Source organism: Neltuma alba, unplaced genomic scaffold (assembly GCF_004799145.2).
Source record: "Neltuma alba isolate B1F8T4 unplaced genomic scaffold, ASM479914v2 tig00010631_pilon, whole genome shotgun sequence".
Taxonomy (NCBI): domain Eukaryota; kingdom Viridiplantae; phylum Streptophyta; class Magnoliopsida; order Fabales; family Fabaceae; genus Neltuma; species Neltuma alba.
In genome coordinates, this window is record NW_021635485.1 from 416,541 (window position 1) to 486,691 (window position 70,151).

At 35.8% G+C, this 70,151-nt stretch overlaps 4 protein-coding genes and 1 pseudogene across 12 annotated transcripts; 3 read left to right on the forward strand and 2 right to left on the reverse strand.

The window, feature by feature from the left end:
- Positions 1-8,688: 8,688 nt before the first annotated feature.
- Positions 8,689-16,073, forward strand: LOC114757775 (pentatricopeptide repeat-containing protein At3g61360). 8 transcript variants are annotated; one of them, XM_028946855.1, is made up of 4 exons: positions 8,689-8,945; positions 9,270-9,345; positions 13,307-13,451; positions 14,159-16,073. In XM_028946855.1, the coding sequence occupies exon 4, from the start codon at positions 14,282-14,284 to the stop codon at positions 15,812-15,814; it is 1,533 nt and encodes a 510-aa protein (XP_028802688.1). In that variant the 5' UTR covers positions 8,689-8,945; positions 9,270-9,345; positions 13,307-13,451; positions 14,159-14,281; the 3' UTR covers positions 15,815-16,073. The 8 variants fall into 8 exon arrangements, with proteins under 8 accessions (XP_028802688.1, XP_028802690.1, XP_028802689.1 ...); XM_028946857.1 differs by lacking the exon at positions 9,270-9,345 and having other exon boundaries at positions 8,689-8,803; positions 8,882-9,007; XM_028946856.1 differs by lacking the exon at positions 9,270-9,345 and having other exon boundaries at positions 8,689-8,803; positions 8,882-8,945.
- Positions 16,074-17,821: 1,748 nt separating this feature from the next.
- On the forward strand, positions 17,822-20,692 carry LOC114757777 (uncharacterized). 2 transcript variants are annotated; one of them, XM_028946860.1, is made up of 3 exons: positions 17,822-17,942; positions 20,031-20,205; positions 20,344-20,692. In XM_028946860.1, the coding sequence occupies exons 2-3, from the start codon at positions 20,035-20,037 to the stop codon at positions 20,413-20,415; spliced, it is 243 nt and encodes an 80-aa protein (XP_028802693.1). In that variant the 5' UTR covers positions 17,822-17,942; positions 20,031-20,034; the 3' UTR covers positions 20,416-20,692. The 2 variants fall into 2 exon arrangements, with proteins under 2 accessions (XP_028802693.1, XP_028802692.1); XM_028946859.1 differs by lacking the exon at positions 17,822-17,942 and adding an exon at positions 18,090-18,175.
- An 86-nt stretch (positions 20,693-20,778) lies between these two features.
- LOC114757780 (cysteine-rich receptor-like protein kinase 10) lies at positions 20,779-25,507 on the reverse strand (annotated as a pseudogene).
- A 430-nt stretch (positions 25,508-25,937) lies between these two features.
- Positions 25,938-27,511, forward strand: LOC114757781 (uncharacterized). The gene is made up of 2 exons (XM_028946863.1): positions 25,938-26,299; positions 26,392-27,511. Exons 1-2 carry the CDS (start codon positions 25,938-25,940, stop codon positions 27,509-27,511), a joined length of 1,482 nt encoding a protein of 493 aa, XP_028802696.1.
- A 31,953-nt stretch (positions 27,512-59,464) lies between these two features.
- Positions 59,465-62,664, reverse strand: LOC114757783 (pentatricopeptide repeat-containing protein At1g31430-like). Its single transcript, XM_028946864.1, has 2 exons — positions 62,548-62,664; positions 59,465-61,628 (listed from the first exon to the last, which is right to left on the reverse strand). Exon 2 carries the CDS (start codon positions 61,454-61,456, stop codon positions 59,465-59,467), a length of 1,992 nt encoding a protein of 663 aa, XP_028802697.1. The 5' UTR covers positions 61,457-61,628; positions 62,548-62,664.
- Between the last annotated feature and the right edge of the window lie 7,487 nt (positions 62,665-70,151).

Sequence of the window (70,151 nt, forward strand, 5' to 3'; positions counted from 1 at the left end):
CAACAATTGTTATATTTCTAAAGGCACACTAAACTAAAGTTTGAGTTGTTGTTGTTGTTGTAGTTTGTTACTCATAAAAGAAATATGAAGCTAGCTATTGTTGCAAAACTGTTTCAACAGATAAAGGCACAATTGAAAAGAAAGTGATAAGACGACAATTGTTATATTTCTATCTAAGATGTAATTTAAACTACTTCAAAATATGTTCAAATTTGTGTATAGAGAATTCGTACAATTTCAGTTTCAAGGAATATATATTGTAAATATTTTTCATTTTAATTAATTCTAATCTTTTGCCTATCCACACCAATTTACATGTATATGATATACTATTAACGAATGATATTAGGAAATTTGCAACAAGGATATATTAATTAATAACTTCATATTCTTGAAATATGACTGTTATATTGACAACTAGAATTAGAAAATTTGCAAGATATATACATATATTAACAACAAGAACAATTCGATTTGCAAGTGAATTAGTTGAAGTGAAAAAGCTGAACATGATAACTCACAAGTCTTAAAGTGACTATTTGCAACTAGAATTAAACAATTTGAAAGACAGGCACGTATATTAACAACAAGGACATATCCATTTGTAAGTGAACTAGTTGAACTGAAGAAGATAAGCATGATAATTCACAAGACTAGGGGGACTATTCAAAAGTAGAATTAGACAATTTGCAATACAAATACGCCCATTAACAATAAAAATATGTCTATTTGTAAGTGAATTTATTTAATTTATGAGCACAATAATTTACAGGTCTGGGATTGATGGTTCACAAGTGGAATTAGGAAATTTACAACATGAATATGTCCATTAACAACAAAAATACGTCTATTTGCGAGTGGATTGCTGTGATTCGGCTTACCATGCTGATAGCACATGTTTAACCCATCATGCATGGCCTATTGCCATGATTCCTACCACAAATTTTGCATTCCTTGTCCTTCCTAGAAATGTCAATACTTTCTCATTTGTTCCCCCTTATAGGCCTCTTATTCAAGTTAGGCCTTCTCCTCTTTCTACTATTGTTGTAGGAAGTTCCCTCTGGTGTAATTCTTATAGGAAGTCTCTCGATCCTAAGGGTTGTCTTAATCTGGCGATAGTGATTCTGGCTACTCTTGGTGATTAGGCAAGCTTCTACTACCTTATTGAAACCTCAATATGCCCAGGGCTACTTTTTCTTTTAGTTTTGGTTTCAGGCATCTAATCATTTTCTCCATGAACTACTATTTATCATTCATATATTGAAGGTAGGTAGAGCATTGGGACAATTTAGTGTACCTTGCTAGGTATTTATCAAAGGATTCATTCTCTGCCTGCCTCACGTTAAGGAATTCTGCTTCTTTCTCGTCTCTTATCAATCACAGAAAACACTTCAAGTAAAACTGCTCCTTAAATATCTCCCAGGTACTAGGGATTTTGTTAGCCTAGGGAACTATTTTAGTATTCCTCCACCACCTATCAGCTTCTGCTTCTAACTTGTAAATAGCCATTTGAGCTTTTCTTTCTAACAAACACTCTAAGACCTTAAAAATTTTCTCCAGCCGAGTTATCTAGTCCTCAGCCACTTGCACATCAAGGGTTTCCTCAAAAGTCGATGGATTATGCTTGCAAAAGGGCATAATCCACTACTGCAGATTGTCTTGTTCTACTATAGGCTATCCCCGCTCACCTGCTAGTTCTTGAGATTGGATTGGTTGGGTTACCCCGACTGCTCCTAGTCTAGGTTGATCTATTTGTGCTATAGTGCTACTACTATTATGCTATTATAGCATCTCTCTCCTATTCCTATCAAACTTGTGTAGCTTACATCTCTTGTATTGTTCACTTTTGTTCGTCTAGCCTATTGAGTATCACTTGAATAAGGTCAACAGGGGGTCTTTCCTATGCTTTCCCTGCTTAAGCAATTCTTCTTGCTCTAACCATTGTTGATTATCTTCTTAACTACAATAGGAACAGAGCTTTTATATATATACACTCCTTATATTGCATTCATACTTATGTATTTATAGCAACATAGTCAAAAGGATTATTCACAATTGAAACCAGTCACAACTAGTCACCACATAGTTATACAGCTACTAGTCTAACTATTTATGATTGAAAAGGAAACATAAAAGTAGATATAACAAAAGCTCCAGAACATCCACCAGGTGGTCAAAAGTACACAGGTCAATACTATCACAAATTTCTTTTATCTCGTCCTGCCAAATCCAGGTCTCTAGAAGTACTGCAAATAAAGCTGCTCCCCAGGAGGTCTCATCCAAAGTCTGATCCTCTCTTGACCACCTCATGTAATAGCCTAACTTGGTAGAGAAATTTAAGATAGATCATGGTATACTGATTCTCTACTTTGTTAATGTGTCGCCCCCAGAACTTGAATTTCTTTATTAGGTCTTCAAGTGTCTAGAATTCCTTCTGTATCAATAATGGTCTCTTCTTTAAAGGTAAGGCCTTTACTCCACTAGGACCTACCTCGTTAGGGTCTGGTCTAAGCACTAGAAAAGTACTAGGTCCTGTCTTATTGTTGTTTGGTCTAGATACTAGGACACTCTAAGCATCATTAGCTATATTCATATCTTGTACCACATTAGATGCTACCATTGATCTATCATGCTCTGGTAATCTAAACATGTACTCTAAACCCGAGTAATAGTTTGTAGAAGAGACATGATCCTCTTCATCCTCGAATCACCAGTTTGGATATGGTTCATTAGCCATCCTCTGGTTGACTATCTCCTGTGAGTGGCCTCTTTCACAACAAGCCATAATACTATCTTTCCTTGCAAACTTACCTCCTTGATAATAAATTCACTAATTCACAACACATTTTCCGCAAAATAAGAACGTAAAATCACATGCCAGAACCTTTACTCTAATACTAAAAATGTAACACCTTAGCTTTTAACCCTTTTTCACATTAAATAAAAGCAATTGGAACTACTCATTAAGTCTTTAAGTTGGAACAAATTAAATTTCAAAATAATTATTTTCGAGTTACTATTCATTATCACCTTAAGATTGGCTCAATTTTAAAAAATCATAACTAAATTTAGAAAAATTGAAATTAAGTGGCTCTAAATTCTATTTGAAGCTTGTTGAATGATCTTCAAGGGTAAAATACTCTATGGTTGTGAATTCATTACACTTATGCCCAGTTTTCACGCAAATATACATTGTTCATATGGTCAATTTTTTTTATTTTTTTTTTCAGAATTTATGAATTCATTACACTTGTGCCCAGTTTTCACACAAATATGCATTATTCATATGGTCAATTTTTCATTTTTCCAGAATTTATGTCTAATTTTGGATGGCCATAACTTTTTGTACAAAACTCTAATTTTAATGAATTACTACTCTTTTAAAGCTGCAAATAAGATCTATTCAACTGCCAAGTTTCATGATCAAACTCTTTCATTTGCTCAGAATTACATGGCCTCCAAAATAGTCTCAATTTAGATCACTTCCATCCCTTTTAAGTATCTTTCTTGTTTAATTATACCATATCAACTCATGGGAAGCCTTTATGATATAGCACACCATATGATTATATTTCAATTAAGTTACACATAATAAAGTAATCATTGAGTCACCAAGATATAGTCATTGCACATTCTCATGATATTGACCATAAGTTCATACATAGCACATATCAAATACTCTTCATGCTAATGCCACTTCCTTGCCTTTTTGTTTTGCATTTGTAGCCCCTAAATGGTGTTGATTTAAGCATAGTGGGAGAAAGATTTCATAAAAATTTCAGTAGCAAAGAACCACAACTAAAATATTAAAAAAGCAAAGCATATCAAGCTATATGTCTCGAACCACGTGCCGCTGCCTTGTGTTTGTAGTCTCGAACCATCTCCACTCTGCAGACACTCCCTAGCAAAATATCCAACTCTCCACATCAGTAGCACATATTCTAACCCATCAAACATAGTCAATCTCCATGATCCTTTCCATACCATTCACAAACCTTGGCCATCATGATTATGTTAAAGCCTCCTAGATTACCCCATCTTCTAGGCCTTCTGCCCAAGCTAGGCCTCTTCCTCTTCCTTCCACTGCTAGAACTTCCTTCCTGTGCAGTTCTTGAGCCTCTTCTTGCTGAAATACATCTCAACCACATCATAGCATATAGCACACATAGCATAATCAACGAATTCAACAATAAAATTGTAAGTTCTTACTACCTCTTAATAAGCTTTACTCCTTAGTTCTCTTTGCTTGTTCTTGAGCCTCTTTTTGCTCAAATTTAGTGCCTATTATTTACATAACAAGGGTATTCTAAATCAACTTAACAATTCCATTAAACTCCTAACTTAAAATCCTAGATTTTAGTGTTTTTGCATAATCTTTCTTAACATAACTCTCATATGTTTTTCCTACATGATTTTTCATGTAAAATCCATATTTGAGCTTAGTTTATTAAAATCCAATTCTTTCCCATTAATCCCTACTTGGCCAAAACATAGGGGTTAGAATTCAAAATTTTTATTTTTAATTGTAATACTTCCAAACATATTTTCTCCACATAGTCCTACAAAATTTTATCTTTTAAATTCATTAGAAGCATCAAATTAACATGAATCAAACCCTAGCCTCACTAACCAAATTTGACTGAATAGGGTGCAACAATGTCACAAGTTATAATTCTTTCAAAAACCAAGTTAAAACACCAATTTCCAACCATTTACTATCCTCTAATCCATATACCATTCTTAGATAATTCATATCACATCATATGACATTTTGGGTAGCATGGTTTCCCTAGGGTTTTAGCCATTTCTAATTATCCAAATCAATTCCAAATTATGCACTAATCAAGATAATTAAATCCTTAATGAGTGCTTTGGCTTACTTTGGATGATTGCTTGATGATCCTTTGTCCTTGTCCTTCCTTATTCCTCTTTCTTTTTGTCAATTTCAAGAGCAAACTTCTCCCCCAATTTTTCCCTTTTTGGCCAAATTAATGAATTATGGGGTATTTATGGACAAATTTTTTACTTGATTTTCCTATTTTGCCCTTGGTGAAATATTATAATTCCCTTGTACACTTGTTCCTTGATATTGTCTTATCCTCTATGATCATGCCAAATGTCACGCCACTTATTAATCTTGTGATTATAAAATAATATTTTATTATAATTTATCCACTTTCAATTATGCCCCTAGACAAATCGTATAATTCCATCCATGTCCTCCTCTTCCAATTTGGTGCCAAAATAAGTAGAAAAATTGGGAAAAATTTTATCCCACCAAGCCTTGGATTATTCCAGTGTATAATCTCTCAATTTGATTAAATTTTTCCTAGATCCTGTCTAATCTAATATTTCTAAAAATTTATTTACCTAAGCCAATAACTTTCTTTTAATAAGGAGAGGTTCACCAATTTTTCTTAGGTCAAAATTTGACCTGTAACTCCTCCTATTTAATTTTTTTTGAAATCGGTCTTTTATTGACTCGACTTTAAATATTTTAAAGCTAACTTCTATACTTTCAGAGGTCAAGAATAATTTTACAATGAGGGTTTTGCTTGAAATAATTCATTTTGCCTAATTTTTTCTTAATTACCTAAAAATACCAATAATTACAAAAAATTTTAAAATAAATTATTTTTACTTTGTTTTTACCTTTTAGGCTTTAAATATTATTCTAGAGCCTTTATTCTATTTTTTATAAAATTTTAGAAATTTTCAGGAATTTCAAGCACAATTTTCATTTTTATCCTTCTTTGACCGGAACTTTTCAAAATGACAGGCCGGTATCTACCGGAATTTCACTTTAAAAGTTATTGCATCTCTATTTCTACTACACTGGCCGGCCCATGGTTAGTCTTAAGTTTCTCATTTTTCAAGTAATAATTATCACGATATGGTATTTTCAGCCAAACCAAGCTGAATAACACCATTGGGATTATCAATTCCGCTTGTTTTCAGCCAAACCAAGCTGAACAACATTATTGGGATTATCCATTCTGCTTGTTTTCAACCAAACCAAGCTGAATAACACCATCGGGATTATCAATTCGGTGGTACCGAGAGTTTTCGGCCTTGACTGTAGGATTAGCCCGAAAGGAAAATACGGCATAGAGGACGTATCTGTAGGTGATAGAAGAGTTTGAGAAAACAAAGACCGTAAAAGGAAAAAAAAAATCAAGAAGGTGAGCGAGGATGAAGTAAAAAACTGAGAAAGATAAATCAAGAAGACAAATGGCCTGATTGGGGAGCAGCTACCATTGAAGGTTTCAGACAGAGGCTGAAGTACAAACAGTAAGAGACGGTGCCAAAAAGCAAAGAGACGGAGAGGAGAAATCAAAGGAAGAGGCAGCCATATTGAGAAGGATATAGATGCAGTGACCTATGGAGCATAAAAGATTGGGTGAAAATGAACAAAAGGAGACAACAAAGTATTCCTTTTTAAAAAGAAGTAGAAGGGAGCAATAAGCAAGGGGACAAATGTAAAAGTAACAGCCACGGTCCTCCCATGGGAGCATCGAAGACGGAAACTGCTGAGCACAAATGTGATTGAATCGAGGCAATTTTAGGAAACTGTCAGTTCATCGCCCACCACTTATGGCACTCACGACTGGGAAACCCTATAACTCCCCACGACGCTGCGAGATAATGGAAATCGTGAAGAAACCATGGAGAACTTATGGCAGGACCGAACATAATACAAAAGTGACAAAAACGGGTGGACACGCCGCAAGTAGCGATACAAGAAACGTAGATCCCCTAGTGTGTGGCTAGATGTCATGCAGTGAACCTACTAGCGTCCATCCTATTATATAACTAATAGACTAATAGATAATAGATTAACAGAGAGATTTAATTTTTTTAAAAGAATTATTAAATGTCATGCTCCAAATAGTCTAATTTTATGATCGAAATTTGATGTTATTTAAAAATTAAAGTTTTTTTATTTAATGTAACTATGTTTTTTTTTAGTTTACGTAATGGTAATACTTTAAATTAAATGATCAAATTTTATAGTGTGTGTATATATATAATGTTTTATGTTTTTAATTTACCTTTTAAATGATTATAATGATTTTCAACTTTACATGTTACAATGTGTGTTATACTGCTATTTGTGAATTCTACATTTGAGAACAATTTTTGTAGCCAAAATAAAAAATCATTTTAAAAGCTCTACCTACTAATCCAGATATATCCGTAGTAGCAGTGGGCTTTTGAAAAGTAAATAGCGAGACCACTTAGCATTCATTTTAAAAGCTCTACCTACTAATCCACTTTTTCCCCGTAGAGTTTGGTAAGAGAGAAATAAAAGAAAAGAGGGAAAAAAAAAAATAGTGAACACAGAAGTGGAGTTCTAAAATTTTGCTAAAGAGAAAATGTAAGAGCAAAGAGTAAGAGAGATTAATTAAAAAATTTTAACCCTATTTTCTCAATTTTTTAAAACGAGCACGTTAAATGTAAGTTAGGATAAAAGTCAGTTAGTATAATATAATTATGTTTAGATTGACTTTTATAAAAGTCATTTGATAAATTTAAACTTGTTTGAATTGATAATAAAAAAGTAAGTTTATATATAACGTGACTAAAAAAGATTTGAGTTTTATAATATACTACCTCTAGTTCTTAATATAAAACTTAATTAACTAATTTGAAAAGATTAATGAAGTTAAATAAATTATTTTAAACTATTTATATTTATCATTTTTGTACAAATTCATTTGTTTGACTTATAGTTTAATATGTAACTAATAATATACATAAGTGTTTTAGAAGTTTTAGAGATATCCTGTAACATATAATATAATTAAGTAATTTTTTTAGCTTTCTTAATCTATTCAAATTAATCTTTTAAGATCTTATCTTAAGGAGTCAAGGTAATATATGATATGTATAGTTAATATATAATATGTATACAAGTTGATAAATTTTAGAAAAGTAATAAATTAAATTAATTAAACTTTATTAGTTAATTCTTTTCATCTTAAAAAAAAACTAAAATTAGTGGGTCAAGATAGGACCAATTTAAATACTCTTATCTTCTTTTTTCATCTTTATTCCCTCTTTCTCTAGGTTACAAATACCAAAAGCTCAAATTCTTCGCGTTCCATGCCAATAAATTTTTTGCCAAAGCTTACCCAAACAATTTTCAGGACATATTTAGAATAGTTCATAAGTAGTTTTTCAATCGTAATTTACAGAATATAAAGTAAATATGTAAGAAAAGTTTTATCTTGATTTACATAAAATATACTTATAGGTGATTTTAATTGTGATGGCGAACAATAACTCTATCTCCAAATAAGCTTCAAACTATGACACGTCTACCTTCACGATTTGTTTATCAGTCAATTAATAATTAATACTACCTCCGGTCCTAATTATAAGACCCAGTTGACTTATTTGAGGGGATTAAGGAAGTAAGTTAAGTTAGTTATTTGTAATAAATAAGTGTTGTCATTCCTAAAATATCCTTACTAATTAAGTGTATTGGTTAGAACTATTATTATTAGAAGGACTATCTTGGAAAAAATGCATAAATATGAAAGAAAAAATAGATTGGGATCTTATAATTAAGATCAAATAAAAAATGGTCTTATATTAAAGACATGAGGTAGTAGTTAATTAATAATCATGGAGAAACCCTATCTCCGAATTCCCACAACGTTCGCTTGGCTGTGTCTAACCTTATAAATCTATCACACCCCTGCTGCCGCCGCTCCAAGTCCTCGATCGATCTTCTCCTTTGTCTTCACTCTCAGAATCTCCTGGCATCTCATTCATGGTGTAGAAAGAACTCGACACTGTAGCGTGAACTCAAACTATCTGCTTTCTCTTTTCGAGTTTGGTGTTCGAGCGTGTAGAACGAGTTCGAGTGTTTCAGGATACGGTGTTTGTGCTCGAGACTCTGTGTGAACTGTGAAGAATATTGTGAATCTTTGTCTCCGGTATCTTCTGAGTCTTGCCTTTGGAATTTTCCTTCTACCCTGAGTGTGATTATGTTCACCAAGTGAGTGAGAATCGGATTTCAATGCAATGCGCTTAAAGTCAGAATTTTTTATCTTTTCATTTCTAAAGAAATAATTTTAGTTGCAAGATACCGTGTTGACTGCTTGAGCTGTACTGCATACATCATTATATAGACTTCAGTCTTGATTTCTGCCGTGAAAAATTTTCAAGTGAGGCGTCTTTGTTCTCTTAATTTTTGAACATTTACTTCAGCACCAGCCATGCATCCACTATGATTCTCTATTTCTCTAACCATGGCATAGGGAATACGAAAGGATGCGACACCAAGAGGTACCTCTGGACTAGCAGATTCTGAACTATAGATTCTTGCTATTTCTCGTAGGTTCCACAATTTCCTACTTGCAAAATATGGTTAATCTGCATCTATCCATCATGGTTTTCTTGTTGTTTATTCACTATGATGTTCTGAAATTTCCTATATCTTAAAATATTTCGGGGGTGCTCGATGATGATTGATTTGCTTTAACCACACCGGATAGAGGCTGTGAAGGGCACAAGGCCCGTTTCATTGAAGTGATAAATAAACTTCTTGTGCTTGGCATTGCTTGATGATTTCGTTTTCTAAAAGAAGAGGATTAGTTTCCTTTTATTTAGAGAATGAGAGAAGGCTTTGTCAAGTTCTTGGAGTGTATTGGCTTTGGTGTTAAAGGCTCTCCCTTTCAAGTTCTCTCATGTGGAAAACCTTGGCCTTTCAACTGAGAGCAACTATATGCAAAACTATTTAAATTCTAATTTTTTTATGTACACTTTATAATTTAGTATAAGGTGATTAATGCCTGTTGTTAACTAGGTTAGGTTTGAGTGCTAGAGATTAAGACTAAAAAGAAGTTACTTTTGAGCAATATATCTTAAAAATTTGCGTAGTTTTATTTTTCTCTTTTATTGAAAAAGATTTCCTCCCATCTTTATATTTGTCTTGTAAATTGACATTGGGTTTTGTTTTTCACGATGCTTGAGAGGTGGATTAGAAAAGCATTTTCCCCTAACCAATCATGGCATGGAAATCATGAGCTATAATTATTGGACCCCTTTATATTTGTTATTGGCTGGAGACTTGCCTTAGTTTTTAGCGTGCGTCACTTTTTGGACTCAATCTCTTGTATTTCTTTTTCGGAAAAATGCATACAAACCATTACTACTATAGTCTATATATAACTTTTTCCCTGTTACAATGTCACTTATGGCCTGTCTGGTTCATGGAATATGTGGGAATGCAATGGAATGTCATAGTTGGGAATGTAATGTAATGTAATGACAATTATAATAAAATTGTTTGGTTCAACATTACGAATGATAAAATTTAATTTATTATTTTGTAGTTAATTAAACACAAATAAAACTAAAAGGACAAAGATACCCCTAAACTCAGATAAAATTTTAATTAGGTATCTGTTTGCTCCTTCTTCCTCATCCATCGCCGACCCTCAATGCAGCTTCTTTGAATGTAATGTAATGTAATGACAATTATAATAAAATTGTTTGGTTCAACATTACGAATGATAAAATTTAATTTATTATTTTGTATTTAATTAAACACAAAAAAACTAAAAGGACAAAGATACCCCTAAACTCAGATAAAATTTTAATTAGGTGTCTGTTTGCTCCTTCTTCCTCATCCATCGCCGACCCTCAATGCAGCTTCTTTGAATGTAATGTAATGTAATGACAATTATAATAAAATTGTTTGGTTCAACATTACGAATGATAAAATTTAATTTATTATTTTGTATTTAATTAAACACAAATAAAACTAAAAGGACAAAGATACCCCTAAACTCAGATAAAATTTTAATTAGGTATCTGTTTGCTCCTTCTTCCTCATCCATCGCCGACCCTCAATGCAGCTTCTTTGTTTTCCATTGATCAGTTTATGGGCCCACAAAACAGCACTCACAGGTGGGCAAGGTTCTTCTTTTCAGATCATGAGAATAGGAGTGTCTATTGGTTTTCTTCTGACAAGCTTTTGTATTTTGGATTGCATCTCTTCCAGCAAAATTGAATCAAAACCAGATAGAAGTAAAAACTATTTATCAAAAAAATAAGAAGTAAAAACCAAAACGAGGCTTAGAAGGCTGATTCATTTTGTGTTCTGAAATTCTTGAAACACCTCTCCAATGTGTCATCTATTCAAACCCCAAGTACCATTTCAGATCAACCTCTCTCTCTCTAAGTGGAAAGTCCAGGAGTGAAAGCTGGAGGAAGATTTTGAAGATGAGTGAGAGATCAGGGTGGAGAAATATGATGGAAAATGCAAGGATAAATAATGTCTTTTCTTAAATTCCCGCCTGTTGTAATCCTTATTCTTGACCTTTAATAGTGTAATCCCTATTACATCATTTGAAGTAATCTTGATACATCTTGTAATCCGCTTTACAACCTAAATGTCCGAACCAAATGTGTGAAAGTTGGCATTGCATCAGGATTACAAGGAATTTAGATGCAATGCGTTGAACCAAACGTGCCATTAGTCTTTGACTTTTTATTCTATGATAAATTCTAGAATTCAAACAACAGAGTAATCCAAAAATGGGGTCTCGGATTTTTTTACCATTGAGCTCTCATTACTTGTGAAACTTTTAGAAATTGTGTTTGAGCTTTTGGTTTTCTAAAGTCATTGTGTTTGTGTCAAGTGGGGATATCTTGGTTGGCAGCATTTTTTTTCCCATCAGATAAGGATCTTGGTGCTTAAATGTCAGTTTGAAAAATTGAAGTCCTTACATGTCATTATGTGTCGTTGAAGATACTCGAGTGTCATTTGCCCTTGTATTATTGACACCTATCTTATTTGTACCAGTGAATGATATTTCGTTTTATTGACAGAAAATTTTAAATTGACTTAATTTTAAAACTTTAAAAAAACAATTTAAGAGAAATATTGTAATAATTCAGAACTATGTTCTAAACTCTTATAAATCTTAATTGTTTGTGGACTGCTCGATGATGATTGATTTGCTTTAACCACACCGAATAGAGGCTGTATAGGGTGTAAAGCCTCTTTCATTGAACTCAGAAACAAACTCGTGCTTGACATCGCTTGATGATTTCATTATCTAAAAGAAAAAGGATTAATTTCTTTTTCGCTTAGAGAATGAGAGAAGGCTTTGTCAACTGTCAAGCACTTGAAGTGGGCTGTGTTCAGTGATAAAGGCTCTCCCTTTCAAGTTCTCTCACGTGGAAAACCTTGGCCTTTCAACTGAGAGCAACTTACCCCTTTTAATGCAAAAATATTTTTTAAAAACAATGCAACAAAAATACCTTAATAATTCAGCATGATGTTCTAAACTCTTGTCAATCTTGATTGTTTGTAGACTGCTCGATGATGATTGATTTTGCTTTAACCACACCGAATAGAGGCTGTATAGGGCATAAAGCCTCTTTCTTTGAACGCAAACAAACTTCTGCTTGACATTGCTTGATGATGTCATTTTCTAAAAGAAAAGGATTAATTTCCTTTTTATTTAGAGAATGAGAGAAGGCTTTGTCAAGCACCTGAAGTGGGCTGTGTTCGGTGATAGAGGCTCTCCCTTTCAAGTTCTCTCACGCGGAAAACCCTGCCCTTTCAACTGAGAGCATCTTACCAGTTTTTATGCTAAGATAATTTGGTAGTTGTGATATATGATTTAGAATTAATTTATTGTCTGATGATATTTAATCCATGGTGTTATCTAGGTAGATCAAGGGTTGATTGGAATCATTTGGTTGACTGCTAGAGCATAAGACTGAAAAGGAGAAGCTGCTTTTTTCTTTTTTCCCCCTGCGATTGGTCTTATTTTTCTGAGCGAAAGATATTGTGTTGCTGTATAAAAGATAGAAATATTTTTGTCATATTTTTATAGTCATCATTTAGCAAGAAGCATATATTTAATTTTTTTATTCTAAGTGTACCTAATTTTTTATTTATAAAATTATTTTTTAGTTTATTCTACACATTAAACCATGCTTATAAGATGGAATTTGACATCTCTTAGTGTTGAAAAAATTCTCATCCCAACCAATGATTCATTGGATGCTTAACAAGAAGGCAAGAAATATAAACCTCACTTAAAGCATTCTCTTTGATAACACAAGCTATGAAGGTTGTAGCATTGAAAAAGGTGAAAAAGAAAAAGTGCACGCAGCCCATTTGTTTTCCATGTTTCCATTTCATTGTAAAAGTTTCCGAGTGTGGGGATCTGCCGTGGTTTCCACTACTGTTGCTCAAGATCTAGTTTGAAAGTGGGTTTTTGGTGAACTTGGGATTGAGTTGTGCTGTTGATTGTAACTGAAAAATTCTGTACAGGTTCGCGGAAGAGAAGTGAGTCTGGAGAATTGTTTCTTGCTCAATTGAGCATCATGGGAAGCATGTCTGAAGGAGAATCCTCCACAACCATTCTTTATTTCTCAAACCAAAGCATTGGGATTGCGGAAGGATGCAACACCAAGAGGTACCTCTGGACTGGCAGATTCTGACCAATAGTTTATTGCTATTTCTTGTAGGTTACACAATTTTTTTCACTTCCAAAACTATGGTTCCCTTCTGCTTTCTCTTTGATAATTCATTACAAAGTTCTGAACGTATGGGTCTCAAGTGTTTGTGGCTGCTTTTATGATGATTGATTTGTTTTATCCAAAATGAATAGAGGCTGTATAGGGCATCGACTTTCTTTCCACTGAAGTCAGAAACAAACTCGTGCTTGGCATTGCTTGATGGTTTCATTGTTTATGCTTCATGCGTTACAATGGTTACTGGTTAGCATTGATGATTCGGTCATGGGTATGTATATATGTATGGAAATTGAATAAGTATCGCATGAGAAATAACTTTTAAGTGATGGTTTATTATTGTATCATTTTATTTCAGGATTGTGATCCTCTTGTGGGTAATCTTTAAGATTTTTCATGTCTGTTCTATGCGTGTAATGATTTCAGAATCTTTTTTCCAGCTTTCTGTAATCAGTACAAATTACCTTCTATTGTCCCAATCTTTTTTATTTTTCTCTTCCCATGTAAATTTTATGGTTGCTTCATATGCATGTCCATGTGAATCCAAGTTGCAGTTTATAACACCACATGTTTAAATGTTTTTGCTTATGCTGGATCTCTATTTTCTTGTTTCAATCTGATCTGAATATTTGTAATTATGCTGGAACAGGGACCCTCTGTTTTTATTTTAAATGGCTAAGGTTCTAGGATGTAGAGAGGTGCCATTTTCTGAAACGAGAAATGGGCAAGTGCCTGCTTTTTTAAATATTTTACGAAGTTTGGGCAAAGAGAAATGCTTGCCTTGATAAGACTAAACCAGAGCAATCAAATACCCCGAAAGACAACCCCATATCTAAATTTTATCATCAAATTGTCCAATCTTTCTTTAGAAAATGTAGCTGATATAGACAAAATCACCAGAATTATTAACAGTCATCCCTTTCCTGAAGAGTCTCTTCAGCCTGCACTTCACCAGCACATCCCTCCTGCTACCCTCTCTCCTTGTTTTGTGGAGAATGTGCTGGGGCGGCTATTTGCATCTCATTCCAATGGTCTTAAAGCCCTTGAGTTTTTCAAATTTTACCTTCATCAATCCCAGTCTTGTCCAAGTTCTGAGGCGTTGAACAAGGCACTTCATATCCTGACAAGGATGCGTTATTTTGACAAGGCATGGGAGTTGCTGGAAGAAACCAGAAATACACATCCTTCCCTGATCACACTGAAATCAATGAGCATCATGCTGTCAAAAATTGCCAAATACAAATCCTATGATGATACCCTTGAAGCATTTAGAAGGATGGAGAGTGATATATTTGTTGGGCGTAAATTTGGCAGTGATGAGTTTAATGTACTTCTTAAAGCATTTTGCACACAAAGACAAATGAAGGAGGCAAGGTCGGTGTTCCATAAGATGTATCCTCGATTTCCCTCCAATACCAAGACCATGAATATCTTGCTTTTGGGCTTCAAGGAATCAGGTGATGTAACTGCTGTTGAACTATTCTACCATGATATGGTTAGACGAGGTTTTCATCCTGATACCATAACTTATAATATCAGAATTGATGCATACTCTAAGAAAGGTTGTTTTGGGGATGGTTTGAGACTTGTGGAGGAGATGGAACGCAGAAATTGCGTTCCCACAATAGAAACAATAACCACATTGATTCATGGAGCTGGGCTGGTTCGAAATTTAAGCAAGGCATGGCAATTATTTAACGAGATTCATCTGAGAAACTTAGTTGCTGATACAGGTGCTTATAATGCTTTGATAAGTTCATTGGTTAAATCAAAAGATATTAAATCTGCGCTTTCATTGATGGATGAGATGATTGAGAGACACATTGAACATGATAGTGTGACTTATCATACAATTTTCTTTGGACTAATGAGGTCTAATGACATTGGAGGTTTAATTGAATTTTATCACAAGATGACAGAGAGAAACTTTGTTCCAAAAACAAGGACGGTTGTTATGCTGATGAAATATTTCTGTCAAAATTCTCGTCTTGATTTAAGTTTAACTTTATGGCAATATCTTTTAGATCAAGGATATTGTCCTCATGCTCATGCTTTAGATCTTTTGGTCACTGGGTTATGCTCAAGGGGTATGTTACAAGAAGCTTTTGAGTGCTGCAAACAAATGTTAGGCAGGGGAAGGCACATGAGTGAATCAAGTTTTCTAATGCTTGAAAGGTTTTTAATCCAGGCGGGTGATGTGGACAAACTGAGGAAGCTTGACCAGATGATAAAAAAATTGGAAACTATCTTGCCTCCATCTAGAGGGCATGCAAAAGGTATTTCTTCCTCCAGAGAGAGAATTTAGCTTATTGTATTTTTCATAATACCAGTATGTGGAGGTAAAATAAATATTTTTTTTAAATATCTTTTACAAAATTATCCTATTGGGAGGATCTTTTCAGATGAATTTGCGGCCTGTATGAAGTAAAATTTTGTTCAAGGCAGATCGGCCTCCAAATTGACAGAGCTATTTTAGCACATTTCAATATGGGGCATTTAATACTCTGTTTATCATAATGCTACATTGAGAATTTTAGATTTAAGGATTGACATGGATTATCGCTTAGCAGGTTACTCGCGGGTGAAATTTACGACGAAGTATAAAGGAGGTTTTTAAACCAGAAATACATTTTGTTAGAAGAAAAAGAATATTAATACCAATCCATCGAGCAAGACCTAACGCTAAGTAGCAATCACCAAAAGTGTTGGCAAAGTGTAGAAATGAAAAGGCAAAATATCAGATATAAGAGTTAGATAATTAATTTGTAATTTGGTTAATCACAAGTAACGAATGTGTTATCAACACGGTCGATGTGAAGTGGAGGCTTCAAATGGGGAGCCATGATGGTGGAGTGATTGATCCCAAAAACATTTAGGAGGTGTTTGGTTATTTTTATATAGATTGAGATAAAAAATTTTTCACATTTATTTTTTATATTGTAAAATTATTTTTAAAATTGTATTTCTCTAAAGAAATTCTTTAATACATTGACCACAATAGCCAATTACTCCTTAGCAATAATGAATTTTTTTATTAAAGGTCAAATGGTCGTTACGAAGCCGAGCAAATGTGTTAGCTGATTGAGCAGCAAATTCAAAAAAAGAATTGACATATTTAAATTCTTGAATAGCTGACGTTTGGATGAAGAACCGAATTTTTCCCCCTATGTTGAGAAGGCAAATGATTATATGAGCCACTGTTTTTTTTTTTTTTTAATTAAAAGACCAAAATGCCATTAAAATAACAAAAATCATTACAATGTAGATTCTAAAGGAGGACAAGAACTTAAAAAAGAAATAAACGAAGGAGATAAATAATAAAGCCCATATTAAAACTAACAAAGCAGCTTAACAGTTGCACAAAGTTTTGTTTGACAATATTACTTGATCCTTCCAATGATTGCTTGCAAGAAGAAATCTGCTTTTTTTATTTTATGTCTATAAATCAAAGGTTGTTGATTCATTATCAAACAAAGGAGACCGAATAATCCATTGAAAACTTGCTCTCACACATTTGAAGGCAAAGGAGGAATCACTTCAGGTTAACTTTTTCCATATAAAATGTTGAATAGGTTGAGTGTGGAAACATACCCAAATATGGCAAGAAGCATTTCTCTTATGCTTAATTATGAGTAGTCATCAATTAAAAAGAAGGCTCAAAATTAAGTGAATAACAATCAAATCATGGATCCTCAACTCAAACATCCAACAAAATTAAAGGTCAATGATGAAGATTAACGGGGTTTGGAGTGGATTCTTTTTGTTTTTTCCTCTTTTGTGAGCGTCGTGCTTGAGGAGGTCACTGATGATCTCATATGATTTTTTACAAATACTGAGATTTTTTTTTAAAAAATATCTAAAATTTGTTTATAAACTCATATACAGCCAATTTTAAACGGTGCAATTCTTAACAACTTATTTTCAATCATGTAAAACGGACACTTCACCCTGTTGGAGGGAAAAAAGCTAAGGTCATTAAGTATATTCGGGCATAAAATTTTGAGTGATTTTTCAGCACTTTTCTTTTGTTATTTAAAATATTTTCTCTCTTATATATATATATATATACACACTACCTCTAGTTTTTAATATAAAAACTTACTTGACTTTTCTCGATTTATTTTGTCTCTCATATTTATTTATTTTTTTAAGATAGTTTTTATAATAATAATAATTTTAACTAATACACTTAATTAATATTTATTATAAATAAGTATTCTTTAATCTATTTGAATTAATAAAACTAGTTTTATGGCGGAGGTAATATAAAATATTTGCATATATGAGGACTACGGCGTATTTGTCGGCGTCTGCTCCTTTCCGGCTGCCCTAGCTCCTCCCTCCCCGGCTCTTCGCGGTTCTTCCTCCCGCTTCATCACAATCGCAGCTGCTTCTCTTCGCTCTTCAGTAATCCATTCTTTCGTTCTTCGCAGGTAACCTCATCTTTTCGCCTCCAATTCACTGCTCTTGCTTCTGAATGGGTGATTTCGTGTTGCTTGGATTCATGAGCGCTTCTTTCTCGCCGTCTTCTAGCATGAATTTTTTTTTTCATTTTTGGTATTTTTTGACAATCTTCCGATGAAAGATTGTAATCTGCTGGAAAAAAGTTTGATGATGTGTTTGATTCTCCTAGCACTTATCACTCTATGAATGAAGTTTCAGTATTGTAAGTCCTTAGACTTGTCCGAAAACACTTTAGCTTTCCTCGCCCCTCCATAAATTAGCGGGTTGTTTTGTTTATTTGGCTTGGAATTTCGTTTTGAAATAATCTGAAATGGCTATACTCTGTTTTCCTGCCAAACCAAGTCCATGAAGCTGATTTAGGACCCAATTTACAGCTTGCACGCAGCTAGCCAATCCAATTCCAAACATTTGAACTCTGATTTTACAAGTTTAAGGAAACAAAGGTGTGATTCAAGGTTATGATATGTTTGTCCAATCAGCATGTAGTGAATAATTGGAGCAATGTTTCTTCTGTTTCACTTGTATGATGTTTCTGTGTTATTTTACTAAAGCTTTTGATTGAAGGTTACAATTATAATTATGTGGAAGAAGCATAATTTAGGGAAGGTAAGATATTGGGTCAGCAAGAACCATTTTGCCATAGAAACCTCTAGGTAAATCACAGTCGAAACCACCAAATCAATTGCATAAAGAACCCTAAACCCTGTAATCAGATTCAGATGTGGAATTCTGAACCCTATGAACTGGAAACTCATGAACCCAGAATGTCAATGAAGTTTTGGATGCTGCGAAGGGAATTGTCTGTGCTAAATTAAAGCAATTTAGGAAGAAACCATAGAGAGAGCTAAAAACGACCCACAAGAATTATATTTCTTCAAAAGTTGTTTTGCCTGCAACCTTCTTAAACCGTTTGAATAGGCTAAATCTTATAAGGAAACTTAAGTGTCCTTGCAGGCTATATTAAAATGAAATGAAATATGTAATTTTATCTCAGAAAAATAAAACCCACTAATTAAATAACGCACAAGTTCTTATAAACATATAACTTCAATAATGAAATCACTTGTATTGAACATAACATACTTATTTACATGATGGGTGAAATAACATGCTCTACAACTACTTCATTTGGACCTAAGCCTTGTCTTCACCTGCTATTAATATATTGACTGGTTTGAGGCCTTTATTCGAGTTGCCTTCCATGGCCCATGGAGGTCTCCTTAGCTCTTGATACAATAAGTTTTTGTGTGCCTCATTTCGTAACATGGATTTAGATGTTGTGATTCTTAACTGGCCTGATTGGAAAGACTCTATTTGCGCTTGTCACTTTCTCTCTGGCATTATTACCCTATAAGATGAGAGATACGGGGAGGAACACTTCTAGATCTGGTAAATGTAGTCATGAAGCGATAGACAATCTTATTCATTGAGACTTTATGAGGCTGTATATCCCGCATTCAAACTTCAACAATGCCTTGAGTTGTTCTTTTCAGTAGCTAATGATAGTGCTTGTATTCTAGACTTCGATAAATGAAATTTTACTCCCTGTAAGAATTTCAGTTCGCTCGTTCCTCTCCAGGTTCTAAGCTCCGTCTTTCCCCAACATTCTGTCCCCTTCCCCCCCAAACAAAAAAAAACCAACCCAAAAAAAAAAAAAAAAACCACACCTCTGTTTCTACCTTTCTTCCTATTTTCCATTCTGTTTGCAACTGTGCAAGTGTGTGTTGCATCAGCTATTTAAGATTTTGCTCGTACGTGTTATATTTCTATTTAGTGACATGTACACTGAACATAGAAGGGAATAGAAAGAAAGGCAGGCATGGATGAATATTTCCTATGCGAGCATCAGGGATTTATAAAATTGCTCTGCATTGTTCTTCATGTGGATTAATGTTCCTTAGTGATCACATGAAAAGTGAGGATTAAATTCATATTCACGAGTTGATATTGACATTTGTAAATTGTAATTTTCCCCCTTAAGATTTTCACACTTACATGCTTTTTAAATCTAAATGCTGTTAACATTTTCTTGGTGGATTGCTTTGGTTGAATTGTAGGATAATGGGGCGGAAGGCTGGTGGACTTTATATTAACCCTAAGAGATATGGTTCACTCCATAAACCTTGCATGAAGGAAATGATGACTTTTCTCAGCTGTATGGCTGTTAACCAGGGTAATAGTGATGTGTGTACTCGGCAGAAAGAATTATTAAAAACCTGTTTGGATTCGCAGGTAATATAGATTTTTATTCTAATAAAAGCATGCTTGTTCATTCTTCTTTTTGTCCCTTCCTTTCTCTATGCTTATTTTTTCCAAAGCGTGTGTGTGGGAAAAGGAGTGCGAAAATTTATTCACTCTTGTTTGCTTCAGAGTAAAAAGAACAGAAACGCCTGGGGAAGTATCAATTATCAACTGCAAAGGCTTAACAGGGGAAGGAAGTAGTCTGACGTTCTAATTTGAAGCATTTGTATGGTTCAAGTCCAGGAATTGCCCAGCGTAGCCATTTTGGTGCTAGTTTGGATGTGATGCTAGGAGTACAACTTGTAATGTCTCTTGGAATATTTTTTTATGCAAATTCAGATGAAATTTCTGTATTTTAACTTTTAGGATGTCTATCTAATTTTGAAAGTTAAAGAGGATGTTTTTATAATTTGAACAACATTCGAGGAAGATTTGTGTAATTTACCTGATAAGAAATTATTAAAATAATGTTCTCTTATGCATAATTCTTTCATGCACAAGAAAAAAAATAATAAAATTTCTTTCATAGCCACTCTTATGTACAAAATTCATCCATGCCATCACAATCTTACAGAAAGAAAGTCTTGTCTAGTCCTTAGGATCATCTAGCTAAAACTTCAGAAATAGTTACTCCATTGACGGAGTCACGGGTAGTATTTTTTGATGAAGGCTCTTTCTCTGTGAAACCTCTTCCAACAGAAAATGCAGGTTGTGTTGGCCTTGGAAGGTTCACTGAGTCACTTGCAAGCATAAGTACTACACTTGACATTGTTGGTCTGTCTGCTGCATCTTCTTGCACACATAAGAGGCGATTTGGATGCGCTTGAGAACTTCAGAAGGTTCAAATGACCTTTCTAATATTGGATCCATTAGGTCCAAGCCCTTCCCTTCACACCAGAGCCTCCATGCCTACATGGTAAATGCGTTTTTAGGTTAGATTAAAAAGCAAATTTTATAAGAAAAATGCTTTAGGTTTTAGTTAGTTTTTCAAGTAGTTGGTTCAGGATTTTTTCAATAAAATTATGGCACATGGAGCAATGTTTCTGAAGTCATCAAGGATATTTCAATTGCTTGAAAGGAAAAGGCATATTTTGTTTTTTCAAAGTTGGAATCAGATCTTGGCCTAAGAAGATGAATTGTTTTGTTACTGTTCAAAAGCTTGAAAATTCCAATTGATTTGTTCCCTGTGGTATATTGTCGAGGAAGAGAGGCAGGCAGAAAGCATACATATATGAGAAGGCTTTGACCGTGCTCTGAAAGGTAGAATCTACCATTCTTTTTTCCACTAATGATTTCTAGTAGGAGAACACCAAAGCTAAATACATATGATTTTATTGAAAACAAGCCTTCCATAGCATATTCTGGAGCCATGTAACCACTGCTCAGAATAAAAATAAATAAATCAATATAGTTAATTTTATGTTGTGTATTCATATGAAAATATTGGCTTTCAAATGCTATAACAATAACAAAAGGCGTTATAAATTGAACTTACTAGGTACCCACAACTCTGATAGTATTTGCTTGCCTTTGGTCGCCTCCAAAAACTCTTGCTAATCCAAAATCTGAAATTTTTGGATTCATTTCAGGTCTAACAGTATATTACTAGCTTTTAGATCCCTATGAATAACCCTTAGTCTAGAGTCTTCATGGAGATACAAAAGTCCTTTTGCAGTTCCATTAATGATGCTCAATCGCAGCTTCCATTCCAGCTGGGAACGCTTCTCCATATCTGAAAGCAATAAAATTATAAGAATTGCAGAGTCTGCTGATACCCAGATGAAATGGGATTAATGAGAAAAAGTTGAACGGCAAATTTTAACAAATATAAAATGCCACCCATACCCAATAGGGATGTTTGTAAAAATTTAGTGAAACTCAAAAGAAGTATGTGTAACTTACCGAAGAGGTGAAAATCGAGGCTAGAATTAGGCATGTACTCATAAACAAGTAGCTTTTCATTTTGCTCAATGCAGCAAGCTAACAATCTCACAAGGTTCCGATGCTGCAATTTTGCAATCAATATCACTTCATTCTTTAACTCTTTTAATCCTTACCCTGAAGTTTTTGACAGCCTCTTTACTGCTATTTCCTTCCCATCAGGTAAAACACCCTGTAACCATCATTTTTTTTGCTTTCAAACGTAAGAAAGTTGAAAGAGAAACAATTAAACTTGAATAAATCTGATTTATCTTTGAAGTTTTCAAATTTATAGTCACATCCTCCTTGCTTTGAATTTTGCAAAGCTACTGTCTTTCAAAGGAGAGATTTTACCTTGAGCAATTTTTTTACCTTAGAAACTTCAAGTAGCCTGATCCAATAATGCAAAATTACCTAAAGATTAATGACTTTTTCAAAGCTTAATATAAGAGATGTTAGTGCAAATTTTGTCTTTTTACGGGGATCCAAGTAGTGTGAAGAAACCTCTCCTAAGAGCCAAGTTGGAAGAACTAATATATAAAGTATTTCATACAATTTCAATTGGAACTAAGTATCCCATACATTATCACCATCAATTTCCTCCTGTGGAGAGTTGATGTCTTGGAAGGCACTTACTGTGCCACTTCATTCACCTTCTATGTTGACTAAAGTTGCCAACTTACAAACTCCGATGCTAATGGATGGGCATCTTAAAGTTGAGAACTCTTCAACGTAAGTTAGATATTGAGATAGGAGGACTAACTTGCTTAAATACTCTAGTACAATATCTCATTAACCTGGTCTCCGAAATCCCATAACCTGGTCTGGTCTCCCTTGATTTCAAAATTTTAAGTGTAGGATTAGGTTAAAGAAAGTTCTAACGTAAACTAAATCTAAGAATGTTGGGAAGGTGGAGAAGGTGAAAATAACTTCAATAAGCAAGTGTATGTAGTATGTAAATTCAGTACCTTGTATACAGAGCCAAATCCACCTTTTCCCAATTTACATTCTTCAGAAAAGTTACAAGTAGTTTGAAGAATAGTTTTCAGGGACATTATCTAAAGGTCAGTACTCATAGAATTCTCTTCGTCAGTTTGATCCTGAGAAAATACTGGATTTAGCCCATCTTCCTGCACTGCTTGTTTGTCTGCAATCATTGTTATCAAGCATAATAAGACAATAAAAATTTATGCCCCATTTGTTGAATGAAATTCTTCAAGACTTTTCACTTAGAACTTAACCTTTTTTCTTTCTCAAGAACCTGAAGTAGATTGTGCAGAAAACCAGTAGAGCTAGTACTACTACTACACTTATAACAACGATAACTCTAAGCATTGACCTGTTACTACTTTCCTCACCTGCAAAATTGCAAAATAAATAAATAAAATAAAATTGCAGCCTATTTTTTTCAAGGTTTTCTGACCTGGAAAGTAATTTACAAGAGGTTCATCTTTAGTTTTCACATGCTCACTGACAATGAAAGATGCAAACGGATTTGCATATACAATCAAACTTTTGATGACTATTTTTAGAATATCTTCAAGAAAAGAGGTTATTTTCACGTTTATGTCAACATATCATATTATTTACAAGTTGTGAATAGCACAATTTATTTTCTGAGTTCCATGAAATGCACAAAACTGCACCTACTATATCATGAAAGAAACAAAATGGTACCTGGCTGGGGCGTTGGAGCAATCAACCCAGAATCATTTACAAAGAAAGGCTGAGTCTCATACATAACAATACAGCTAGGAGAAAAGATTCTCCAAACCCTCTTGCCTTCACAGCAATTCTCAACTTCTTCAAGCATATTGCTCAGACATGTTCTGCACTCTTCACTGGTTATGTCTCTGCTGCACTGAACCCAACCATACCTTTTCTGGGTGCCATTTATGTTGAACACGTGTGTCCCAAACATCAGGTTTGTCTCTGAACCTGTCTGTATCAAACCGTTCATCAGAATCCTAGCGTCACTGTCGAACTCTCCTGTACTCGTTAAGTTTTGTGTTGCATCAAACATGGGAATCCGAGGCCTTAGAGTTAGATTGCCGAAGAAATCCTCGTTGGAGTACCTATTTAATACTAGCAGAATTTCTTTCATGAATCAAGTCGGTGACATAAATTCATGTAATCAATACAAATGGTATAATTATAGTCTGATCATGATGATAAATTCTTATCTTATACATTCAAGAAGATTAATACCATCTTTAGTCCCTAAAATTGGACTTCGTTTTGGTTTTCATTCTTGAAACTTGAAACCAATAGTCTTGGTCCTTAAAATTTGACCTTATTTTGGTCCATCTAAAAACACTAGTTTCAAACTTTAGAGACTACAAATGGTATCAACCAGTATTCCAGATATAAATTTTGATTGACAACTTCTTGCTTAAGTAGACCCATATACAAGTTACTTACAGAAATATAAATTTAACAGGATATACTTGAGAAGGCAAAATGGGTGCCATAAAACTGCAGTAGCATTATTGGGACAATGCTGTTGGATCAATCTGCTAGAATCTTGAACACAAGAATGACATAAACTTGAATTCACATCCCCTCTACAAAGATAAAGCCCATACACCTTATCTTTATCACTACCTGCAGTTTTGTTACCAAATCCATTGCCGGTTGAAGCATCAGAAGAAAGTGAAGATATGAGATTCTTGAGATTGCTTTGGTATTTGCTTGATGGAGCCACACCATTTCGGTCCAAACATGTATATCTATAATCAAGCGGCTTTGCTTCTTGTTCTGCGCTTGTAGTGTTGGTCTTGCAGATGGATTTAGTATTATTGAGCTGAAGCTGGTTGCATGGGCTGCAATAAGTAATAAGGAGAGAAAGTGGAAGAAGAAGAATGAGAGCAGAAACGAGGATTTGTGTGCCATGATTGTTATTACCATGATAGTTTGTGTGATATTTGTGGGAGTTTAAGTAGGGATTTATTTAGTTTTGTAAAGATGATAGAATTTTCAAAGGTTTGGAGTTTATGAGCCGTCAAGGAACGTAGTGGGTGGGTGATGGCTTGATTCTTTTGACCATGTTGAGAATAGATTTTTTTTTGGGAAAATGACAACAAAATACCACCTGAATTTCAAAAAGACAAATAAGGCACCTGAATAAGCAAAATGACAAATAGGGCACTGGGTACCAATATGGAATTCAGATTTTTGGCCAAAAGACTGAAATGCCCTTATTAGTGAGGTAAAAGGAAGTGAAACTGAAACAAAAATAAACATAGGAGCACCGGTTGAGCTGCACATAAAGAAGGAAAGAGGAATGCTGGAGCAACACATTAAAGTTGAAAAGAGGTAAGTTTAAGTCGGTAGTCTTTGGAAATGGTATAATCTTACTCCTCCGCATCACCATTTTGTTGGGATTGCTGATTTAATAGATTTTGGTTGTGGGCAAGAGGGTTTGTAGCAAAGAGAGAGAGTGAACATGTCGCATTACGTGATGGTGGGGTTTGGGTAGTTCTTTTTTGTGTCTGCTTTATGGTGCAATGGTGGGGACGGGTGTGTTGGAGATGAGGTTTTATACTTTATATTGACTATTTCAAATGACGTAGCGGAAATAAAAAAAGGTGGCAAGCAATTACGTAGGCGTGAAGTTTGCATTCAGGTGGTGAACGTTGTTAAAATCAATAATGGAGTTGTGAAACCCTATAATAAAGTTGCGAATAGAAGAAAAGTTTCTCTCTGTGTGTGTTTTGGGTGTCACGTACGTTGATAGAAACTAATTGGCGGAGAAGTTAATTTTTTATTATTTAATGTTGTTTGCTGCAAGTTAGCAAGTGGTGATGTCTTGTAACATTGTATCAACATCTTCAAAAAGACTTGCTTGTTATTTTCACGTAGATGGGAAGTTTGTAGAAAATGACGATGGCGAAGTTAAATACTGTGGTGGGACTGTCAGAGTAAGAGTAATAAATGAGGGTACAAAACTTGAAGATTTGAGGGCAATGATAGGAGAATGGTTCAGCATGGATTGTCATGGCTGTGATATTGAATACACTTCGAGTTTTGATGAGAGGGTATTGGTAGATCTTATAGATGATGGTGAAGTTGATAATCTATTTGAATATAATGATCGTAATGCACATATTTATATAGCACATAAAGGTAGTGACAATGTGGAGGAAGGAATGGGTTATCCAGAAACGTAAGTGAGAAATTTTTTTTTGGTTATGAAAGTTGATAATTGTTGTAATATTGTAGTAAATCTCTTAACAACAGTGGTAATTATAAATGCAGGATCTCAAGAATGGTAGGACTATCAGAACAGAGTGATGAGCCTACGTTAGAGGGAAATGCTTTGGAAAGTACAAGTTCTGGAGGCAGTGAAAGACCTAATGTAAGCCTGCCATACGGAGTAGTGAGTGCACCTACACCTTTGCCGGAGATGAATTCTTTGAAATGGAAGAAATTGTTGTTAGGATGGAACCAGACTTTTGCAAATGCAAAAGATTTCAAGAAGAAAGTACGTAAGTTCAATATTGCAAACAAGTTTGAGTACAAGTATGTGAAAAATTGTAGGGAAAAAATGTATGTGAAATGTAGTGTTGAAGGTTGTCCGTGGAGGATAAGTGCAAGAGTGGGTAGAAAGAGTACTCCCTTTTTACGTGTGGCAACATTCATAAATGAGCATGTTCATAATGCACAAGACAATCTTCGTGTGGAACATTGTGGTTCAGCTAGCTTGACAGCATCAATCATCACTGATGAGTTAAATGATCACATAGACAGGCGTCCAAATGATATAAGGAAGACTTTGGAAAGAGATTATGGTGTGAAGTTGACATATAAACAAGCATATAGGGCAAAGCAAAAAGCTTTAGAGGACATACATGGCAAGCTTGACCAGTCTTATATGCTTATTCCATGTATATGTGAACGGTTGAAGGAAACAGATAACAAAACTGTGGCCATATGGGTAGGTAATACTAATAACACATTTGAGCGTGCATTCATAGCATATGGGTGTTGTATAGAAGGCTTTATAGCTGGTGCTAGACATGTACTGTACATTGATGGATGTCATTTAAGTGGACCGTATAAGGGGCTGTTACTGTCGACCTCTGCTTATGATGCTGACAATGAATTGTTACCTTTTGTGATTGCTATTGTAAAGGGAGAGACACTTGAGGATTGGACATGGTTCTTATACATGATTAAGGAGATAGTTAGGTCGATGGAATTGACAATTGTGTCAGATCGACACAATGCAATAATAGGTGCTGTGCAAGCAATATTTGGTGGTGAGAGGCATGCATACTGTTACAGACATGTTAAGGAAAACTTCAGTGCACAAATGATTAAATTAAATAGAGGAAAGAGGAAGACTAGTGGGAAAGCAAGGGAGGAGGGATTGTAATACCTGGATGCCATTGCATATGCAAGGCTTGACACCGAGTTTGATGGTGCAATGGATAACATGAGAAAGTTCAATCCACAATTATTTGAGTGGCTTCTTAATCATGGTGATGTTGAAAGGTGGGCCTTAAGTAAATTCCCATTTAAACGGTGGGATAACATCACAACAAACCTTGCTAAGTCATTCAATGCTTGGATGTTGAAAGAGAGACGATATAATGTTGCCTAACTTATACATGAGCATCATGAGAAAGTGGCAAAGAAGATGTATGCAGTAAGCATAGCAATGAGTAATTGGAAAAATGGTGTAGGCCCAAACATAGATGTAAAATTGGTGGACAATGTTGCGAGATCAGCACGTATGTTGAGTATACCTTATGGAGGAGGTAGGGTGTGTGTCCATATAGCAAAAGGAGCTGTATATGTTGATCTTGGTCTAGGCGAATGCACCTGTGCAGCTTGGCAAATGTCAGGCATTCCATGTCCCCATGCCTGTGCAGCTATTAAGGCTGTGAATTGCAATGTGTATGATTTTGTTGATGAATGCTACAAGATTACATCACAGCAAAAGATTTATGGCAGGACTATGATTCCAGTGGTGACAGTAGACATGCCAAATCCTAACAATTACTAGGTGGAAAATATAGCAAGTCAAGTGTTCTTGGCACTGCCTTTGACTAATCGACCACCAGGAAGGCCTAAAATAAAAAGATGAGAGTCACAGTTCCAAAATAGAAAGATCTACCATTGTAGCACATGCCAACAAGTTGGGCACACAAGAAGAACATGCAAGAATCCAAACCCAAGTTGAAGTTAGATGTCAATAGATATGGTGATTTTTTGGTGTAAATACTATTGCGTGAATGGTAAATTCCATTGCACATGTAGTTAGTATGAAAGTTAATGGTTCAATGTTTACCGTGATGTACTTGAGGTGCAGTCATTTGAATATATGTAATGTATCTGCTGTTATATTGCTGCTGGTTTTTGATAAATACTGTTGCGTGAATGGTAAATTCCATTGCACGTGTAGTTAGTATGAAAGTTAATGGTTCAATGTTTACCGTGATGTACTTAAGGTGCAGTCATTTCAATATATGTAATGTATCTGCTGTCATATTGCTGCTGGTTTTTGGTAAATACTGTTCCGTGAATGGTAAATTCCATTGCACGTGTAGTTAGTATGAAAGTTAATGGTTCAATGTTTACCGTGATGTACTTGAGGTGCAGTCATTTCAATATATGTAATGTATCTGCTGTCATATTGTTGCTGGTTTTTGGTAAAATTCAGCATCGAATTGTATTGTTCATGACAAAAAATCTGCCCAGCTGCCAAAAGGTTGTTGGACCCAGTATACAAGTAGTAAATCACACTGACAAAGTTGTAAATACCACTGTGTTTTGCAAAATTCATCACCAGTTGTATGGTTTTAAAACCAAAGTTGCCCAGCCTAATAAACATAAGGCTGCAAAACCCAATATACAAGTAGTAAATAGCATTGTGAAAGTTGTAAATCCCACTATGTGTTTTGCAAAATTCATCGCCGAGTTCTATTATTTTAAAACCAAAGTTGCCCAGCCTAATAAACATAAGGCTGCAAAACCCACTATAGAAGTAGTAAATCTCACTGTAAAAGTTGTAAATCCCACTATGTGTTTTGCAAAATTGACCGTCGAGCTGTATGGTTTTAAAACCAAAGTTGCCCAGCCCAATAAACATAAGGTTGCAAAACCCAATATACAAGTAGTAAATAACATTGTGAAAGTTGTAAATCCCACTATGTGTTTTGCAAAATTCACCGCCGAGTTCTATCGTTTTAAAACCAAAGTTGCCCAGCCCAATGAACATAGGGATGCAAAACCCACTGTACAAGTAGTAACACTCATGTGAAAGTTGTTATTCCCACTATGTGTTTTGTCAAACTCAGCGTGGAATTGTATGGTTTCTAAAGGAAGGTTGCCCAGAGAAAAACAGAAGGTTGCAAAACCCATTACAAAGTTGTATAACTCAGTGTGAAAGTTGTAAATCCCACTATGTGTTTTGCAAAATTCACTGTCGAGTTGTATCATTTTAGAACCAAAGTTGCCCAGCCCAATAAACATACAGTTGGAAAACCCACTGAACAACTAGTAACATTCACTGTAAAAGTTGTTATTCCCACTATGTGTTTTGTCAAACTCAGTGTGGTATTTGTGTTTTTGTTGAGAAAAGTTGCCCTGCCTCTCAAAACAGGTTGTCAAACCCCTTGAAAAGTGGTCAAATTCACTTCAACAGTTGTAAATCTCGTCACATGTGTAGTAACACTATGGGAAAATGGTTTAACATTACTTGAAAATGAGACACCTTTACATTCCCTGAAAACAGTTTGCAAATCCCCTTACATACATAACTTTAACTAAGACATCATTTAACTTAGACAGCGCAATTTAGTGCCGTGACGCACGTTGCTTTTTCCTCGATGTGGGTTCTGCGGATGACAGCAATTTCAATGCTTCTTCACTCCTTGAATTGAGCTCATGATTAACAAGCCACCACATTAGGTTTCGTCAGAAATCAGCAACATGTTCTTCACTGTAGTCAAGCGTCACACCGGGCTCCCATTTGCTCAACCATATTAAAACATGAACGCCACAGTCTCGCCTGCACATGGCAACAATGTCCATGAGTGAAACACGAAGTAGCATTCATACATTATTACATCAACAAGTAATACCACTCACAGATTGTTTTGTTGAGGAATAGGGGCCCAAATAATGTCACTCATCTGCTTCTTTCAAATGGTATTGGGCTTTACTATCTCAATCATATCATAAAATCGATCCCTCTGCACAACACATACTTGCATTTGTAATAATTTGGTAAACAAACAGTATCTTACACAAGAACAGTAACAATATTCTTACACATCCGGTGATCACAGTCATCATATCATCATCAGCTGCACCTTTCTTCTTACTCTTCTTAGCAGGAAAACTTGGCTTCATTTAGTCCAACACATAAAAATTCATTGTCTTAGGCTCAAGCACAAGACAAAACCAGTGAGCACCAACAAGTGTAGGTCCAAATATCAAGTCACAGTCTCCTATATTGTAACTGACATATTCAGGCAATAACTGCTTTTCTCGTTTTCTAGCATCCCACCGAGATGGGTTCGCAGCTAGTATTGCCTGTAGTATTGAATGATTAGTCATGTAGTAGTAATTATTTTGTAAACATCTTAGTAACCTTACCATAAAGTCAGCATCAAATATGTGTCACTTCACTTCTCCTTCGCTCTTCATATCAGCCAGTAAAGTCTTGCACACAACTAATGAGCTGTTTGCAAGTAAATTTTAGTTTTTCCCACAGGTATACATGAGCATCAAATATAAAGTTATAGTACTCAACCCAAGATCACAATACTAACTTACCCAGTTACCTATTCTCTTAATTCCTCCAAGTGTCCTTAGCTGATCTCGAGTGATATCCTCGTCAGATATTTTAACTAAATGCCTAAAAATGTGTTCCCAGTATCATTATGTGTGTAATTAATCAGTAAACAACCAATAAGTAATATCATTCACAGTTATGCGAGTAGTAACTTACATGTCACCCTCCTGACTTGAACACATGCGGGATATCATGTTAAAAACTTGTCCTTTTCCTCCATATTCCTCTTTTTCCTCTTAACAGGCATTGTCAAAATCCATGGAGAATTTATGGCCGACTTCACCTCCCTCTGTGATCTCCTAGGCTGTGCATTCTTGTCCATGGGGGAAACATCAAGGGAATCCATATTTCCAACTTGTATTCCTTCTTCCTCAACATCAATCATGTCAGCCTCGTCCGAGTCATCTCCATGATGAGGTACGTGTCCTGAGTGGAGTCCACCATCATCATCTCCCTCATTTTCATCATCACCTCCCTTGTTATCATCATCACCATCATCAGCTTCATCTTCTCCCTTATATTCATCTCCAACTTCACTATGGCCCTCATCTCCCACAGTACGATTTTCCTCCATCGTTATGTGTACCTTATGTAGCTCGTCCTCTACTGCACTAACAAGTCTCTTGTAGCTTAAATCAATTACAGCCATCAACTTTTGATGTAAGCTCTGCAACTCCTGCATCACATTATTAAAAAAGAACAAACACTTTATCTTGTTAATGCACATTGAAATTACCAAGCAAAGCACACACCGGGTGTAAGTCAGCGACACTTCTCCTTGTTCTTTCCTCATCTCCAACCCTAACTTTCGAGCCTTCTCCTTATACAATAAGCCTCCATTGCTCCGCCTTTCTTTCTTTGTCATCTCCTTTATCCTCTCATCAGTTCAGAATTGAATAGCACTTATTGACCCATCTCTAACAGATTTAGATAATGGGAAGCGCTCAGCAAGATATAACTGCAACATCAAATTATTAACTTTATCATCACTCGATTCAAACATACAACAAAAAAACAATGGTAATAAATACATACGAATAAGAGGTAGATGCATCCTCCGACGTTGCAACTCCCTTCATCATTGTCTTCCCCTACGTTTCTATACACTTCAACATAATCTTCCATCTCTTTCCACAAGTTGTTCACAATGTATGTGGCCCAATCAAATTGGTGAAATCAATTCATAGTACAACACATCACCCTTACTAGCTTATCACTCACTGTTGTTTGTGAGGTAGGAGCTACAAAACTCCCAAGTGTGTACAGCATGAACAAGAACTCAAAATTCTCTTCATTCTCCCCAGATTTAATGTCTTTGAGTATCTTGGTAAAAGAGACTTTACCATATTCATTCTTCAACCTCTTATATGTTTCATCATCATCATCCACATCCGTTCTTACATTTTCCCCTATGTGGGGTACATCCAACAACTCCGCAATATCTTCTGCATCAATTTCCTTGATCTTCCCCCTTATTGTAAATTGATGAGTAGGCAGATCATATGCTCGAAGCATGCGTACTATGAGGTCACGAGGGAGTCTCTCACATCCCATGTCAAGCAAACTTGCGAATCCCAAACTTTGTACCTTGGCTTTCAATCTGTCATTGCTATTTATAAATTCCACCAATGACTTGTATTGCCAAACTGAGCAATGGGTGCTAAAAGCAACTTTTTTCATCCGCTTCTTCTTCGTCCCTTGCTTCTTTGGTTTGTTCATTTTATCATTATATTTCTTCCTCTTCTCTGGTGGCAGCTCCCTCCATGCCTTTGCTCCCTCCCTAACTTCTTCTCTCCTATTCCTAAACTCTTTGCTCGCCTTAAATTCATGAAGAAACAGCATGTACCCATTCTTCACTTGTCCACTTCCCTCTCCTTCTCCTTCTACTTGTACTTGTAATTCCATTTTCCCTGCTGCAATGACACCACTTGTTAGTCATTCATAATAATATATTTCTTTCACAACAATGTCGTCAATTCCATTAACAAATGTGGTCAATTATACTAACAAATATAGTAAATTTTATTAACATACCAGCAAAATACCATTGTCCACTCAATTAACAAGTGTAGTCAAGTCCACTAACAAATGTAGTAAATTTCAATAACATATTACCTACAAAACCATTGCACAGTCAAATGAATTTGTATCACGACAATGTTGTTATTCCCATAACAAATCTGGTCACTTTCATTAACTAATGTAGTAAATTCCACTAATAAATGTAGTAAATTTCATTAACATATCACCTATAAAACTATTGCACAGTCAAATGAATTTGCATCACGACAATATTGTTATTCCCATAACAAATCTGGTCACTTTTATTGACTAATGTAGTAAATTCCACTAATAAATGTAGTAAATTTCATTAACATATCACCTACAAAACCATTGCATAGTCAAATGAATTTGCATCACGACAATGTTGTTATTCCCATAACAAATCTGGTCACTTTCATTGACTAATGTAGTAAATTTCACTAACAAATGTAGTAAATTTCATTAACATATCACCTATAAAACCATTGCATATTCAAATGAATTTGCATCACGACAATGTTATTATTCCCATAACAAATCTGGTCACTTTCATTGACTTATGTAGTAAATTCCACTAATAAATTTAGTAAATTTCATTAACATATCACCTCATAACTATTGTCCAATCAATTACCAAATGTAGTAAATTTCATTAATATATCACCTCAATATTATTGTCCACTCAATTGAATTTGCATCACAACATGTTGCCATTTCCATACCAAATCTATTCTTTTCCATTGCCGAATGTAGTCAATTACTCTAATTAATGTTGTAAATTTTATTAACATATCAATTAACAAATGTAGTCATTGCCAACACAAATTTAGTCGTTCTCAGACCAATAGTTGTTATTTCAATACGAAACCCACTAGTACTATTTACTACTTATCTCATCAAATTTACTACTCAACTAATAGAATTACTACTTTCTAAATTACTACAACAGGATAACCTTTGCAAATTTTACCCACGCAAGGACAAACTTTTCAGCCTAAACCATTCAATGAAAATGAAAGTAACTTTATCATTGCCACGCATGCAGACAAAATTTTACTAAATTCAACTTCCTTAAAATCTCACCTTCTCCACATAGAAAGCTATACTCTTTTTAGAAAAGTCAAATAACACCAACAAAACTATCCTTTCCATTTTGTTCTTTTCCTTCAAATCAAAATAAAACAATCCCCACAACAAAACCAATCCTTTGTTCCAATTAAAGGCCACCCAAAATGGATTAAACACTATCAATCACAATCATTTCCAAATGTGTACACAGCCAAACACATGAGCAATAACATGAAAACAACTTTTTTCGTCCTACAGCAACTTCTATGGGAACAACAAAGACGGAACCACAAAGAGCATCACTGCATAATTACATTTTAAGCTTCGGGGACCCATCGAAAATGCTCTATGAACAACAATATTCAAGTTCCCTACCTATTTAGTTTCAAAAGCGACGGCGGCAATGTGATTTTAGAGAACCCTTTTTGGTTACTAGAGGAGCTTCGATTTGGTTTCTCCGAGTGGGGGCACTTTCTGTTTTGGCGGGTTGCTCTCGTCGTGTCGGCAGGTTGCTTTCGCTGACTGGAGAAGGTAGTTCCAGTTCCTATTTCACTTAGTGGGGGGGTTGCTTTCATCGAGTAGGGGGGTTGCTTTCGTTGAGTGGAAGCAGTTCCTGTTTCGTCGACTGGGGGTGTTGTTTTCGCCGAGGAGCCAGTTTCTGCCTTTTCTCCATCTCCTCAGGTTTCAAACATAATAATGGCATTCGTCCTTTTGGCCAAAAATCTATATTCCAAATTGGTACCCAGTGCCCTATTTGTCATTTTGCTTATTCAGGTGCCTTATTTGTCTTTTTGAAATTCAGGTGGTATTTTGTTGTCATTTTTCCTTTTTTTTTTAAAAGAAAATTATTGTTGGTTGAAATGAGAATAGAAAATTCGAAGTTAAATAACCATGAAAATAATGATTGACTAGTTAAAAATTATTCAGTGATTAATCATCAATAATTAATTTAAATATGGGTTTCATAGATTGGTAAAAAATATGGGTTACATAGAAGTTCAAATGGGCAAGAAACCCTACCGAATTTTTTAATATAATTTTCTCAGTATGTATATTATTATTATTATTATTAAACTTGGTTGTAAATATTATAAAAGGAAATTCAAAGTAAAGAACGAACAGCAAAAGATCAAATTTAATTAGCACGTGATGGATTATTACTGATTAGCGCAATTTTTTAAATAATTTCGCTTGTAGCGAGCCTGAATATGAGAAATTTCATACATTGAGAAGTTTAAAAAAAAAAAATCCCACATGTGCATTGTTCAAGTTACACAAATTGTTTGTATTTTTGCGATTCATGTTACGAACAATTACAATACTGTTGGTCAAAATTAAGAATTCAGGAATTAAAACATTATTTGGAAGGTAAGCTGTCTTTCAAGAGGGGGGAAAAATGGTGTTGAAACGTTGAAGCGCGTTTGAACGTCTAAATCATGATTTATGCCAAAAAAGAAAACGTCCCTAAATCATGTGTCGTTGAAAAAAAAAAGTTTTTTTTACCCTTACAAATAATAGGCTTTTTTAAAAGACAAATCATGGTTGACTCCAGTTGTATGATTACGTTTATTAATTCATTTAATTTAAATAGTATAATTTTCAAATAAATTAAACTGTGGAGGCATCTTTACATGAGAAAAACTATCCTATTCATAATAAGTTGTCACAAACAACGCAACATCATATAATTTTACTCTTCTGGTTCTAAATCTAAGACTCATTTTATATTATTAAATTACACTATAAAATGAGTCTTATATTTAGGACCGAAGGGAGTACAAAGACTTGTAGCATTTTCATCACATGAGAAACTACAAAAGCATTGTAATAGAATATTACAAACATTAGAATAATTTTAAGACTCAGCTTTTTTGCACAACAAAAAATTAAAAATTGAATTTTAAAAAAATTGATAAGCTGTATATTTTTATCACAAAACTCAGGGTGTTAGCTTAACCGGACCAAGCTAAGATAGCCATCCCCAAGGCTTTAGTCCAGGTAAGGCCACTCATTCTCAACTCATCAACGGGCCATGTTAAGACTCTCAGCTTTGAATACCAAATCTAAGAAACTAGAAAGATTGTCACTAAGCACTCCTTTATGGATCGTGGTTAGATTCTATTTTCTGATGCACAGGATCCTTTTAAAGAGGCAAGTGCAGAGCATACTTAGAATCTCTGACAACAGAAGAAAGACATTATAAGTGAGGCTTTCAGAAGAAGAGAGAAATTTAGGGAGAGCTCATGTGGAAAGCACACTAGTATTATACAAGGAAGTTGATACAACTCCTTCTGTTTGTAACTGATGGCAGAGTGGGGTTTATATAGAGGCTCAACGCCATTACATGACAAAGTCCTAATAGTAGATATCATTATGATGGGTAGGGGTCATAATGACTTGCTATCCTAATAATGACATATCTGTCAGAATGACTAGCTATCCTAATGATGACACATCTGCCAACTACTTTAGTAAAGGCAAATACTTTATTTATTACAAGAAGACAAAATATACTGCAGGACAAACTACTTTAATAAAGTTTAAAAGTAGATGGCGACATAAAGTAGGATTCTAACGGGTCCCCCTTATCTTCAGAGGATCTTAAAAGGAGATTTTTTGATGATAGTGTTCCCTAGTCTTTGTAGATAGGTTCATGGCTAGAGGATAGGTTTATGATGCCTTCTGGGTCAGGATCATTTGATCATAATGTCTCCTTGTACAGTAGGATTCTTCGAGTTCTAGGTTAAGGTCATCTTGGTTAAGATCCTGGGATTCTCCTGCAAGGAATGGGAGTTGTGACTGAAAACTTAGCTGAGAAAGATGGAGTCCTTCAAGCTGAGTGAGTTGAATCTGTGAGTCTCCATCATAAGGGTCTTGGGAGGCTTCTGTCGGTAGAGGGACTTGTGACCTATTTGGTGGAGGTCTGACAGCACTCATGATGAAATCTCTCTAGAATTCTTCAAGTGTTGTACTGCTGGCTGACGGTGAACTTGGAGGGAAAGGTCCAAGAGAAAGACATGAAGTGTCTTCACCTGTGTCAGGCTGATTAAGTGCAGTTAATATTTTCCCAATTTTCTCCATTCATAATGCTTCATTTCTTAGCCATGAGGGGGTGGTGGCTTGGAGAATCAGACGGTTGTCTGTGTAAAGCCTTTGGTCAGCACTTATACCATAGTTCCTGAAAAAGGTATACAAATAGAAAAATCTCTTTTATTTGGGAGATGGTAAGTCCCAGATATTATGTTCCTTGAGAATTTTCTAAAGTTTTTCTCTCCAGTAAGGAAGAGGAGCAAGCATCTCAAAGAGTGTGGTAAGAGGAGAATTTTCATTCCTGGAGTCATTCAGGTGATCATGTACGACTACGGCTAAGAAGGCTATGACACAAGTATAATTGGCTGAGACAGACCAGATGTACCATAAGAGTTCCTCTGGTATGGGTCCTTTGATGATGGGAGCAGTGAGGTATGGAGCATCAACATCAAAGTGCTGAGGGTAAGGGTGAATTCCAGTATCTACAAGAAGATGGTGGAACTAGTAGAACATAGTGCTTCTGGCAAGGTTTTGGACATCTGCTGGAGATTCAGGACGGGATCCAGGAGGGAAAACGGTGGCTCTCATTCTGTGAGGCGTTTCTGGTTCAGAAATGGTTAGGATGAAAAGAGGTTGGTCCTTGGAAAGTGACAGGAGTTTTGAAGGCTGAGAAACTTTCTGGGGTCTTATAAGGAAATCTGCTATGATATTCTGGTGTCCTTTGAGATGATGGACGGTGAATTTATAGTGAGAGAACTAGTCTTTCCATCAAAGTAACTGGTTGTCTGGTAAAATCTTTCCCTTGGGATTAAGCATTCTAGGAAAAGACGTATTGTCTATTTCTACTCTGAATTGATAAGGACTAAGATGAAAAATAAACTTCTCGATTCCTCTTTTGATTGCAAGGATCTCTTTGTAGGTAGCATGATAATGCTTCTCTGACTCTTTGAATTGTCTGCTTGCATGTCCACAGTAGAATCTCTTCAATTAAGACAACTCCCTAAAAGTTATCACTGGCATCGGTTTAGAGGATTCGCAGTCCTTTGTCAGGAATATTTAAAGGAGGTGGTTGCTATGCAATTCTTTTGAGAGTCTTGATAGTTGAGGTCTACTCTGTCCCCCACGTGGGAGGATTCTTTTTGAGAAGTTTGGACAGCTAGCTGGTATGATTAGACACATGAGAGATAAAATCCCTAAGATAATTAATAATCCCTAGGAATTATTGGATTTGCTTTGTTGTAAGATTATCGTCTGGGAATTTGAGCAATTCTTCTGCAATATGTGGTCTAGGATAATACTAACCATTTTCAAAATTCATTCCAAGAAATTCTATGCTTTTGACACCTATTTCTTTTTTCTTTGCTGACAACATAATCCCATATTTTTCAATTATTTCCCCAAACTGGGTCAATAAAACTCTATGAGAATCTTAATCTTTTGAGAAAAGTAAAAGGTCATCAATGTAAATGAAGAGGTTATCAAGTATAGTTCAAAGATTCTGGTCATAGCCTTTTGGAACAGTGATGGGGCGACTTTGACCCCAAATGGCATAACAGTCCATTGGTACTGGGCATTTGGAATACAAAAAGCAGTTTTGGGTCAATCTTCTAGGTGGATACCCAATTGCCAAAATCCTGCTTTAAGATCAATCTTGGAAAAGATTTTTACATCTCTAAGATGGACTGTAAGTGAACTGGGCTTCAGTAAAGGGAATTTGTCATCTGGAAGGAAAATATTGAGAGGTTTATAGTTAATGACTAACCTTTTCTTCCCTCTTTTAATTTCTGATCTTGTGTCAACATAGAATGCTTGGCAAGCCCAATCAGATTTTGAGAAGTGCAATACATTCTTCTTTAGCAAGCTTGAGATCTTCTAGATTCATCCCTGAATAAGAGGCTTTTGTGGGATTAATATCCTCATTTTTCTTGAAGGGGATTTTGATGAAAAACTTTTGATTTTTCCATAATGGAAATGGATAAGAGACTTGTTGATGACTATCAACACAAAACTTGAGAAGATGATCTCGGATGCTTTCATATCCTGGTGGTGCTTGTTAGATTTCAAAGAGATTAGGAATTTCAGTATATGCACTAAAGAAATTTTTATATCTAATTCCTTTAGGCAGTACTTGAAGATTCCTAGTATGATAATAAGCATCAAATCCAATAAGGATATCTTTCCCAGGGAGATCACTACCAAGCACTTTCATCCATAGAACACATCTTGGAAAGAACTGAATACCAATCTTCCTTCGAGTAATCCATTCAATCTTGAATGTTTTTGAATCAACAGTAAGGAAGAATTGATCACAAGGGATCCATGCTTCAGAAGGAAGGATATCAAGATTCATGATGGTTCTGCAAGCTCCGGTATCTATGAAAACAATAACAGGAGTTGGCTTTTCATACCTTTTTGGGAGGATATGGATTTTGACATTTAGCTTGGGAGTAACTTTGTTGTGGTCTGGCTGAGAAGCCAGGAAACCAAGGAAAGATGGATATTTGGGTTGTTTACGGGAATATAAATACCCTTGAGGATCATCATCTTCTTAGGATAAAGATTTAGAATCAGTTTCTTCATCTTTAGAGAAAGAAAGAACATATTGTGTTTCTTCATCCTGAGAATCTTGTTCTTCGATAACAGATTCGATATCTTCATCTTCATTGATCATTAGAATAGTCTGCAAGTGTTCCAGCATCTTTTCATCCTTTTTTTTTGTTAGGACAATTTTTTGCAAAATGTCCCTTTTTCTTACATAAATAGCACCTGTCAGATTTCTTTGAATAAGGCCTGCGCCTTTTGAAATATCTTAGGAAAGGCTTTTTAGATCTTCTTTTGGAATAAGAACCCTTTGGATATCTGAATCGACAATAATGAGATTTTCTCTTGGTAGAACAAGAGCAATCTTTATCATCTTTGCACTTTATCTTCAGATGAGGCTTTTTACAGGCATGCTTGAGCTTTGATTGTCCTTTCAGCATTCCTTTGAAGAATTTCTGTTGTTCACAGAGCTTGTCCACAGTTGCCAATGCCAACTGGTATATTTCTCCTATAGAAATGTCAGACATATATCTATGGAGTGCATTGATGGCTCTATGAAGTTCTGGTTGCAGTTCATCTGGAAGAGAGGCAATAAAAGTATGCCTGAGATTAACATCATTAGCTCCTCCGAGCATGTAGTATTTTTCAGACATTCTCTGGAAATGCTTCAGTAAGTCTCTTTTATCTACAGAACAACATTTCATCTCAAAGTATTCTTGGCGATGCCTTTTGTCAATGATCTGGAAATCACCAATGAATTCCTTGTGAATGAGTCCCAGAAGAGTTCATGCATTATCAACTCTGGCTGCTGCTATCTTCTGGTAATCACTGAGGCTTTGAAACCATTCTCTTAATGTTCTAGTTAGTCTTGAGAGAAATTTTGTAAGAACTTCCTCAAGATTTGTATCATGCCTGGTAAGCTACAAGTCAATCTATGCACCAAATTCATGAAGTGTGTCTCTCCATTTTTCTGGAGGAAGGTCATCAAAAGTGAACCATAGACATGTAGTAGGTTTGTAGTCTGTTCTTCTAGGCTCAGGTGTATGAGGGACAAATGGTTCTTCATCAAAAGGATCTTCAACTATAGGTTCTGGTTGGACCATTGCTACCTTAGAAATATCAGCATGATATGTTTCAGAATCAGAATTAGAACTGTATTCAATAGAAACATCAGATTTAGTTTCAAAGCTTGTATTTGAGAACAGATCTCTATTTAAGGGCTAGAAGGTGACTATGGTTTTGTTTGGATCAACAACTTCTTTTCTTCTTTCTTTGTCAGGTGCAGGAGTCTGTTTTGGCAGAGATGATGGTAGAGTTCTTATTACAACTCCTTGGGAGGATGGTGTCGGTTCAATAGGTTTAGTGTATAAGGATGATGGCTGGAAAATTCTTTCAGATGAAGGGAAATAAACTGGTCTTACTAGAGGTCTGGGAAGAGGATTTGGTTGGACAGGTGAAAGAGTTAGTTGTTGAGATTTTCTCAACTATCTTAAAATAGGATAAGACATTTTGAAAACCTTGTTGTAGTCAGATTCTCTGAGGTAAGAAGGAGGTGATGTTGGTGTTGGAAATTGTGCCCTAGGGGCCAATCATTATGTTTTGAACATTGTTAATTTATGAATTTATTAATTACGTTATCATATTATTTGCATGTTTACTGTGATAACTATCCTTGGATAACTCATGGTTTATCCTAAATGTCCCTGGTCGGTCATCTATGTGGGAGCACAGATGAAATAAGACCAGTATGACTTTAAAGATATATAGAGATATAAATTAAAGTCATAGGCACATGTAAGAGTACAAGGTGTTGGACCGACCCGCTATGAGAGAGCTGCATGGGTTAAGTCATAAGCTTCTCTCATATACAAACCATGTCACTGTGCCCTTTGACCTGAGATCATCATGGATTCATACATGAGAAACGCTTAGCTTTGACCTAGTCAAAAGTCACTTTTGACCGAGTGATCATAAAGACTATGTTCAGGCTTAGTGGTTTTTCATGCGTAGGAATTTATCCCTCACATTCGTAGAGAGACATTACTGGGCCCCTCGATGAGTGAGTCTGAGAAATGTATGGCCATACTATAATGGAAAGGTAGTTCCGTTTCTATACTCAGACTACTCAGGGATCGAGAAAGTAACGGTCATGGATAGGAGGATGACGTTCTCCATGCCTCATCCATGACCAAAATGTCGTGAGACAAAAGGGACGTGATATGGTTGTATGAAAGGTTGCATCGTTCAATGATCCTCATATGATTTGGGTAGTCGTGATGTCTTGCTAGAGACCGCTTACGACTTGTGGGTCATTATAGTTAATGGCCCACTGCCAACTTCATATGGGCCTACAGGGTCGCACACAAAATAGCCCGACACGAGTTATGATGTCTAGATTCATTGAATCTAAGATATGTCCAGATTCAATGAATAATATAGGGTGGACGTGTATATATATATATAAATTCGTATATATATATATAAATATAAGAGATATTAATTGTTAGATTTAATTTATAAGGATAAATTAAATATATACAAATTAATTCCGTCATCTCTTTATTAAATAAATAGGAGAATTAAATCTGTGAGACGGATTTAATTTAAACCATATTTATTTAATTGTTCTCCTATCTGATTAGGCAATATTTGATATTGTATTAATTTCGGAATTAATTTAGAGTTAATTTCGAAATTAAATATTATTAATTAAACCTATATAGCATCCTATATATTTGATATGAGGAGCTAGGGTTTAAGCAAGAGAGAACCAACAAATAAGAGACGGCCTAAGAGAGGAGAGAGGACGGATTTCGAAAACCCTAGACGGACGTAGGCGCTAGCACGCCGTTCGAGGTTGAGGGCTACTCGTGTGGATACCGGTAGAGGAAGCCGACCGGAGTTGTCGACTTCGAACGACAAAGGAGGCGAGCAGAAGCATCCTGAACGGCCGAATCATCGAGTCACCAGGGAATCGAACGCCTAAAGGTAATGCTTCTTACTACCTGACTTAAACGCGATCGGTAGATCCGAAAAGGGATTGAAAGTTTTAAAAAAAATTTCGAGTTGATTTTTCCGCTGCGCGTCGTCTTTCAGTTCCCTTCAGTTGGATATGTAGGAAGTTGGAAACTAGAGGGGTAAGATGGATAAGGGTCATAGATGGTTTGTGAATGATCCTTCGTGATGTCTAACTTGATTCTTTGCAAATCCTTTCGGATTTGTGACAATTCTTGCTCCTTCCTGGTAAATTCTGGTCCAATGTATCCTTTTTCGATAAATCACTTCAAATCTACATCTAGTTGATAAGCCTGAGAAGACAGAGTTGTAACATTCTAAGTTTGATCGGGTTTTAATGGCCTCTTTTGGGTTGATCTTGAGGATAGATTAGTGATTTAATCTTGATCTTGGTGTTTGGGTTGGATTTGAGATTTGTTGGAGGAATAGGTGAACGTACCCCTCTCAGGGTATGTTCGCCGCGGCGAAGTTTACTTCGCCGCGGCGCACCGGGAGTTTCAGAGGGGAGTGTCTTCTCGGGAAGGTTTGGCCGCGGCGAAGTTTAGGGGACGCCGCGACGAAGTTGTTTTGGTGAGCGAGGCTTCCCTTTCGGGAAGGTTTCGCCGCGGCGAAGGTAAGGGCACGCCGCGGCGAAGTTCTTCTGGGCGAGCGAGAGTTTCCTCTCGGGAAGCTTTCGCCGCGGTGAAGTCAGGTTTTCAGGCGACTAATTCCTCTCGGGATTAGTTCGCCGCGGCGAAGATGGAGTTCGCCGCGGCGAAAGGTCGCGATTCTATATAATCGCTAGAGGGTTCAGTGTTGCGAAAATTAGAAAATCTGAAGGAGGAGAGAGGAGCTCTGCTAGGGTTTCGGTTTTGAGGCTTGGGAAAGACATTTCTAAGGATCCATTACCTCAAGTAAGTGATTTTAACCTCTAATCTTCTTTCTTTCTTGGGATTTCTTGGAATCTATAAGGAATTATGGTGAAACCCTAGGATTTTCTAGGTTGTGTTGGAATTGAGGTTTTTGACCGATTGTTTTGAGTTTAATTGATTGCATTGGGTTAGTTTAAGTATTTAATCGGTGTAGTTTCCTTGGATTTAAAGAATCTTGAATTTTTAGAGCTAGGGTTTATGGAATTGGATGATTTGGGATTGAGGATGATAATGTAGAGATTGATTTTGAGTTTTGTGAATTGGGTTATGTTAAGGAGGGTTAAATTGGATGTTTAATCGGTTTAGATTTGTTGTTGGAACCTTAATTGCTCAAATGAGATGTTGGAGGTTGAATTCCTATAGTGGGTCCTTGAGGTTTGAACTCTAATTCATGCTTGAAAGGAGACTTGATGTTTTAATGGACTTTGAGGATTTTGGAGTGTTGCCTTGATAGTTATACCCCCTTGAGTTGGGTAGAGTTTTGATGGGAGATAGGAATTTTGTGTCCCCAAGTGTTGTTTTTGGCCACATTATTAGTTTGAAAGCTAATATATGATGGTTGTGTGTTTGTGTGCTTGTGTAGACTGGTTGTGAGTCTTGGTGGTGCACGGGGCCACATCGTTGGTTTGTTATTCCTTGCTCAGGCGAGAGGTAACCACTTTCCAATCCTTAGTACTTGCTTTTGTGGTATTGTGAGTAGATTTATGTTTTGTGCTCTAAGTAGGAATTATGTTCGAACCGTATGTTGTGTATAAAAAGAAAAACCGTCTTGTGGGGGTTTTGACTAATGATGAATGAATTCTTGAATTGTGAAAGATATGCCACTAATGAGGTTAATTGTGAAATGAATATCACTCTTTGATTATGATTTGAGCATGATGCATTGATTGGGAATTTGGTGAGAGTTGTTTGTTACTACCACGTGGTAAGGCCTCCATTAATGCATGATGGTTGGCTCTTTACGTCCCCCATAGTGAGGGATAGGCCTTCGGGCTCATTACGTCCCCCAAAGTGAGGGATAGGCCTATATGGCTCCTTACGTCCCCCATAGTGAGGGATAGGCCGGGTTCGGCTCCTGAAAATCCCCCAAAGTGAGGGATTTGATAGATAGGATTGCATCATTGCACTTGCATGAATTGTTGTGGCTATCAATATATATATATGATTTGTGAACTGCCCCACTTGACACCTCACGAGCATCTATTTAGTAGTACCTAGTATTGGAAAGGCTGGTTACTGGGACTTTGTCTCACCCCGTGGTTTACAATGTTTTCAGGTGAAGGTTCTAGGCGTGTGCCTTCAGGAAGAGACGCGGAGGCTTGAGCTTGGTTAGCTTTAGGCCTCTAGCTTTATTTATGTATGGATAGTTGTATATTGCCACAGCTAGGGTTTTCTTGAAATATTCTGATTTCCCGGCCTTATTGTAAACCGGAGAATATATTACCTACTCGTTTTGTTGGCCGGAGGCCATTCCTATTATTTTATGAAACTTTGTTATTCGTGGTTGAGATCTATTGGAAAGGGGCTGATTTTGATGTATGTCGTTACCCGGGCCGGAGGCTCGGAGGCCCAGTGGATTATGATTGAATGATTTTAGTTGCATGCAACGTCTATCAGGTTGACTCGAGTTTGAAAGTTAATGTCTAAAGATATGAAATTTTCCTTCTACTATGGTAGCTCGTTTTAACAACTTTTCTTTTCTACCATAGTAGTGGTCTTATGAAGAGTTTTGATGTTTAAGGTTAAGGGTTTTTTACAAGAGTCATATCAAACTGTTTGACTTGATCAGAGACTTAATCAAGCCTGCTCGTCAGAGTATCAGTTCTTAGAGTCAGCAGGTCAAGCTTTGAATCAATCTTTGTCAGGATTCTATTCTGGCCAATCGCATTCTGGGTCTGCCAGTTAAGAACTTCTTCTGCTGCTGAGACTGGTCTAGTTTCACCACTAGGGGAGATTTCTATTGGGACAGAGAAAGGTCTTGCTATAACCTTTGTTTCTCTGCTTGTTCTTCTTTCAAGAGGAGGAAAATCCTGCTCATAAGGATCCATCATTGCTATACACGGGACGGATTGTTGGTTGACAAGAATCATTGGATCTGGCCTCTATTTAGGAAGGAGATCTTTATGACCTGTTTCTTTAAGCAGATCATATAAGGATAATCCGCTAGGAGCAGCAGGAGGAACAGGAACCTTCCAGTTTCTAGCTTTCAGCTTCGAACCATGATCATCATCATCATCATGGTGATGATGGTAATGCTTGTGGGAACAAAGAGATGTATTCTTCTTCTTTTTCTTCTTTGCGGCATATCTGATGGGATAAGACCATCCATCTTCATCTTCATCGTCTGATGCTTCCCACCAGTAAGGTGTATCACATTCACAGTCAGGATCACATTCTTCTAGTGCATGATCCCAAATGAAATGGTCATTTATGTGAGACACATAACATGGCTTGGCATTTTGATCTACCCAAACAATTGGAGGGTCTCGCTTGGATGGAACGTAGGCCGGGGTGATAGTCAAAATACGTCCAGAAGGTACAGAAGAACCTTCCTGGCTTGGCTTGGTGAAGACTGTTTTGACTGTGCCATCTGGAAGCCTTTTTATCTCTAGAGGAGTAGAAGTATAAACATCCCTCTGAACACTATGAAAGTGTTTTTCATAGTTGGTGATCCACTTAAGAGGCATCAATTGAGTAAGCTTCTCTTTTGGGATCTATCGGGGAATTTGGATGATGGAGGTATCATGAACTCTATCAAAAACCACATAAAGAGCATCTTTAGTGGAATTTGGAAAATGAAGGTCAAAAGCATGGTTCTGAACTCTGTAGATAACTTGATGATGAAGAGCTACTGCGATAGCTCTGGGATCTTGTTTTACTCCAACTATCTGGACTTGGATTTTTAGTCTGTCCATCAAAGTTGGATCTGAAAGCTTGATGTTGAAATCTGGAGCCATGGTAAGAATGACACTACCATTGCTAAGAGTGGTCAAAACAGCACCAATCAAAGCATTACTATAGGAAGTATAGGTAGTATCAACTAGAGCAACTTTAGCAGTGGTTGGAATTCCTTTTCTCCCATGGAGTGTAAAAATAAGATGTACAGCACCAATATGGAGATGGGTATAACCTTGACCTATCCATTCATTAATCAAAGGTTGAAGTATGTCAATAGTAACATACTATTCAGAGAAAGAAGCAGGAAGACCAAAGTTTTCTAAGTTGGTAGACTGGACAACTTCTTTTACATGGGATCTTCGAGTAGATATCAGGTTTCTAACATTTCTAGTGACACGATTAGTATGGTAGTAAAGGCTATAAGGACTGAGAAGAGGTAGATCCGTTTCCTGAACTCTAGCATCTTGAGGAAGATGATCTATCTCAACTAGATTTTTTATTTTTTTAGAAAGAGTTCTATAAACAAAGGAAGGAAGTCTTTGTGGGATAAAGGAAGAAGAAAGGCGAACAGGTTCAAGACTATTTGAGGTTTCACTCATGATAAGATGATATCTTCTTACTTGCCTTCACAAACAATATCTCACTTCTGTCAAAAAAGGGTGCAGGCTCTGATACCACTCGAGGTGTTAGCTTAACTGGACCAAGCTAACATAGTCTGATACCCAAGGCTTTAGTCCAGGCAAGGCCACTCATTCTCAACTCATCAACGGGCCATGTTAGGACTCTCAGCTTTGAATATCAGATCTAGGATAACTAGAAAGATAGTCACTAAGCACTCCTTCATGGATCGTGGTCAGATTCTATTTTCTGATACACAAGATTAAAAAAGATTTAACATTTTTTAGATTGATCTGTTCTTGTACATCACAGACCAATTTTTCTCTTGTACAAGAGCATGTCCTTGATGAAATTTTTCTCATGGAATATATTTTCTTTCAAATTTCATCCAGTTGCTTTGTTTTAGAAAGGTGTAAAACTGTTCATGGAAAAGGATATGCTAATGGAATTAAATTAATGTAAAAAATGAGAATAATTAATCTAAACAATAAAAAGATATGAAAAAAATCAGGAACAAATCTCTCATTAGAAATTTAATAATAGATTGCACAAGAAAAAATAAGTTGCATAAAAAAATGTTAAGTTGTTTATAAAGAAAATGGTTAGTGCAAAACATTATTCAGACAATTTTTTTTGGGGCAAAACTTAATTGACAGATAGAAATTCAAGATATTTTTTTTTCATTTTTGTCCCCCGTAAAACATATTGAATTTAGAAATCTGGTTTTTAAATTATTTTTTTTCTCAATTTGCATGGAAATATAGTCTACATATTTTTAATTAATATTTTTCATTTCGATATTAAACATAATTTAAAGTAATTTAAAATAAAGTAGTTTAACAAACGAACAACTTTAAGATGCAAAAGAAGACTCAAATACCAAAGACAGAAGCAATGACAGATCTCTTCTTCTTTGCTTTCCACAGTTGTTTACAAACCTTAAAATATGTCATCAAATTAGTTGAATGTCATGTTGGACAAAAGATTAAGAGTAGATAGAAATAACATTGACAACATTTCGTACATATCACTAATTTCTACTTTCATTAAAAGACTCTTCCTTGTGATGTAAAGTAAAACGAAACTCTTCTCAAAATTTAGTAAACCATTTATAATTTGCTCTTGTGAAGAATAAGTACTAATTGGGAGCTGAATTTAATAATCTCAACCTATTTTATCCTCTACACTTATTATTTTATTTTCAAACAATTCAAATCCATATTGATTGCATATGTTAAAAGAGTTTTCATCAAGTAATAATTTTTACACAAGTGACTCAAAAGAATATTTTAGGAAAACCAACACGTTTATAACAAATAACTAATTTAACTAGTTTTTGTTAATATATTCAAAGTAGTTAAATAGATGATATATTAAGAACTAGAAATAGTATTTAGAGGGAAAAAAACCAACACATTTTATACAAATAACTAACTTAACTAGTTTCTCAATATCTAAATTGTAACTCCCACATTTATGACAATTTTTACTAACTTTCTTAATCAATGTATAGCGGTTGACAGGCTGTTACGATATCACTACAAAATCATTAAATTCGTAGAGATTGATTCAAAGTTCATTTGTCCAGATGGAATCAAATTGTGGTCAACCATATCATCAAGACCTGTCCTATACTGTGTGGTTTTCATTTAATTTATAGATTTGTTTTTATTATGTCAACTAGCAACTTACCCCGCGCGATGTGCAGATGAACTCACTCTAAATCATCAAAGACATATATACTAACCTACATGCTTTAAATATAATACTGCGAATTCATGTCCAAATAGTGTACGAAAACATTAACATGACATCACTAACCATCAAATGCTTACCAATTGCCCAAATAGGAGTCAGTTTGAGTACAAAATTAGCAGTCACCGCATGCTATTTACTTACAGAAAACTACGCGCACTACATCAAGATTTTCCTAGAAAAATGTCATTCCATTAAAATATTGAACAACTATTACCACTGAAATCATACAAGACTAACTCAGAAAACTCTTATTTTAGCTTTTTATTTGTACACCTCTTTGATTAGCCAAAAAGTAATGCAAGTAATTTGATATTGATATTTAGGAGGAGTTTAAACATCTTAATATTTTGATATTTTACCTCATTGCAATGAGCACAAAACATTTAAAAAAGGATGTATCATAATATATTTAATTTGCATTTTGTTTGATCGGATATTGTTATAATTTCACAATGATTATAATATGATCACGAATTACATAACAATTATAAAAAAGAGGAAGCATTACCATATCAAAAAGAATCAAAGAGATGATATCTAAGATCAGAACGAAAAATGAGCCTATGGAATGAACCAATAAACTTAAAAAAAAATCAAAATGAAAATTGAAAGGAAAAAAACAAAAGTAGGGGAGTTATCAGCTATGCTAATCTCCTCCTTTCCAAGCAGGGGTTAATAAAAAAATTTACATGAGACAACTCTATGTGGGAGACAATCTAAAAATTCAAAGCGCACATGACTTGGAAAGGGGGGGAAAACATAGGCAGGAAATTATAAGAAAACACTGAACAATACCACTTCCACGACCTTGGTATCTGTAACGTCCTAAAATGCATAAAAAATTATAACTTGTTTACGGAGATGCATCAACAACAATTCCAACTAACTAAATTAAGTCAATGAAAAGAATATCATGTAAGGTTAATATTCTTCTCGACTTTCCATGATGCATGCAAGTCAATTACTAATTTAAAAAAAAATCCCAACATTTATGCATGCAGAGAAGTTTTGAAGACATCAAGTTGTAACTAATTCAACCAAGTTTCTCTGCCTCTAAGTATATATCACACACCATCTACCTTAACTTACATACTCATTCTTACAATTTCTGTAACACTATCAAATTGATGTCTCATCTGCTACTTAATTCACATAACATTTTCATAAAATTAAACATATCAATTCCAAGTTTCATATCTTGATCTGATATGCTCCAAATATTAGTGTATTCCATCATTTTTCTGGTGGATCCAGATCTTCTATCTCTGATAGCTAACACAACGGCCAGTTATGAAATGTGTCAAAATCTCTAGAACTATAATGTGACTACTCAAACTTCCTACTGAGCCTACTATTCATACAACTGATTTGAGCAGTCACCAACTACTACATCCTCAGTCTACCATACGAAAAGGCTGAACATTTTGCTGGTACTTTAGTATGGTCTCACATCTTCACACGACTCAAGATGCACAGATGAAAGCAACATTGAGCTCCAGAATAAGCTAAGTTTTTTATCATTGTTCCACAACACCTGGTAACTTAACACGCATCCATTGGCAGACTACGAACCACAATGATGACCATGCCTTCACACTGCTCAGTATAATGATAACATCAGTAGGACTGGCACATAAACACATATTTACTAAACCATTAAGAGTCTTTTATGTTTGTTGGTAATTTACAGTGGTTAGTCCTTCTTTGTTCCTTACCCACACAACCAGACTTTGCATGTCTTTTTCAACAAAAGAATGTAACAACTATTGCCTACAGACTTTCATGACCATTAAATCTGATATTAAAAAAAATTAAGATAAATAAATAAGTAATTGCATATCCCACATTCTACACAATATATCTGCAGTTAATAAGATTAATGATGTAATATTAATAAATATAAGTTAGTAATGGTTTCCTTAATATGGTATATAATATTTCATAAAATAATCTTATCAGACCTCAAGTCACCTAATTTTATTAAGTCCACCCTCACAAATTATAGTGTTCATATTTTGCTGTGATATATCATTTCAACGCTCATAAAACATGATCCCAAAATCATAAAATACTCATATGGTAATGTAGTGGATGTGATCAGTACCATATTAGTTTGATTTATTCATATTGAAGTTGTTCTGTCATTATATATATGAATAATTTGTTCATAACACTACATAATCTATGATAGTAACACTTGCATTTGATTAGATCATAACTATATTTAATTAAAAAGAACAAAAGAATATATGGATAATTTTGCTTCAATTACATCTATATATAACATAAGCTAAACATTCTGGTACTACGTAAATATAGACAATGACAGAACAACTTCAATATGAATAAATCAAACTAATACAACTGTGATTACTATTGGATAGCATTGAATAATTTGTTCATAACACTACATAATCTATGATAGTAACACTTGCATTTGATTAGATCATAACTATATTTAATTAAAAACACCAAAAGAATATATGGATGATTTTGCTTCAATTACATCTATATATAACATAAGCTAAACATTCAGAAAGTCAGTCAGTTACTATTATCTATAATTCTGTAGAAATCCCGATATAATAGGAACCCCGATATGTTAGGTAGATCTCTAGGAATTAATTGTAAATAGCATAGAATTTAAACTGTAAATGATTTCCTGATTGTAATCGCATGATTCTCGACCTCACCATTGATGGGTCCAGATTCGGTTTGCTGTATATATGTTGATGTTCAGATTGAATAAAACATACGGAAGAATTCTCTCCCCTGTCTCATCTTCTTCATGGTATCAGAGCTGGGGGGGACTCATCTACCTCTTCCGAAACTGAGATGGCTTCCAGTCCTACACGTCGTGCAGCGACCGAGTCTGAAGGTTCCTCCAACCTAAATGGGTCCTTGCATGTCGCGACCAATAGCTTAGAGACGTCGACCGTCCTACTCGTCCCAAAAAGATTGTATGGCGAGAATTATCATGAGTGGGCACAATCTGTTAAACTTACACTCGCTAGCCGAAATAAATTGGGGCACATCATCGGCGAATCCACTGAACCACCATCGTCGAATCCCAAGGCATTGTCACTGTGGAAGTCTGAGAATGCACTGGTTTCTTCTTGGTTAGTAAACGCAATGTCCCCATCAATTAAAAGGTGCTTTATGTTTCTTCCGTCGGCCAGTGACATCTGGGAGGCTGTGCGAGAAGCCTATAGCGATGGAGAAAACGTCTCACAAGTCTTTGAATTAAAGACAAAATTGTGGTAGTTGAAACAAGACACCCGAAGCCTGAGTGAATATTATCTAGAGAAGACCTCTCTATGGCAAGAGTTAGATCTTATGAGTGAAGAAGAATGGAGCTGCGCTGATGATGCTATAAAATCCAGAAAGAAGATAGAGAAGGAGCGTTTGTTTGAACTCCTTGCAGGCCTCAATACATCCTTTGATGATGTCTGAGGGCGCATTCTAAGTCAGGAGCCCTTACCCTCAGTCCATGAGGCATTCGCTATATTGCAGCGAGAAGACTCAAGGAAAAAGGTGATGTTGAAAGGGGACCAACCTCCACAAATTTCTCCGCTAATCCCTACAGTGGAGTCCTCTGCCCTCGCTGTCCGTTCAGAACAGCATAATAACAAACCTCGTCCCACATGCAATCACTGCAAGAAAACATATCACACCAGGGATACATTTTGGGACCTCCATGGAAAACCTCCAGATTGGAAACCCAAGAGGGTTATGTTGCCGAAGTCACCAAAGAAGGTGACCCCAGCACTTTTGCTCAACTCAGTGATCAACTAAGCAAGGTTATAGAAGTACTCACTTCTCTACAGAGTAACCAACACCCACGAAAACAACCCACGACAACCATTGTCAAAAGAGGTAATTTCTTCAAGGCATTAGCCACCATTAAAGGTATGAGTTCTGGAAATTGTTGTATAATTGACTCGGGTGCATCTGATCACATGACTGATGATGTCTCTTTATTCTCATCCTATACCCCAATCACAACACGGCTTACAGTTAAGATAGCTGATGTTTCTGATTCTAAAGTAACAGGCCTTGGGAGTGTTAAAATCTCTGCTACTCTCACACTACACTCTGTTTTGCATGTGCCAAATTTAAAGTGTAATTTAATATCTATAACCCAATTGGCCAAAGATAAATGGTGCCATGCTAATTTCTTTGCCACTCATTGTATTTTTTAGGACCTGTTGACGGGGATGACGATTGGCACTGCGAAGGTGTTTGATGGGCTTTACTACTTGGATGAAAGTAATAATCAACGTGTTAGTTCATGTAATAAAGTGTCTCTCCCTAGGACTAGTGAATTGGAGTTATGGCACAAATGGTTAGGACACCCAAATATTCATTATATGTCTCAAATGTTCCCTTCTATTTGCTCTAATAAAAATTGCACCCCATTTTATTGTGACTCTTGTGAGCTTGCCAAACATCGATGCACTTCCTTTCCAAGTGTTCCATATCGTGCATCCAAACCTTTCACAACAATACATAGTGACTTGTGGGGTCCCTCACGTGTACCAAATCGCACCCACTCAAAATGGTTTATCACGTTTATTGACGATCACACACGAGTTACCTGGATTTTCTTGTTAAAAGACAAAACTGCTATCTATCAGACCATCGATTTTTACCATATGATCTAAAATCAATTTCAAACACAAATCCAAATCCTTCACACCGATAACAACACTGAATACTTCAATAATGCCCTTTCTACTTTCCTCAAACAACATGGCATTGTTCACAAAAGCTCTTGCCCTTATAGTCCACAACAAAATGGCATTGCTGAACGGAAAAACAGACATATCCTTGAGACTGTCCGGGCCATCATGTTTGACAGTCATGTCCCCAAATCCCATTGGGATGATGCCATGCTCACTGCTTCATTCCTTATCAATTGCATGCCCAGCAAACCTCTTTCCTACAAAACACCCTTACAAGTCTTTCACGACCACTACAATCCTCCTTACCTTGAAAATTCATTACCGTTAAAAGTGTTTGGGTGCACAGCTTATGTCTATCTCCACCATACCAACAAACTTGATCCCAAAGCTGTCCGCTGTGTCTTTCTAGGGTACTCCGCCTCCCATAAAGGTTATAAATGTTACGACCCGATTACCAAGAGACTCTTTGTTACATGTGATGTTACCTTCCATGAGAGTGTTCCATTCTACTCTCAATCTACAATTCAGGGGGAGAGTTGGAGTGAATTGCATACACCCACCGTAAATGACATCACAATTGAACCCAAACACCAACTACCTCTTGAACCTGAGTCTCATGAACCTTCACCCAAAACATCCACATCTGAGGAAACTGAGTGTAAGGATGTGCCACACACAAAGGAAAAGCCTAATCCAGGGGGAGACACCACCAAACCTTCAAAGGTTTATACACGTAAGAACAAGACAGGTCAGGCCCCTCAGGTACCTAGCACGTGTCAAGAAATAGAACCGGTGGCAGGTCCAGGAGAAAAGCAAAGCGTGATTGATACTGAACAAGTACATGATGGGGAAATGGAAACTCATCTTGACTTACCTATTGCAGTCAGAAAAAAAACCCAGAAATTGCACCAGACATCCCATAGAAAGATTTGTCTCCTATAAGGCCCTCTCTCCTAAATACGGCGCCTTTGTTTCCCACCTTGACAGCCTTAGAGTACCGAATAATATAGATGAAGCACTTGCCATTCCTGAATGGAGACAAGCAGTAATGGAGGAAATGGCAGCGCTGGAAAAAAATGAAACGTGGGATGTCGTGGATCTACCAAAGGGTAAAAAACCTGAAATGGGTGTTCACCCCTAAATACCTGGCAGATGGAAGTCTTGACAAATACAAGGCGAGACTTGTTGCAAAGGGTTTCTCTCAGGTCTATGGAATGTATTATACAGAAACATTTGCACCAGGAAAAGTTGAACACAATCAGGGTCTTACTATCGTTAGCTGTAAATTTGGATTGGCCATTGCACCAACTAGATGTAAAAAATGCATTCCTCAATGGAGAACTGAAAGAGGAAGTGTATATGAAGATGCCTCCTAGGTTCCCTGGAAAGAGTGCAAAACAAGTCTGTAGACTCAAAAAATCTCTATACAGACTAAAACAGTCCCCGCGCGCGTGGTTTGAACGATTCACTCGAGTCCTAAAGAGACAAGGGTATACCCAAGGGCAAAGTAATCACACTCTATTCTTCAAACATCAGAATAAAAAGATAGCAGTTCTAGCTGTGTATGTGGATGACATTGTCCTTACAGGAGATGATCTAACAGAAATTGATCAAATCAGGAAAGCACTGGCCCGAGAGTTTCAAATCAAGGATCTAGGGAAAATGAAATACTTCCTTGGAATGGAAGTTTCCAGGTCAAGAAAGGGAATTTATATTTCACAGAGGAAGTACATTCTAGATCTCTTGAAAGAGACAAGCATGATGGGGTGTAGACCAAGTGATACCCCCATAAGGGTGGACAAGATAAGTGATGAGAATGACTTGGGAAAGGCTGTAGATACAGGGAGATATCAACGAATGGTGGGAAAACTCATTTATCTTTCACACACTCGACCTGACATAGCCTTTGCAGTTAGTATGGTCAGCCAACACTCCCATGACCCTAAATAGAAGCATCTAAATGAAGTCTATCGAATACTTAGATTAGATATTTGAAGAGCTCTCCTAGCTGGGGCCTCCTTTTTAAAAAATCTGACAAGAAGAATATAGAACTGTTTACAGATGTTGATTGGGCAAGTGACCAAGACGATAGAAGATCCACCTCGGGCTACTGCACCTATGTGTGGGGCAATCTTGTCACATGGAGAAGTAAGAAACAAAGTGTGATGGCTAGAAGCAGTGCAGAAGCTGAGTTTAGAGCTATTGCACTTGGGATATGTGAAGGCATATGGTTGAAGCGAGTCAGAGAACTCAAAATGAGCATGAGTCTACCTATAACATTATATTCAGACAATATGGCAACAATCAATATTTCTCATAACCCGGTTCAACATGACAGAACCAAGCATGTGGAGATAGATAGGCACTTCATAAGAGAAAAGATTGATAAGGGGGTGATCCGATTAGAATACATACCCTCCAGAGAGCAGACTGCAGATGTTCTTACAAAAGGATTGGCTAAAGACAAATTTGAATACTTCATTGGCAAGTTGGACATGTTCAATATTTATGATCCAACTTGAGGGGGAGTGTAGAAATCCCGATATAATAGGAACCCCGATATGTTAGGCAGATCTCTAGGAATTAATTGTAAATAGCATAGAATTTAAACTGTAAATGATTTCCTGATTGTAATCGCATGATTCTCAACCTCACCATTGATGGGTCCAAATTCGGTTTGCTGTATATATGTTGATGTTCAGATTGAATAAAACATACGGAAGAATTGTCTCCCCTATCTCGTCTTCTTCAAATTCAATAAACACAATGTCTTCAAATATAATTTGTTAAATGCGTGTGGCAGCAAAATGCACTTCAAATCCTAAGACAGACACTCATGTTTCACATCTAATTTTTTCCGGCTATAATAACTGCACACGTGTGCTTCTGAAACATAACTTATCCTGCAACTGCAATTATAACTTATCCTGCAACCACAATCAGCTTTTTCTACCTTTTGCTACAACTTAAACAAATATAAAGAATACAAGCAACCTACCTTCCTTCATTTCACATAGCAAGCAAGGTCAACTTATTTTCTAAAATTCTGACATAGGACACAATTTGACACTTTCAATAAAGTGGAAAAAAGGGACTGAATACTGACTTAAATAAATAATGCTTTAGATAAAGATTGCTGACTGCTATGACATATGCCTTTCCCACACGCCTCCTGCACCTTCATGATCCCAAAAACGTGACTAAATTTTAATGAACAGGGTCCATAAATTGTCCATCAACCATCTCGAGACCAAGTTATAATTACAATAGTTATTTTGTGACTATAATCTTCCATTAGACAGCTGAAAAAAATTTAATGCTCAGCCTAAGCACAAAAATTTTAATGGTAGCGTATTGGCACAACTAAAATCAACTTCACACTAAAAACTACTTTCCCATCAACTTTACATACACACCTGTGTGCCTGTTTAAAGAAGTCATAGTTTGAAACAAAAAAAAAAATTAACTTGACACCTTTTACTGAACTTAGATTAGTTTATTGAAAAACTAAGCAAGACATTGAAACAATGATAATCATATCATTGAGAAAATGTAGAATGTAGAAAGAACATCATGCACTGGGGACGCAAAGTATAATATATATAAAATGTGGTTATCACATTTGATAGCAATATTTACACATCTCTATTGATCAAAACCTGTCCCACAAATACATAAAAAAAAGTATACATATGAAACCCCTGAAAATTCGATTAGTCTCCATAAATAATTTTTTTAGAAAAAAAGGAAAACGCCACCACATTTTATTGAATTTGCGGACTAATATCTAAACCTACTAATGCCTCCACATCATTTGAAACATAACCATCACAATTATGAATTTATGGACCACCATAGCTTTGATAGAGTTGGAATGTGTTGGCAAGCCAAGATCTCACCCAAAATTGAGGATCCTTTTGCTGTTAAATTTTAGTGATCGTTGATGTAACTGCATATCAATTGTAAATCTCCAGTCTAGTTGCAAACATATATAAACATGAAATAAGGAACTGGATAATATCATAAATATATATATTAGATAATCAAGAAACACAACAGATATCTCCTCAAAACATGAAGAGAAATGACCAAAAAGCTGATCATAATAGCGTATAAAAGATTCTCCGTCTCTAAAGTTCTTGGAGAAAAGGCTAATTCAACTACCAACCTATTAGCAATGCTCAGCCACTCTCATTCCCCAATGAATGATAATATACTGAAAATTGTGTTTCAATGTACCTCCATGCTTGTGAATGAAAATGGCTCTCAAATCCAGTGTACTTCCACGATCATGGTCGTCTTTTTTGCTATTTTGTTGACGAAGTTTAATTCCACATGAAGGAAGGTTCTGATATAATTAAAACTTAAATTTTGAGAGGGAAAAAAAGAAAAACAAAACAACAAGCAATGCCATAATTAATGTAGATCCATGACCAGTCAGCTCATTTTCATATGAGAATCAAAATACTGTTCTATGAACATTATTTTATGAGTGGAAGTTATGGAGAATGATGAATGAAATGAAAAATTTGCAAAAGTTAATGCAAATGATTGCTTGTCATTCCAATTTATTTACTTGCATTTTTCAAACTTCCTTCACACCATATATGCATCGCACACAGCATTTTAATGAACCATTCAAGTATTGTTGCTTTTTTCTTTTCCTTCCTTAAAATTTTTTTGTTGAAATCAACGGCTTGAGGGTTCCAAAAATCATACCCGATGAGAATCATGAAGCATAAATAGACAAAATGGTGGGAAATATAGGATGAAGAAGAATAAAGTAGAATAAGCACGAAAGAAATGGAAGGGAAAAAAATGCTCATGATAAGAAAAGACCATGGAGAAATCCCACCTTTAAAGCCAAAGTAGTGAAGTTGTAGGTCAGAAATCAATCAACCAAAATGGAGATGAAGTTGAAGACCCCTCTAGTTGATCTCTCGGCCAACAAATAGAAGAAATGAAAACGAAAGAGAAAAACAGATGAGACAAGGAGAGATTACAAATACAAAGGGTGAGAGCAGAGCATCATATATGGGGGAGGAAAAAAAAATTCTCCCTTTACGAGAAGAGCAACAACTTGAGCAAAGAAGAAACTGCTTGAAGCTTCTAGAAGATTCCCCCCGAGGGTCCCTCACCGGCATTGGTGAAGAGAAGAAGAAAATGAGGGGAAAAGGAAACAAATTAATAGAGCTTCAATTTTGAATTTGAACAGGGGAGTAGGTGTAGTAGGCTAAGAAAATGACAGATGAGAACATCCTTCTAAAAAAAAAAAAAACAGTGATGCCGGGAGCTGGCACTGTTTATAAGCTGTTACTGTTCATAGAACAGTATTTTGAGTGAGGAGCCGACATGGATCTGAAAATGAACCGGCTGATCATTGATTTTGATTTATTATTATAGGTTGATTGATTGGTCTAGTCTACATATGATGAAATTGGTTAAACTTAGAACTGGAGACTAAATTTGGCTTAAACAAATTGAAACATCAAATATTGAACAATATAATATCGCAGTCTAAACAAAATTAATTGAATAATATGTTGTGCAAAAGTTAACGGGGGAAGAGCAAGCAATTCATACAAATGACTGAGAACTAAAATGTTACTGCCTAAATAGTTAGAACTGCATGTGGATTCAAAGAATCAAAACTAATTAGAATATGCTTATCAATGTTTGAAAGACGAGTCTTTTCAATAAGTTTTGAAGATTAATCTAACAACAAATCAGTACAGAAAATATTCAGTCCAAAACTCATCCACAAATAGCATTTAAACTTTTATCCAAGACTTCATTCTTCAACACTTCATGCATCCTCCCAGAGAGGATTTTTAAATTGGTTCCATGCTTGTGGCAGGTTGGCTGTACCATAAAAAATGGCAAGAAACATTTTCAATCTCTTAGACCTGATCCTTAGTTCGACAGGAAACTGATATTCCTCAACCACAATTTTGCAGTTAAGAATTCATTAGACATAAAATTTCTGTTTCCATCTCATTTACTTCTGAACCAAACAAGGGTTTAGTTATTGCATCCAGCATGGAATATGTGTCTCTTATTTCAGGGTGACCTATTTCAGGGTGAGATGGGTTGCCAACAAGAAACTCATGGAGAATGCCATTCACCTCAATAGCACTACATCCAGGAAATTTCTTGATTCCCAAGTCTTTCATCTTGTTTCTGACCTTGCTCACATCTTCCCATCTGTCAGCAGAAGCATAAATGTTAGCCAAAAGCGTATGCAAACTGGAATCACTATATTCAATATTTCCCAGTCGTTGAGCAATCCTTTCGCCCATTTCAATATTGCCATAAAATCTGCAGGCACTCAGCAGAGATCCATAAAGTGGAATTATCATCTCATTTTTTTGATCTGGCAACTTCTTAATTAACTCTTCTGCTTCATGTAGCAGTCCAGCTCGACCAAGAAGATCAATGAAACACCCATAGTGTTGCACCTTGGGCTCAATTTGATATGTTCTCTTCATGGAATAAAAGATCTTATGCCCTTCTTCTACCAATCCCCCATGACTGCAAGCACTTAGAACACCAATAAAGGTGATGTCATCAGGTCTAGCCCCAAATTTTTTCATTTCTTGAAAGAGCTCAAGGGCTTTGCTTGTCTTACCATTCAATGCAAGACCACAGACAATAGAAGTCCATGTGGCTGTATCTCTTTCCCTTAACCTATAGAAAATCTCCAAAGATTTCTCTATGCAACCACATTTTGCATACATTTCAATAAGGGCAGTACCAACCACGGCATCCAATGTCACTTTGTTCCCGTCTATGTAACCATGAATCCATTTCCCTTGCTCCAGGGCTCCCAACTGAGCACAACCTGTAAGGAGAGTAACAACAATAAATTTATCTGGTTTGATTCTTCTCATTTGCATCTCTTGAAATAATGCAACTGCCTCATCAAAGCAATTGAATTGCACATAGCCATTAATCATAGTTGTCCAAAGAACAATATCCCTCGTTGGACTTTTCTCAAACAAATCTCGAGCTTCATCCAGCTGACCACAAGTCACATACCCATTTATCATACTTGTCCAACAAATCACATTTTTCATAGGCACCTCATCAAAAATTTCCTGAGCTATACTTACGCAGCCACACTTGCAGTACATGTCCACTAATGCATTGCCCACTATAGTTGTTAAAAGGAATTCACTCAAGACATAACTGTGAATTTCCTTACCAAGATCCAAATCTTTTAATGCTGTACAGGCTGAAAGAGTGCTTACCACCGTAGCTTCATCAGGCTTCTCATTGCTTTCTTCTAGCATCCGCTGAAAAATAGTAATGGCATCTTTGAATCTCCTACACTTTACATAACTTGTAATCATGATATTCCAAGAAACCTTATCTTTCTCTGACATATTTTCAAATAACTTTTCAAAACTATCTACTTTACCCAATTCTGCATACATTCTCATTAGTGAGTTACAAACATAAGTATCAAGCTCAAGCCCGGTCTTCACTATGAAGCCATGAACCTTCACAGCTTCATTAAACTGTCCAATACAACCAATAGCCTTAAGGACAAATGGATATGTATAATTATCTGGCCATAAACCATCTTTTCTCAGTTGACTAAATAAGGAAATGGCTTCTCTGAAACTACTCTTTTCCACAAAGGCTTTGGTCATAAGATTGTATATAAACAAGGATGGCTTATGAAGGTAGTTAAAGGTTCTACATGCATAGTGTAAGTCCCCAACAGATGAGTCAGTACAGATGACCATAAGTTTGCCGAGGGTGTCCAAGTCTTCATGTAGACCCGCAAGAAACATCTGAGCCTGGATTTGCTTGAGGTGGAACATTGATTTGCAAGCTTTGAGAAGGCCAATGCACGCTCTCTTGGTCAGTTTTCCACCATGTGTTGAGGTAGAGAACTTGTGTGACTTAATGAGCAAAAGAAAAGTATGACTGTATACAGGCATTATTGGAAGTTATGCTGAGCAATGCAAATAAATTTGTGAATGACGTGAAATTTTGACCTCGTCCCTTCATTTCAGATCATAGTCTAAACTCTCATGCCCTTCCTTTTGTTTTCTTATTGTTTTCCTCACATGGCATCCTTGAAGTATCATTGATTTTCTTCACAGGCTAACTCTGGGTTACAAAATTTCCAGATGTCATAATCATGAAGAAATAGAAGAAATCCCTAAGGAAAATCAACTCAAAGGTGAAGAAGGACAAAAAACAAATTTGTCAGCTAATATTTCAGCAGAATTTAAGGTGCACACAAAAGAACATTACTTGAACTGAGCAGGACTATGAAATCAGAGCATGTTCAAAGTTCACATGAAATCATCCTTTCCAAGGACTGCTTTCCAACAAATCTACCTAAATCACTGAAAGCAAGATTGAATAATGTTCAAATTCCACCGCCTAAACTCTAGAGCATACCATCAAGTTTTTGTGGTTGCAAGTGTGTATGTGCTTCCCAAGGGAGGGAAGGAAGGAGAGGAGGCATAATAAAATAAACTGTTACATCAATAATTTATATCTCCCTTTACGAAAAAAACCACCAAAACAAAAATATAAAATATATTGATGTAACATATTGCACTACTTAGAAGTTACAATGAATGGAACTATTTCCTCAATAAGAATAAGTAAATTTTCTTTGAGACAGGAAAAGTTCAAAAGTTATAGTGTAAATATTATCAAACTGAACATCATCCTCTAGAGCTCCTTCTTTGGAACTATCAACTCACTTTCCTAGTAGGTGCCAAGTGCTTTTATGCTGAATTTCTCAGTATATGAAAAGAATGGACACCAATTTGTTCCCTTACGTTTGAAGAAATCCTGACCAAAAACCAAAAGAAGAAGAAGAAGAAGAAGAAGAAGAAATCACTTTTTCCATGATGTTTTCTTCTTTCGTTGTACTTCTTTTTTTTCCATAAAAATATATCCAAGTTCGTATTGCATTAATGATGGAAATAATAACAGTCAAAGAAAAAGGGCCAAAAAGAAATATCAATTCCTAAAAACCAATTAACTGAACTGGTTTGGTTGAATGTCATACCCAAAATTGCAGGTCACCAATCATGAAAATACCCTTTATCCCCTATTGTTGATGACCCAGCCCTTCATTGTTTGGAAGTAAGCAAAGCATAAGACCACTTTACAAGAAATGAAGTCCTCATTAGTCACTCACTTGATGCAGCATCCACCACTCCTTGCCTAGGCTAGGACGTTCTACAAAATAAAGGATTAATTTCACTACTTATCCATCCAGTCAACGCCTTTCTATGCAAATAGAGTACACTTAATCATGAAAAGCGGCTGAGTTTCTTAGTCCCATGATTTTATTAAAGGATATCTAGTGTTTATATAGACATAATTGAGGCCACAAGAATGCCCCCAACAAAGGTAACTAGGTTAAAATCTATCTAAGTCCCTTAAAGGATAAAATAAAATAAATTAAAAACAAATCTGACTTGATAAGGATAAACTAAAGAGATAAAATACTAATAAACAGAATAATAAGTAAATAATAAATAACATGGGACATGCCATTCAACAGTTACAGTGCTAATCAAATAACTCACGTCCCAAGTTTCTAATTTGAAGAACAAAGAAAAGGGGAAAAAATCAAGGAGCTCCAATTATAAGGGGAGGGATGTGCAAACAGGACACAGATGGGCAATATAAAATCCAACATACTCCATTTCGAAAACACAACACAACAAAGCGGCAGCCTCACTTTCAGGAATGAAGAGGAAAAAATATACAAAAGCACAACTATTTCCTACAAAATCATGGAACATTAACTCAAAACAGTACATACATTAACCGCAAATATGCATGAGAGATGTAATCAGGACTGACATGGCTTGATATAAAAATCTAGCTGCACAAAGAATTCTCCAAAAGCTTCAGAAAGATCTTTCTATTCACCAGGAGAACCTATCTTAAAATATCAATTTTCATATTTCTATATCAATATAAGTCCGTCATTCTAACAAAATATTAGCCTCATCCTCTTTATCATTTTTCTGATTAGTTTATTCTTAACATTCGTGATTCAACATCTTCTACACAAAGTATAAGAATGCACATAGTATGCACATAGATACACCATTATCACACACAATGACATAATTACTGCACACACATGCAGTATATGTACTCTAGCAGTTACAACCAATGAGGCCCAATTGCATATTTATGCTACCCCTGTATAGCAGTGAGAAGGTCAGAGAGGGCCAGAGAATATCAAATATATATAGTCAAACAACAAAGACACAGCGCATTCTTCATATTAGAATTAGCAGCACCAAATAGGCAAATTTATCATCCAATGAGCTTCCAAGAATCAGAAAGAACCACTATGCAGAACCAAATGGAGCATAAACTTGAATCAGAAATCCCTACTCATTTAGAATCTTTCAGGCTTTCACATTAGCATTACCAGCACCTAATATTCACAAAATTCATAGTCATTCACAAGAGATATTTCAGCTAGCAGAACATTAATCGGAAATCATGCATAATAGGATTCAAGAATGATGAATTATCGTTCAGATGAAAAACAAGAGGAGTACCGCTAGAAAGAACAAGAGCAGCGAGCAGCAGCAAAACAAACATATTTTAGATGAAAATCAAAGACTAAAAAGAAACGGATTAAACAGAAATACTATACAATTTAAAACAAAACAAAAAAACAGAGAGAGAGATTGTGAGAAGAATAGTATCAATGGAGCAACGAATTAAAAGAGGACTAGAGACCAGAAAACCACGACGGAGCAATTAAGCAACCCCCGACTACGGACAACGATAGAGGCCACCGCAAAAGGGCTGAAGACAGAGAAGGAACAACGGAGAACGACGATGACGAAAGTCTCCCACGTTAACCCCTCGCAGTCCGGGCGTATCTTTTCGCCGTTTACCCCATGCGTAATGCGTCCGCTGCTGTCCACTGCCCCTCCGTCCTTGTTATTTTATTTATTTATTTATTTATTTTTTGCCCTTTGCAGGGAAAAAAAAGGGGGGGTTTTCTTAGATAATTGGTTTTATTATTTTCTGAAAATAAAAAGGAAAATTTCCAAAAAAATTACTGTTGAATTTAAAAATTCTCAAACGGCCACCTCAATAAACAAAATTTCAGTTTAGGAGTAGCGTGCCAAATTGAAATTTTTAAATTTGCTAAAATGACTATATTATCTTTTTTCCCCCAAAAAAAAAAACCATTAATCACTTTCACAAGCCAGCTAGTTGCCGGAACTCTAGCATCAACAGCCACTACTAGAGTTTAATGGGTTGCCGATCATTAAAGCTCTAACGGCTAGTTGACAATTAGTCACTAGAGTTTTGGGAATTTTTATCAAGTCTAGTAACGTGATTAATAAGTTCTTTGATGTTATTAACAAGTTTGGTATCGCCATTAACAACATGTTTTCTAGGAAATTTAAAAAAATAACATTTCAAAAGTAGCATTTTCACAACTCAAGTAACACGATTAAAAAGTTATATAACGATATTAACAACTTTCATAATGCTATTAACCACGTGATCTAAGAACTTTTCACCGAAGCTCTGGCAGCAACCATTTTTTTTATAGATTTGTTTAAGTCGAGTAATGCGATTAATAAGTTCTTTAACGTTATTAACAAGTTTAGTATTGCCGTTAATAATAGGTTTTCTAGGAGATTTAAAAAGTGGCATTTTTTCAACTTAAATAACACAGCTAACAAGTCATGTAATAATATTAACAACTATTATAATGCCATTAATCATGTAGGGGGTGTTTAGGAAGCCCAATAAGCACTTTTCTGCAAATCAAGGCAAACTCTTCCACATATTTACTTTGTATACTACAAAAGTACTTTTAAAACTATGGTTTTGATCTTACCCAAGTACTCCCTTGATCTGAAATCCTTTTACACTTTAAGAAATTAGCAATGACATCATAAATGGGCAAATTTTCAAGTCCAATAACGCCATCAACAAGTTTTTTAATGTTGTTAATAAGTTTGATATAGTCGTTAATAATAAGCTTTCCAAGAAATTTAAAAAGTATTACTTTTACAATTTTAGCAATGTCGTTAACAAGTTATATAATGATATTAACAATTGTCGTAATGCTATTAAAAAATTTCCTTATGAAGGTTGATATTTTTAAGGGAAAATTACACACAGGTCTCACAGCAGACAATTAATTATGAAAAAGTCCCTGAAACTCCCCAAATGCTTCCTAAGTCCCCAGGGACCTTGGGAAAATTAACTTCAATTATGATATTACCTACTTATCCCTGTTAATTTAAGTGTGAACAATTTGTCCACCTTAAACCCTAGGGACCACCTTCTTCACGTTTCCAGCTTTCCGTTACAACACAGGTAGCTTCATATCTATCGGCAGCGAGCTTCACATCCATCGGCAACCAGCTTCACTCACATCATTGACGACCTTCATACCCCATCATCGACGACCTTCACACCCCACTGCTAGTGAGCCTCGTGGGTTCCATCATCAATGAGCTTCGCACCTAACCGCCAGCGATCATCTCTCTCTCTTGGTATATCATATTGATATTATCTATTACTGGTATATTTAGGTAAGTTGCTTCTCAGTTTCAAAGCAGTAGTTGTTAGCTCAGATGGTATCTTGTTACAATTGAGGCCTGAGGATCCTGACCCATGGAAATGGAGAGGAGTGAAATGCGATCCTAAATCCAAGAGTTATCACTCTAATGAGTTTCCATGATGACTTTTCTTGCTAAGTTCATATTATATTAGTAAATGATTCTCAGATTTGAGGTGCGTTACGGTAGACAAATTTTTCTTAATCTTATATCTAATTTTACTTTCATTAGTGATATTTGAGGAGTTTAGCTTGCCATAAGTTGAGCAGATCTATACCACCTGACCTTGAGAGGCTAAAGCATTTAACTGTTCTATATGTACTTTTGATTATGTATAATTTTTCCGAGACATTTGATTCTGGTGCTTTACTGCTTGCTGTTGGATATGATTTAATCATAATCTGTGTATGTTGTAGTGCCCTTCACAACAACAATTTCTATGGGGTAATTCCATCTGAATTGGGAAATTGTATTGACTTGCAGAGAATGTATGTATCTTATTTTGTTCCTTTTCCACATCAATTCTCTTACTTGGGAAATTATATATAATTATCTTAGTAGGTGAAGAAATTATGCTAAAGTGATTTAACATCATAACTAAGCACGCAATCCTTGATGATATAGCTAAACATGTTTTCCTATACAATACACAAAATATGAGGGATGAGCCATGTTATTCATGACTTTTGATTAGTGTAGCTTGATAGAGATTTTATATCAATATTTTGATATATTGATTTTACACCGACATTTGCCATAGTATTTTTTCTGTTGGCCTTCTATAGAACTTGACTTTTTAGAAATCAAGTTAATAGGAAATATTAGGTTTTTGTATTGGTTTTGATTGATTCCTATCGAGAATAATTTGAATCTTTCTTGTACAGATTCTTGTAGGGCAATTACCTAAGTGGAGCGATTCCAAATGAACTAGGAAACCTATCACAACTCAAAAGTTTGTGAGTGTAGTATTTTAGTATAGTTTCTGGTTCATTTCATCCAATTTTGTTGTTATAAGGATGGACAAATCACATTCATTCATTATATTCCTGTATTTTCTAAGGATATATCAAGTAACTCCCTCAGTGGTAATATACCTCCATCACTTAGGAAACTGTATAATCTTAAAAATTTGTAAGATGCCTTGGTTTTCTTTGTTTTCTTTTTTTGTTTTTCACTTTGCTCTTTTTTATTTATATGTTTTGTAGATTTTACTATCAAAGCAAAATTGAATGTTCTTATTGTTGTGGTAATGGTTGATGCTTTAAACCTTCAAGTAATGTTTCAACCAATTTTTGGTCGACCAATACCTTGTGATGGTGGCAACATTACTAAATGCACATGTTAGTCATTTAAAAATAACCAAACTCATTTGTACTTAATGCTTTTATCAAGAGATGCCAAAATTAGTAACTTGTAACCAGATTGTTATTTTTAAGGGTTGATTTACGTATTTTCTAATTTCAAGGACTAAAGTTGATTAAACTGCTAGTATGGGACCATGTTATTAATGTACTCTAACATAAGCCAAGGATTGATTTACTTTATCATTCCAAAAACAAATAACCCCTCTTTTAAAGTGACAAGTAGTTGGAAAGTTATAATGTGATGACAGTATTTTTTTCCTTTTTGCAATTTAACAAAATGACTAAAGAGTAAGAGCATAGATGGACAAAGGCCTAGGAACTTCTCTAGATATATACTATTTATTGAAGAATTTTATGAGAAGAACAAGAAGAAGTTTAAGTCTTTTGAAGAGGGCACTAACCCTGTGAAAGGCTTAGGGGAAGTTAACAGAATAGGAGAGAGAACAATATAGTGAAAAGGCTAAAGAAATGAGAGTCCTACTAAAAGGGAAGAATTATATTGTTCCCTTCCACACACGGTGTGCTCCGGGACAATTTATGGAAGTTTGCAAGCACTTAAAGTAAAGGACAGATAAGATGGAAAGGCTGAAAAGGATTGGTTTTGATAAATTGGTTGAAATATGCTGCTCACAAATTTATAGAGATTTTTGTGGTGAATTGATCCGTGTGTTTGACCCTGTAAGTAAGAAAATATCAATTCGAGGGAAGAGGTATGAAATGGGGTCCGGAGATGTAAATCAATTGATGAGCCTACCATTTAAGGGGTAAGAAATTAAAATGAATGTGGAGAATGAAGATGAAACATTTAAGGAATTAAGGAGTGACTACGAGAAAGTGCCATACAAAACAATAAGAAGATGGTTGATTGAAGGAAAAAGGATGAAAAGTTTGAATTCCTTTTTGTTATGTATGCATTAGGAGTCCTCTTGTGTCCTAGCTCTAGTGTATGGGTGAGTGATATAAAGTGTTGAGGGTTATGGTGGGGACAAATGATAGTTTAGGATACTATGATTGGAGCAGTTTAGTTTTTAGAGAATTTTGCAATTCAATTGCAGAGTTCAAGAAAGGAAAGAAGAAAGGAAAAGCTGATGGGACGAAAAATGTGGGAGGTTGCTTGTACTTCTTAATGGTAAGTATGGGTATGACTCATTTACTTTGATGTTAGTTGTATTGTCAATGTGCTATGTATGTTGCAATCGGTTGCTCTGTATGTTGTCATTTATTACTCTATGTTGTCATTCGCTGGTATGTATGCTGTCAATTGCTTATGTGTATGTTGTGATTGGCTGGTGTGAAGGTTGTTATTGTCCTGTGTGCAGGTTGTCATTGGCCTCTGCTGGTTTGTCACTTGCTTATGTATAGGTTGTAATTGCTTGCTGTTCTTGCTGTCATTCAGTTTAGCGTGGGTTGTCATTGGCTGCTATGCATGTTGTGAATGACACAACTACAGGTTGTGATTGACTTATGTGTAGGTTGTGACTATATGCTGTGCATGTTGTCATTCGGTTTAGCATGGGTTGTCATTGGCCTCATACTCTACTATCAGAAAAAAGGCTTTTAACGGCTATTATTAAGGGTTTTTCATGACAGTTTTGGAGGCGCAGTGGATACAATCAACGTTGAAAGGTAAATAAACACGGCAATCTTACCAAAAACCGCCGTGGAAAATGGAATTTCCACGGTGGTTATTGATAAACCGCTGTGGAATTCCATTTTCTGCGACTGTTTTTGGCAGAACAGCTTGTGGTAAATGTTTTTAACGACGGTTATTTAAAGGGTTAAGGTGTAATTTTAATAATAATGTTTTTTGCTAAGAGCATTTGGCACCATTAAGTTTTGAAAGGTGCAAAATTATACACAAACTTTAAAATACGGAGCAATTTCATCACTTCTATTACTAGGTCTAAACGGCCGTTTCTTTTTCTGAGTTGGGTCCAACTATGTGTCTGGCTTGGCATAATCCTCTCACTAAACACATTACATATCACCCTCTTAAATTTCATCTCTCCTCCTCCTTCTCTTTATGTCAATTCCTAGCCCTTAACAAATCAGACTCAATTCTCTATCTCTCTCCCCTTTTCAAGTTCGTCTCCTCTCCTCTGGCAACAGCAACTTAGAATTCAAGACCTAAATGACTGTTCTCCATGAGAAGCTTAAGGGGGGAGAGTGTGCACTATTGTATTTGATGGATCTGAGAAGGAGATAGAGGCATCGACATTAGAGGCCATTGACTTTGCGAACAAAGGAGGCAACACAAGGAAACGAGATGTTATGTGGTCTGACAAGTTAGAAGGCGGCCGGCCACATTCTGGCCACATTCTGTTGAGCTCGTTTGACGAGACGAGGGGAGAAAAGTCAAGGTAATAAGCTTGGTTGATGTAGTTGAAGGAATGATCAAAGGATAGTTTTTAGAAAGATGGTTAGGCCTCCAATTGTTTGGAATTAATCTGCTTGGACTGCCATAATTCTTGAATTATTTAGCTTATTCATCGAGCTTCGAGGTACAAAGGATGTGCCAGGTGAGTTGAAAAGGACCTAAATTGTGTTCTTTATTGAAAGAAATTCCTTCTATGAAAGAGAGTCCTCTGTTTTGTATTTGGTGTGAGGAAAGCCATTAAAAATTGTTTATGGTTGGGCTTTGTTTTGACTGCTTAGCACTTGTTGTTATTTGATAAGAAAGT

What these genes read in the sequence shown, in the direction of transcription:
- LOC114757775 (XM_028946854.1), top strand. Translation starts at nt 14,282, where the DNA reads ATGCTTGCCTTGATAAGACTAAACCAGAGCAATCAAATACCCCGAAAG.
- LOC114757777 (XM_028946859.1), top strand. Translation starts at nt 18,156, where the DNA reads ATGAATGAAGTTTCAGTATT. An exon ending in ATGAATGAAGTTTCAGTATT is followed by an intron (nt 18,176 to 20,030) that starts GTAAGTCCTTAG and finishes GTTGAATTGTAG; the next exon opens with GATAATGGGGCGGAAGGCTG. An exon ending in AAACCTGTTTGGATTCGCAG is followed by an intron (nt 20,206 to 20,343) that starts GTAATATAGATT and finishes TGTTTGCTTCAG; the next exon opens with AGTAAAAAGAACAGAAACGC.
- LOC114757781 (XM_028946863.1), top strand. Translation starts at nt 25,938, where the DNA reads ATGTCTTGTAACATTGTATCAACATCTTCAAAAAGACTTGCTTGTTAT. An exon ending in GGAATGGGTTATCCAGAAAC is followed by an intron (nt 26,300 to 26,391) that starts GTAAGTGAGAAA and finishes TTATAAATGCAG; the next exon opens with GATCTCAAGAATGGTAGGAC.
- LOC114757783 (XM_028946864.1), bottom strand. Translation starts at nt 61,456, where the DNA reads ATGCCTGTATACAGTCATACTTTTCTTTTGCTCATTAAGTCACACAAG.